Source organism: Lactuca serriola, chromosome 2 (assembly GCF_051521515.1).
Source record: "Lactuca serriola cultivar US96UC23 chromosome 2, Lser_US96UC23_V15, whole genome shotgun sequence".
Lineage (NCBI taxonomy): Eukaryota > Viridiplantae > Streptophyta > Magnoliopsida > Asterales > Asteraceae > Lactuca > Lactuca serriola.
Genome location: NC_136409.1, coordinates 17,280,959 through 17,352,869, shown reverse-complemented (window position 1 = coordinate 17,352,869; position 71,911 = coordinate 17,280,959). Strand labels below are relative to the sequence as shown.

The following is a 71,911-nucleotide window of genomic DNA, read 5'->3' as shown; positions in this document are numbered from 1 at the left end:
TTCCGTCGCCGGCGGAACATCCCACACGGCGGAACGCCGCTTCATATATTCAAAATCCGCCACACACTCATCAAACAACAACGCCGTCACCCTTTTCCTCTCCACCGCCAACTTCTCCCCAGCGACTCCATCGAATAATTCCTCCCACCCATCTTCCCACCCGCCATGGCCGTCACATAACTGCAGCGTTCCATTTGCAGTCTCCGTCCAGCTCCACTGCCGATCCAACCCGTTAACAACCGCAGCCGACCACCGACCGGAAAACCTAGAACTACACGGCCGACACTTCACCCCACTCAACGGCCCTTTACTCGACAACGTCGCTACCGGAACTCCAAATCTTCCCGGCGGAAAGTCGTACGTCCGGTCGGAGACAACGCAAAACGGCATCCGTTTGGTTAGATAAGAGACGTTTCGTAGTCTGAGTTGAGCTTGAAACGCTGATTCCGAGTTGAGTTCAGTTAACCCGGCTGAGTCTAGATCTGGGATCATGGAGAGGCGGGAGAGAGCAGTGACGGAGGTGTTGAAATCGCCGACGCCGAAACGGTCGTTGAGGCCGCCGTAGGAGGATCCGGAAGGGACGACGTATTGACCCGGGATGAAAAGGTTGGGTCGGAGTCGGGACGACCAGTACCCATCTACTCGGGTTCGGACTATCCAGTTGTAGGTGAAATTGTTTTGTTGTTGATAGGATTTAATCATGGTTAAGCAACCTTCCACTAGATTGAAGTATTGCAACAAACCCTGCATAGGAAACATGATCGTGGCAGCGTTATTACAAATTTACCCTCTAGAAAAAGTTAAGCAATACAAAAAAGTCAGTTAAAAAACTTGCATATATACTTTTGAATAAAAAAGAAAAAAAAAAATCCAAATTTATAATAACGTTGGTAAAACCGTAAAATATAAAATTCACTTGGAAAGGTTAAATACATTTCCATAAATACAATAAATAAAAGAGAAAGTTGGTATTTTGAATTGACAATTCTACCCTTGACATGAAAGTACATGATTACATTGCATTTTAGAGTGCTAATTTTTTTTCAATATAATATTGCATTATCGTGTCAAATATGTTAGCCGACTTTTTTAGAACTTTAAATTTCGCGTTTGATTTAACGGTCAGGAAACGTGCATGTTTGCCAATTAATTTTTAAACGAAATGATAGGAAATAAATCAAGAAGATTAAAAGTAAATTTTCTTCAACGTACAAATAGCATTATCGGGTCAAATATAAACAAAATGTATAATAATAAATAATAGAATCGGAAATAAAGTACATTTTGTTATCCTGGATTCAGTCCCATTAGATGGAGAAGATTACACCATAATAGACAAAAGTCAAATATTGAGTAATGAAATTTCTCTTGATAACAATTTTCTTTGAACGGTTCTTTAAATAATAAAAGCAAATAAATTCTTGGAACGGATATACGTATCTAGGGGTGTAAACGAGCCGAGCCGAGCCCGAGCCTAACCAAGCTCGAGCTCGGCTCGTTTAATTTGAAGAAGCTCGAGCTCGATTCGAGCTTTAAAATGAAACTCGAGCTCGGCTCGTGGACAATTTAGTGAGCTCGCGAGCCTAAACGAGTTTAAACGAGCCTATATATATATATATATATATATATATATATATATATATATATATATATATATATATATATATATATATATAGCTTCAAATGTTTTTACTATTTATTGTGTGCATGTATGATTAATTTTGGACCAATCATTTTAGTTATTTTAAAAAAGTAATTAATGCATATTAAATGTTGAAGATGTAATTAATATCCTTCATATCTTCAACATGTAATATGCATTAATTACTTTCTTAAAATAACTAAAATGATTGGTCCAAAATTAATCATACATGCACACAATAGATAGTAAAAACATTTGAACCTAAATATATATATATATATATATATATATATATATATATATATATATATATATATATATATATATATATGCTCATTTAGGCTCGCGAGCCCACTAGCTGAAGCTCGGCTCGAGCTCGTTTAATAAACGAGCCTCATATTTAGGCTCGAGCTCGGCTCGGGCTCGTTTAATTCGATCTCGAGTCGAGCTTTTAACGAGTAGCTCGGCTCACTTACACCCCTATATGTATCTTTATTTGAATATTAATTTGACATATTTAATTTATTTTTGTTGATGCAAGGCGATAGAGATTATTGGCACCACGCACCACAGTTAGATGAGGTGTTCCTGCAGTGATGTGGTGAATATCATACTATCTAGTGTGCGGTGATAAGGTTATGTCCTCATGAGGAGAATATATTGTGTCTTTTTTTTTCTATGTTTAATTTTGTTGTACAATACAACATCTATTGTTGTATATTTTAAGGAGATAAAGAAATACTCTATTTTGTATAAGTAAAGATGAATGAAAGATAAAAATAAATGTAAAACGACTCGACCATAAAGTTAAACTAATAATAATAATAATAATAATAATAATAATAATAATAATAATAATAATAAGACAAAATTGAAAAAATGTCCCTGTGGTATGTATTTTTTTGGGGTTTTGGTCCAAATCGCGGTTTTTTTGGCTTTGTGGTCCTTTTGGCCATGTTTGTACGTAGATTTGGTCCCTAGTAAAATTGAAATGACTAAATTGCCCTTATTAGATTTATTTTCTATTTTCTTTTTTTATAAGTATTTTTATATATTAAATAAAGATTCTCTCTCTCTCTCTCTCTCTCTCTCTCTCTCTCTACACCAGACAAGCCTTCATCTTCCCTCTTTCAAACCTCAATTCCCTGTGAAAATTGAGACCCAAAAAATCGTGATTTACTCATATACACACTCGAGAAATCGAGGTCCCTCTCCACACTTACAAGAACATGTTTATGTGAAAGGATAAAATCGAAGAACGGGGGAGAGTTCCCCTTGACTCTGATTCTGCTGGTGGGTCATCTTTGAGATGGGTTTGGGATGAGATGGTTAAGGTTTGGGTTTTGCATATGATTGAAGAGAAGACGGCGAAGGTGACTATTAACAAAGCTCTCATCTTTCTTTCTTTTTTCTTCATTGAGCCCTTGTAAAAAAGGAGGATTCTCCCCTGTTCATCAGCTTCTTTACATAAACTTGCAAGACTCTTAATTTTTTTTTGGCTTCCTTTGTGTCAATCATCAATCGATACTTACAGAAAAAAGAATCCAACCTTTTTTTGGTATTTCACTGAAAACTAATTAGGAAAGTAGTACCTCTGTTCTTCATTTTTCTACACCCTTGGTGGGGTTGATTGGGGGTGGAACAAGACACATCAGGTGGTTCTTGTTCTTCAATTTCGTTTTATCCATCCCTAGTAACGAAATGAGATGGTGGTGATTCGTTACTGCTGTGAATGACGGTACTAGGTTGACGTAGGGATGGTGCTGGCGAGCCTCAATCAGAACAGTGGGTGAAAAAAAACGAGCCCCTTTGGTCGGTGGGTGGATTTGTGTGTTACTGTCGATTTGAATTAGATTTTTTGCTTGGTATTCAAATGTATAATCAGAAACTTTCTTCTAGGTTTGGTCTGCAAAAAATCTAAGATTGTGAAGAGGCTGCAGGTGGTGGAGGAAAGAGCTCCGACAGAAACAGTGGGGTGGGGATGGTGGTTTCCGATGGGGAAAGAGGTGGTGGCGGCGGTGATGCTATGGTGGAGTAATGGTGGTTAAAGGTGGAGAAATGAGAGGAGGGTAAGGGAGGTTTTACGAATTTTTGAAGAAAAGAGAGAGAGAAAGAGAGAGAGAGAGAGAGAGAGAGAGAGAAATATGGGCCCAAATTACTTATTTATTTTCTTTTTCATTTGAGTTAAATAGCAAAAACAATAAAAAAAAAAATATACCTGAAGGGCATTATAGTAATTTTAATTTTACAAAGGACCAAATTCACGTACAAACATGGTCAGAAGGACCACGATCCAAAAAAGTCGGGGTTTGAACTAAAACCCCAAAAAAATGCATACCAAACGAGCCATTTTTGCAGTTTTGTCTAATAATAATAAATGAGAATTAATTAAAAGATACACCCACAATTCGCATAAAATGACTATTAGAGATGATACATTAATAGAAATTGATTTAACGCGGTCATAAAACAAGATATTTTTTCATTGGTAATTGGAATCAAAATTTAAATAACTTATTAGATTTTCCTAATTCCTTTTGAGAATGATCTCCACTTTCTATGTATCCCAAAAGAATAAAAGTACATTAAAAATTGAAGTCTCCAAATGAAATCTATAGGCCTATTTCATTATAGTATTTGATTCCCATTTAGAAAAAATAAATAAATAAATAAAATGGGATAAATTCCCCCATATTTAGTGAATTACATTAAACGATCGATATACAATATAATCATATAAGAGGAAATTATTTTGTTATTTAAGAGTTAAATAAGTTAAAGAAAACTATGGATGTAATACAAAAGTTGGACCACCCATCAAATTATAGCGAAAAACATTAGAATGCACCGATTAGAAATTGATGCTTATATTTTGCATGTATATTGTTATAAAGAGTACAAAAGTATATAAATACAGTTATTATAAATAGTAACAAAACATATCATTTTAATATCTTTGATAGTATAGTGTTTCGTATATTTTATCTTTTCTAAATTTAGGTATACATATCCATGCATGCAACAAAATCTACTTTGTTATTTTAATGATATAATTTATATATTTATATTTCAAATATCAATATTAATTTATATGATCCAAAATAACATCAAAATATATTTCGATCAACCTAACATATACCCACTAAATGGTTTAGAGTACAATGGTATCCGATTAATTTTGATAGGATATCTTTCAATCCAACCAATTGAGGGTTTAAATCATGTTTCGAACACAACTAGATTAGTTATTTCAGTTTTTCACTTCTACTATTTGTGTACTTGTTGCTACTTCATGCTTAATGAAAACTTTAGCATCATAATAAGAGAAAAATATAGTTTTATAGTAGAACTTAGTGGTTTATATTAAATTATTGTAATAAAATAATTAGTTGTACACGTATAATTATTGAATTTTATGATAGATAAGGAGACAGCATAGCATATAACCATATCCCCACAAAGTCATTTCCCTTCAGAATTTATAAATCTCACCAACTGATAGCAACAACTAACCTAGATTTGAATGCGACACTCTCCCCATATTAATTCTTGCATTCTATTGAGATCTATACATGCTATATCCAATAAAATTATATATATATATATATATATATATATATATATATATATATATATATATATATATATATATATATATATATATATATATATAATAATTGATCACTAAACAATTTATTTAACTAAAGTCTTAAAAATACCAATTTTACGGCCAGAATAATTAGTACTGATAATTGATATTTCAAAAAATTCATTTATATATCTAAAACGGTTTATTAGGGTGGCCAAATGGCCATAATTTGCTAGGTTAGGTTGGTTGATCCACCAACAGTTTGTTAATCCACTTTATTAAATTCTATAAAATAGATGAATTATGAGTACAAAAAATATAGATTAAACACTCTAGAAAGCTATAAACATTTAAATTCGTTAATTTTAAACTGTTTGGCTCATTTAAATTATTTTTTGTCAAAACGTTTATTGTTGGTGTTGTCATAATCTCCTTCGGCTTAAATAATTAGAAATAGACTAAAATGTATATATCGTTGTTCTACAAAAATATAGTTATTTACTATTTTACTTCGTTTGACTTATTATCAATATAGAAGATATATAATTAATGTTGACTCTATTTTAGTATTAATACATTAGAAAAACTCGCATTATTTTCTATATAGATATATCCTATATCTAATTTAAATTTAATTTTATACCATAAAAACAAGTTAATATGCTCAAATTAGAAGGTACTAAAGCGCGCCACCTTCCATGATTGTTGAAGTTGGCAGCCGCGGTTTAACTAACACCATCTTCAACCAACAACATTTTTCTTCAATTTTTAAAATAATTTTCCTTTTATTAACTAACTTTGATTAAAAAAATTGTAGAAATAATACCATGATTTTCAAATACCGTAAATGCTAAAACAACTTTATATTGATAAAATCAGGTTTCCTTCTATTTTCAATAAAACAGATTAAATGTGGACTAATTAATAACTGATAAATTGCCATCCCTAAGTATTACTTTTGTTCCAAAAATAAACAAATAAATAAATAAGGTCGTTTTAACTATTTTAATTTTTATGGAAATATCATAAAGTACAACCCTTCTTTTGTGCATACAAAAATTGACCATAAAGTAATTAAACCATACAATTGTCGTAATAAGTTGAGTTGTAAACAACAGCTTTAAATGTTATATGTTTTTTGAAATTATAATAATCAGAATTGTGGAAAAAAAAAAAAAAAAAAAAAAGGATTTTCTAACATATGTCTTAAAGACACACTTAAAAAACATTAATTGAACTATCAATTATGGAGAATGGTACCATAATTAAATGTAAAATTTATTAATTATAGAAATTATTTTTTCATAATTAATGTATTTATATTTAATTATAGTAAATATATTAGAAAATCTCAAAAAAAAATATAAAAATAATGAAATAGAGGAAAAATGAACAGAAGCTGTTAAACATGCATGGGGAATGTAATAAGGTTAAATCCATTTATGGGTTAAGAATCAAAACCTAAAACGATACTTTATGTGTTAAAATTTTGCACGAATACGAAAATTTTGCAAAATTGGATCAAGTTGATTCCATTAAAAGCGGCAAAAGGAAGCAAGAATCAAAACTGTAAAATTAATTACCTGAATGCCATTCGGCGAGTTACTGGCGGTTAACACTCTCACCGCCGATTCATTTTCCGGTATATCCACCGGCTTGAATATCCTGATCGAAGCAATTTTTGGCGCCGTTTTTAGAAGAGAAAATTTATACGAATTGGAGTCCAAAGGACTGTTCAGAAACAGATCAGCGTTAGGATACTCTTCCAGAATCTTCTCAACAATCGAAGGTCCGGTCAGTTCAAACCGTCGTGCTCCGCCTACCAAACAAACCGCCATCCTTGACTGTTTCAATTCCGTCGTCGGAAATGTCGTGCCGGAATTAGGTGAACGATTCTGATTAACAGAGAATGACTTGAGGTTTTTTAAATAGTGCAAAGGATTGTATCCGGTGAACATTCCGCTGTTTCCGACGACTCTGGTGGTGGTAATGGATAGAAACAGCAGGAGAGAGATTGGAACGATAAGTAATAGCAGAAACCGCCATTTGAGATCAAAGAAACGTTTTGTTATCTGTGGTAACAGCTTCTCTATATTTTTCATGATCAGAAGATCAATGAATCAAATGATCTTCTTGCTGTTAACAAAAAATATGAATCAAATGAATTGCGGTTGAAGATCGAGTTAAAGAGAAAAAGCTGTTACAAAATTTTGAAAACAGAGAATCACAGATAGAATGATGAAGTAGAACACAATGTTATCGTGTGGGGCTGTGTAGGTTGGGAAGGAGAAGAGTTATGCAAATTCAATTTATTTCATATATATATATATATATATATATATATATATATATATATATATATATATATATATATATATATATATATATATATATATATATATATATATATATATATATATATTCACTCTAATAAAACTTATCATTAATATTATATCATGTGTCATGTAGATATATTAGAAAACTCATTTCAAAATTCAAATTTATATTTTCTAATTATATGTTAAATTTGAAGTTATAATAACTTTAAATTTTTTATATATCTTTTAATTAAATAATTTATTTAAAATAACTGATTAATAATTATAAATTTTTATTATAAAAGTTTAATTAATTTTATAACCCGTGGAAAACATGGTGTGTGTATATATATATATATATATATATATATATATATATATATAAGGCTTAGGTTGTTTTGTTTTTACTAAGTATTTTGTGCCAGAATGCACAGATCTGGACCAACGAATGAAATTAATCAATGGACACGATTTGAGAGTGTATAATATTACAATGGGGTAACATGTACCATATAATCACATAATTTTTAGCAAAAGGTATTTTAGACAATTAACTACATTTATAAAAGGAAATTTTCGGATTTTTAGGGATGATTAATTCTCCTAATTTAAAAAAATCTGAATTTTTTAATTAATTCAATTTCAATTTTTAACGATTATATTCTGTCAGAATATTTTTTGTTAGAATGATGCTCTTTCAGAATTTTATTGTAATAGAATATTATTTTGTTATAATGATGCTCTTTCAGAATTTTATTCTAATATAATATCATTGAAGAAAACAAAATTCTTGAATCAGATGTTGAAAAATAACAAATATCATAATATATTCTTATACATCCGAACTTAAATACAAATTCATACATATTTTTACAGACTAAAATCCCTATACATTTTAATATAATTATACATATTCTAAAAGAATATCAAGGTCTTCAACGCCTTCTTCCAGCCATTCCTATCACAAATACAACAAAAAACTAATAATTGTTAAAAACATGATACTTGCAATTAACTATCACTTAATATATTTTGGTAGAATAAATAGAATATGACAGAATACATATAATATATTCTAGCAGAATATATCGATTTTATTCTGGTAGAATACATAATTTCCAACAACATATTTGATTTAGAATGCATACCACAAGGTTCAAAGAGTAAATTAATTTGTGCTGATGAAAAATAAAAAGGCACAAACAACCTAGAATTGTATTCCATAACCGAAAGAAAAAAAATATATGTCAGACCCAATAAAGCATAGAAACGTGGTTTTCATATAAGATTTGAAAACATTATTTTGTAAGAAAGAAGAGCATCCACATAAGAGAAATTGAAACTCATCAACTTGAACACATGAATAAAGAATGTTACTTACATTATAAATCCCTGATACAAGAGTTGGAACCATATGAACTTACATCTTTTTCTATGCTTCCTTCTAACTAAAATTGACTCATTAAGCAAGAAAGAACCAATTTAGAAATAAGTAACTGAAGTTCACTGAGACATATTAACAAACAGTTGGTGTGCAAGTCAGAATATTTTTAATTCCTCCAACAGGGATGCCATTGTTTATGATATTCTTCTATATCTTCGAACCTAATATCAAGAACTGGGAATTTAGAGAAAAATCGAACCATATAAAAATCTTAACTGATTGGAATCGAGAATTGACAATTTATGGGGCTATCCTTGTCACTCGACTTTCTTCCAAATACTGACAATAAACATGATACATGAATAAAGAAGATAACATGATACCTGAGATGTCATTTACGGTTCGTGGAGGGAAAACGAAGCAGAAGAGTTGTTGCAAAAAAGGAGCGAACCTCTCTTCTCGTTGGTTGTCTTCTAGAACTCCGACAGGTAGAAGACAGAATAAGAAACAGGGACATACTAGACTTACCAAACGAGTAATCTGCCTTAGACCTTCCAGCCTTTCTTCTCTCCGGTTGTCTTCTAGAACTCCGACAGGTAGCTCCAGCGAGTTTCCCGATCTCGCCCTCTCTTCTCGCTGGTTGCTAAAGAAGGCCGCAAAAAAGAAATAGATGTGTTATGGTTGGAACGGAACAATATGCACGCCTATAAACGAGAACACAAATGACTAGGTCAAATATATTACTTTATTTCCTTAATTGCAAGATTTAAATTAAATGATTTCCTTAATTAAAAGTACAAAATGTCCAAAATACCCTTTAATGATTTATTTAATGATTTATTATTTCTTGAATTCTCATTGGTGCATTTAGGCACACAATATTTGCCAAAAACATTTGAACATAGCTCTTATATATATATATATATATATATATATATATATATATATATATATGTGTGTGTGTGTGTGTGTGTGTGTGTTTAAATGTTGCTACCTAAGAACCAATAAGAAATTATGAATAATTAAATTATTTATTTAATAATATAATGGTATAACAGTAATCTTGACTACATTTATTTATGATAAAAATAACTTCCATATTTACTCTGATGTATTCATGGTAAGGAAATTACTCCTAAAAACCTAGTTGTGTGGCCGCCGCACAAAGACACGCACAAACCTCATAAAGAAGTTGATATTCTTCTTCCTCACAAAGACAACGATTCTTCTCTACGTGTGTGTCACTAGCAACAACAAGAGAATCGAGTTCTTCTACTGTTTTTTTTTCTTGAATCGAAGTTCATAAAAGATTACCAAGAAAAGGGATATATTTCTTCTCTGCGTTCCAGGTTTGTCCTCCACCTCCAACGCCTCCCTCTTCCACCTCCAGTGCCGCCCTGTTCCACCTCCAGCGTTTTGAACTCGAATTCTGGTGTTTTCAAAAACCCTAGAGCTACAACTTTAACCATCCCTTCTATATTGTGATTCTTTATATTCTTTTTTACCCCTTTCTTGTATGTGAGTTCAATTTCAAAGAGAGAAAGACATTAGTGGTGACCCTGCTACCAAGGATGTCACCACTCTTTTAGTAGGAATAAAATACAACCTATCCTTCTTCTCTGAGTTCCGATTAATTGTCCATTTGTGCGACTTAGTATCAATGATGCTTTATTGGTTGGCACCTATAATATGGTGAGTAGATGTTTAATTTTCAAGACCTTTTTTTCTATCTTGATGAATCTTCAAGATTAATCTTGGTCAATCTTTTAGAATTTCTGATTATTCTTGGCTCCCCCTTATGCAATTTCAGTTTTATTTGTCAATTTCTTTTAATGTTCATCTATCTTTTTCAAGATTTCTACCTATAACTATAACACTCTAAAAATCAAAGAAACTTAAAATTTTCAAAATCAACCACTTAACAGCATTGTTTACTAAAGAGTCATTATTCAAAAGCATTATTTCAAAATCAAAGATTTTCCAAGACCCTGTGACATAAAACAGGAAGTTGTGCACGATCACGTCTTCGCCTTCCCACGATCCTTTGAAGTACGTGAAACCATAAACTAAAACTATAAGCCTAAGCTTAGTGAGTTTCCCCCAAAGTACCAACACATGCACACACATTGATAACAACATATACTGGGTCCACAGCTTAAAAGACTGGATTACCTCTTAGCCCACAGCATGAGTTGGAACGCCTATCGAGCTCTCAGGTCATATCTAGATTACTCCCGAGCCCACAACATAAGTCTGGATTACCTTCAGGACCTACAGCTTATGTCTGGATTGCTCCGGATTTGTTGGCTATCGCGCAAAGTAGTACAACCTCAACCCAACACAATATGTCAGCATATATAACATATAGCATAACACAGAACCAACAAATACATATAATCATATAGATCTACTAATCAGTTACAAATTAACATAATATCATCCTAACCATGATAAATAATCTAGTGGCCTAGCATTGGTGCCTTCGACCCACGGGTACTGTGAGGAAAACTCACCTCTCAGTCTGAATGTGGTCTGAATAATTCCCTGCTCCGACAACCGGATTTATCCGACTTCTAAATATCAAAACATTTATCATTCTAAATAAATAAAAAATTTCCCAAAATACCCTTGGTCAAAATTAGTCAAAATCAACAAATTAATCGGGTCAACCTAGCCGAGTCAACCCAGCCGAGTCAACTCAGTCGAGTCAATCTAGGCCTCATATGTGGCGCGTACTTCCGATGTACGTGGGGGGTACTCGTGGTCTGAGGCATCGGGGCTCATTATGCGTACACGCAACGTACCATTTGATACGCCCAGTGTACACAACAGCTTTCCATCTTAACCTCTTAAGAGCATAATACTTCAACTTTTCATGTCCAAATGCATATCCAAGTCCAAAATACAACTGAGATTCAAAAAGTTTCCAACTTTATGACTTTGCATGCCCATTAAGTGCTTAATATCAACAAACTTAATTTCTTAACACTTAAAGACCTCCTAGAGCATGCATGGGGAAGAACTAAGCATCAAGATCTCCTTTTTATGACTCAATACCCTTCATTGGGTCAGAAAGGACAACTTATTTGATCAAGAGCATTCCATGCTCAAGAATCACAAAAGTTGGGACCAAAAATACCTTAAATGAAGGATAACTAGATCCATGAGAAAAGATGATCAAGTTAGGAGCTTTTTACCTCCTAGAGGTTGCTAGTAAGTAGAGAATCCCATATCCAAGCTTCTTCCAAGCTCCAATGTCCTTCTATCAACTTCTTTTTCTTCAAGAACACCAAAAAAACACACAAATGAGCTCAAAGTGCAAACTTCTCACTTAGGGTTAGCTAGAGGGAAGATTTCTCAGATGGAGGCTGATGAGGGTGAAGGTCTTGGGGCCATAAGGATGTTTAAATAGGGTCCAAACCCTAAATTTTAGGGTTTGAACCCCTCGCACGTACGCCCTGCGTATGCGGTGTACTCCCAACGTACTACACTCCTTGCATGTACGCCTTGCGTACAAAGCATACGAAGTCTCAGCCCAAAATTACCAAAATGCCACTATGGGCCATTTTGCAATACTTCTCATGCAATGGGACCAGATTGTAATATTTCTTCATACATAGGTTTAAAATTGATATTATCTCATCATCAGGATGTTACAATTCTCCCCCACTTAAACTAGACTTCGTCCTCAAAGTCCGCTGCTGCAAACAATTCCGAGTAATGCTCCTACATCTCCGCCTCTGGCTCCCAGGTCCACTTGGAGCCTTTCCGATGTTTCCACTGAACCTTTACCAAATGTATCTCCTTGTTGCATAGAACCTTCACTTTTCTCTCCACTACCGCTATCAGCCTCTCAATATAATTCAAGCGCTCATCGACCTGAATATCATCCAAAGGGACCACTGCCTCATCATCCAACATGCATTTTCATAACTGCGAAACATTGAAAGTATTATGCATTTGGCTAAGCTTCCTAGGCAAGTCCAACCGGTAGGCCACCCTGCCTACCCTGGCGATCACATGGAATGGTCCACTATACCGGGGACCCAATTTTTCCCTCTTCCCGAAGCATATCACACCCTTCCAGGGTGATACCTTTAGTAGCACCATATCACCGACTTGGAACTCCAACTCTAAATGACGTCGGTCGGCATAGCTCTTCTGTCAACTCTGAGTTGTCTATAGTCTCTACCTGATCTGATGGATGAGCTTTGTGGTCTATAGGACTACCTCAGTCCTTCCCATAACTCTGTGACCGACCTCCCCCAACAAACTGGGGTACGACATTTCCGACCATATAGAAGTTCGTAAGGCGGTGCAAAAATGTTGGAGTGATAACTGTTGTTGTAGGAAACCACTACAAGAGGTAAGTAAGAATCCCATTTTCCACCAAAATCTATGACACAAGCCTGCAACATATCCTCAAGTCTCGGGATGGTCCGCTCACTTTGGCCGTCAGTTTGAGTAAACATGATAAGCAATGCTGAAATGCAGCCTCGTACCCAGTTCCTCGTGGAACTTCTAGTAGAATCATGAAGTGAACCGAACATATTGGTCTGATACAATGGAAACTGAAACCCCATGATGAGCAAAAATCTCTCGAACATACACATCAGCCAATTTCTTGGTCGAAGAGCACTCCTGGATGGCCAAAAATTGGGCACTCTTGGTTAACTGATCCACGATGACCCATATAGCATCAAAACCCTTGGCAGTCCTTGGTAGCTTGGTGATGAAGTCCATGGTGATTTATTCCCACTTCCACATGGGAACTTCCAAAGGCTGCAACTTTCCATGCGGCCTCTGGTGCTCGGCCTTGACCATCATACAGGTTAAGCACCTCTCAGCGTACCAAGCTATCTCCCTCTTCATACACGGCCACCAGCATGCCTACGACATTTATGGAACTGATGAATTGGGTATGCAGGCCGATGCACGATCGATCAGTCATTGTTTTCATTAATGATATCTTGGTATATTCTAAGACCATAGAGTAACATGAGGGGCTCCTTCGAGAGCTTCTAGAAGTTTTGAGGCGAGAACGGCTATATGCCAAGTTCTCAAACTGTGAATTTTGGTTACAAGAGGTCTAGTACTTGGGGCATCTCGTTAACCAGAACAGGATTTTGGTCGATCCAGCCAAGATCGAGGCCATAATGCAGTGGGAGGTTCTGAAGTCTCTCTCGAAGATCAAGAGTTTCAGGTTGCATTCAAGACACTGAGACAAAAGTTATGTGAGGCCCTAGTGTTGACCCTCCTTAAGGGCGTTAAGTATTTTATGATATTTTGTGATGCATCCATCACCGGCCTGGGGGCGCTATTATGCAATGAAGGAGGGTTATTGCTTATACTTCTCGGCAGCTGAAGCCGCATGAGGCTGTTTATCCGACTCATTATTTGGAGTTGCGAGCAGTGGTGTTTGCTCTCAATATTTGGTGGCATTATTTGCATGGAGTCTGGTGTACTATCTACACGGATCACAAGAGTTTGAGATATCGTATGGATCAACCAAATCCGAATATGAGACGGCGTAGATGGCTTGACATGGTCAAGGATTATGACTGCAAGATTATGTATCACCCAGGGAAGGAGAATGTAGTCGTTGATGCTTTCAGCTGCAAGATAGCTAATTCTGCTATTGAGAGCCTATGTATGAGGATTTCAATTGATTTTCCATTGCTGGGATTTGATTAGGGAGGCTCGGACTGGGGGATTCAAGAAAGAAAATTAGAAACATAAGAGACTCAGGGGTGAGATTGACAGGTTTGATACTGACAATCATGGATTATTGACTTGGTATGGACGGGTCTGGGTTCAATATTTTGGTGAGGTTAGGCAAACTGCATTGGAGGAGGCACACAAGTCTAGGTTTTCAATATACCTTGGAGCCACCAAGATGTACCGAGATTTGAGACTTAGTTACGGGTGGTCGTTCATGAAGAGAGAGAGAGAGAGAGAGAGAGAGAGAGAGATACCATGGTATGTTGAGAGGTGCTTGACAATGGTCAAGGCCGAACACCAGAGGTTGCATGACAAGGTGTAGCCCTTGGAGGTTCCCATGTGGAAATGGGAACATATTACTATGGATGTAACATCCAAAAAATTTACGCCAAATTTAAACTTTTCAAGCATAAATAAAACCAAATAGTAATTGTTTACAAAAGTGTTTTCAATTCATTATTCAAGCAGCGTGTCCCAAAAGCCAGATCATAAGGATGAGGAGCGGTACGGTCACGCCTTCTCCTTGCCATGAACTCCTGAGGTGCCTGAAAAAATAAACTCAAAACTGTAAGCCCGACGGCTTAGTGAGCTACCCCCAAAATACCAATACCACACTGATACTACCATATCTGTAATAACCAATTAATCAACATGCATACTGGGCCATCGGCCTAACTGGACCGCCCTACAGGGCCTACAGTCCAACTGGATCTACATCGAGCCTTTGGCATGACTGGACCACCACGTGGGCCTACAGTCTTCCCGGACCGCTCCTAGGGTGTGTTGGCCTTCAGCACAAAGCAGGACTGCCTCAACCCATGCAACAAGCAAATAACCATGTATGCATAACAAACATTTACTAGCATATACAAAATATCGAACATATCTGTCTCACTGATTACCAAACATAGCAATCTCTCATAACTAGAGCACTGACCTAGCAAGTCACTAACATATCAATCCCTACGGATCATAAGAACATAACATATAGTCTATCCTGATTCTGATCTAACGGATCATATTCACATGTAGCATACCATAACGATAACAACTAAAGGACCGGCCTTGGTGCCTTAGACCCTATCGATATAGTGAGGATAACTCACTTTGCAGATGTCAACTCGGAAGATAAACTCCAACTCTCGGGTCACTTGACACAGGCTCCACCACCTATTACCGTAGTACAATATACTTATAAGTCCTTAACCTTATAAGGTACTCCATAACCTACTAGTAAACCCCTGGCCAAGGTCAAAGTCTTTCGTCAAGGTCAACAGTCCATGTTGACCTTAACTCGCCGAGCACCCTCGGCTACTCACTGAGTTCCTTGAAGCACTATCTAACTCGCTGAGTTATCGAGGTGACTTGTCGAGTTCCTCCGATTCTCGATCACACTTTTAAGCCACCCGTCGAGTTTCCTTCTTGCAACTCGACGGATACACACGCATACATATCCTGGAGAAAACTCATCCGACTCGCTGAGTTGTTCATACAACTCACTGAGTCTATGACAATCTTCATCGGACTCGCCGAGTTGCTCATCCAACTCATCAAGTTCAAGGCCATCTTCATACAACTCGTCGAGTTCCTTCAGCCCTTAAGCCATACAGACTCATTTAAGCCATGCAATGGCTCCAAATTACAGATCCAAGCTTCTAGAGCATGCTTTTCACGTAAAGTTGCAAACTTTATGTGTATGCATGGCTAAAAAAGGCTCTTAACGGCAATTCTAAGCTCTTAATGGGGTTTCATGCACAAGGAGGGTTTCAATCACCCCCATACCCGCAACTTTATGACTTTAGGACTTAGAATGGGTCCAGATCTGAAGTTACAACTTCAGATCTAGACCATAGCTCCCCATATCAACTCAAAATCCATAAAACCCTAAAACTCAACCAAAAGAAAAGAGATCTAGAAGGAAAGGTAAGTAAAGATTGAAACTTGATACCTCCAGAAGATGCTAGCTGAGGTAAGTTCTGCTTCCCACACCTTCCTTGCTTCAACTCCTTTGCTCTTCAAGCTTTTCCCTCCTAGCCAACCTTCTTTCCAAGGCTTAAATCACACCAAAAAGAGTACCACACGAATTAGGGTTTCACTGAGCTTCTCAAAGACTGTAAAGAGGCCAAAGGAGGCTGAGGCTCCTTAAAATAGGGTGCAAAACCCCAAGATATAGGGTTTCATCTGCCAGCTTCTACTCGTCGAGTCCCTTCATGGACTCAACGAGTAGGTCACTAAACATGCGTATCAAACTCGTTGCTACTCGAAGAGTACGACAACCAACTCGTCGAGTAAGCCTTAAAACCAATTAAATTCTTATTTAAACGATACCTGGGAATCGGGGCGTTACAATGGATTTCATCACCAAGTTACCTCATACAGCTAAGGGATTCAATGCGATATGGGTTATCCTGAACCATCTGACCAAGAGAGCTCACTTTCTATCCATTCGAGAGACTTTTTGGCCGAGAAATTGGCCGATCTGTACATGCGCAAGATTGTTGCTCGACATGGTATTCTAGTCTCCATTATATCTGATCGAGACGTTCGATTCACATCTCGTTTTTGGCAGAAGTTCCATGAAAAACTGGGTAAAAGGTAGCATCTTAGCAGTGCTTATCATCTGCAGACTAACTGTCAGAGTGAGCAGACCATTCAAACACTCGAGGACATGTTGAGAGCCTGTGTCATAGAATTCGATGGGAGTTGGGACTCCTACCTTCCCTTAGCTGAGTTTTCTTACAACAACAGTTGTCACTCCAGTATTGGTGCACTGTCATTCGAGCTTCTCTATGGGAGGAAGTGTCGTACCCCAGTTTGTTGGGGAGAGGTTGGTCATAGAGTCATGGGAAGGACTAAGGTAGTCCTTCAGACGACAGAGCTTATTCAACATATTAGACTGCAATTGTAGACATCTCAGAGTTGGTAGAAGAATTATAAGTTGATGACATGGTTTTGCTGAAAGTATCACTCTGGAAGGGTGTTATACGCTTCAGGAAGAAGGGAACATTGGGTCCCCGGTATATTGGGCCATTTCGAGAGATCGCCAGGGTTGGAAAGGTAGCTTACAGATTAGATTTTCCTGAGGAGCTCAGTTAGATTCACAACACCTTCCATGCATCTCAACTTCGGAAGTGTGTGGCTAATGATTCAGCGGATGTTCATATGGATGATATCTAGGTTGAAGATCGTCTGAACTATGTTGAGAGACCAGTAGCGATTTTGGATCAGAAGACGAAAACCTTGTGCAACAAGCTGGGGTCTTTGGTCAAGGTTCAGTGGCAGCATCAGAAGGGTTCCGAACGGACATTGGAACCTGAGTCATAGATACGAGAGCATTACCCGGAGTTGTTCACAATAGAGGACTTTGAGGACGAAGTCTAGTTCAAGTGGGGGAGAATTGTAACATCTTAATATTGAGGTATTTTTATTTTAACCCAAAGTATGAGAAGTAATTTCATTTTTTTGACCTTGGATGAGAATCAATTGCACAATTTGACCAAATGGCATTTTCGTAAATTTTGGGACCAGTTTACGTACGCTGGGCATTCCACCAAGTACGATGGGCGTACATGCCACGACCCCAAACCCTAATATTTAGAGTTTGGATCCTATTTAAGCATCCTTATGTCCCCGAACTGCCTTCTTTCATCAGCCTCCAAATGTAGCACCTGGTTCTTGGTATGTGTTCTGTTATTAATTCTTCCTTATTTTTACATTTTTGGCCTTGGACTCGGCGAGTCAGTGGCGAGTCGAAGGACTGACTCACCGAGTAGAAGTGGGATGAGGTGCGGGGTTTAAGTTGCGAACTCGGCGAGTTGAGTCCCGGACTCGGCGAGTAGCCACTGTTTGGACAAAAACCCTAATCCAGGGGTTTACACCCTATTTAAACGACCTTATGCAGCCTCCTTTTTCCCTTTATGCTCCCAAACACTCCTGATAGCAAACCCTAGCCGTTTTTGTAAAGATCTAAGGCTTTTTGAGTGATTCTTGTGAGTTTTGGTCTCAAGGAAGAAGGAAGAGCATAGAAAGATCAAGAGGGGACTGAAGGATTCGAGTTTGTTTCATCATTTGTAGTATTTGGAAGGTATAAAGTATGAACCTTGCTCATTCTTTTGTTAGATCCCTCTTTGGGGTGATTTGGGGCTTTTATAAGCCATTTTTGGTGGCCAACCATGTTTGCAAACACGGTTGGGGGTTTGGGCTTCTGTAGTATGTCATTTTATGAGCCACAAGTCAGATCTAGGTTGCTTTTTGCACCAAGGAAGGCCCTATGCAACAAAAGTACCATTCTAGAGCCTTTTAAGATCTAATGTCCTATGCATGCACGTAAAGTTTGTAACTTTACGTGCTAGATCGAGTTTAGGGGCCTGGATCTATCATTTGGTTAAGTGTTGTACATCAGAAATCGAAGTTCTTAGTATGGAATGTGTTAGACTCGGCGAGTCCAAGGGTTTTGGTCCCATATCAGTGAGGGTCGTAAGGACCAGTTGAGTGTGGAAGGGTTTTAGGGAGTCCCAGGGAGTGACCCAACGTTCTGGACTAAGCAAAGTGTTATGGGATTCATGGTACTCGGCGAGTCCAAGGCAATCTTCATGGAACTCAGCGAGTTGTTCATCAACTCGGCGAGTCGAGGACAGAACGTGTTCATAGGATGAACAGTAACTCGACGAGTTGTTCATACAACTCGGTGAGTCAAGTCAGGACATGAGTATCAGTCGATGATGAACTCGACGAGTTGTTCATACAACTCGGCAAGTCGGATGTGGTTTCAGTCGGTGTTCATTTAGAAGGAAGACTCGTCGAGTCATCGCCTAACTCGACGAGTAGAGACGGGTATGAGGTGTGATGAAAGGATAGGGACTCGGCGAGTTGACGAGTCAACTCGGCGAGTCAGGTCAGCTGGAAGTTGACTTTGACTTTCTCTTGGTCAAGGGGTAAAATGGTCATTTTACCCTAAGGGTAGATGTCAGTTTCTGACTAAGTGTTTTGTGGGAATTTTAGCCGGAGAACTTCCGGAGCAGCCGCGGCAGCAGTCAGAGGATTCCCGCACAGTTCAGCAGATACGAGGTGAGTTACCTTCCAGTAGGGATGGGTCTAAGGCCACAATGTTGGCCCACCATTGAGGAGTATTTAGAAGATAATTGTCTCTGTGATAATCTATCTTGGTTTGGTATGCGTTTGGTTATGTGTTACATCTGTATGATATGTTGCATGATAGGGATAGATTCCCTGATAGTGGTCTGTAGGACCAAGGGGTAGGTCAGTACCTGGATATGTCTGAATGCGTGCTTATATCTTGCTATTGTATGCTAGTGGTAGGGGGTGGAATAGTCCCCAGTTACCGGTTGAAAGATACCGATGATGATTACTGGTTGAAAGATACCGATGATGATTACCGGTTGAAAGATACCGATGACGATTATCGGTTGAAAGATACCGATGGTGTTGTATGGTATGTGGTATAATGGGGGAACTCACTAAGCTTTGTCCTTACGGTTTCAGGTACCTCTTCATCCAAGGGGAAGGAACTGGCAGCGTAGCATGGCATCACACACACTCACATATGATTTCCGCACAGTGTTTTCTGGGATTGTACTTTGATATGTCATTTATTCATAGTTGTGGGTTTCAGACATGATACTTGATTTTGAGATGACGTGTCTATACAATATTTCCTAATGAATTTTTTATGGATTAATTAATCAAAAATGAAATTTTTGGGCTTAAATTTTGGGATGTTACAAGTTGGTATCAGAGCCCTGGTTTGAGGGATTCGGACACGCCCTCGGGGGTGTCTGGACTCAAACTAAGGGGCTAAAAGATTTTTACAATAAAATGGTTTTCTAAAATTCTAAGCGAAAGGATTTTACAAAAGACAAGGTGTGTGATGCATGCGACCAGCCGGGCTCAAGTAAGTTTTCCCCAAGATACCCATACATGTTATGTTATGCTATATGGCTTGATTCAGAATTGCATGCTAGAATAGGACTAAGGATCTAGGAAGATGCCTTGTGTGCCTGATATATGATTCTGATAATCTCATGCTAGTTAGGGCTGAGGATCTAGGAGGATGCCTTATATGCCTATTGTATGAGCTGTATGTCAGGGCTGTTTAGTTAGCAGTAGCATGGCCTGTATAGGTTATGCCTGATTTGGTTACTCGATGCACGAATGCTGCTTGCTTTGTGCTATAGGGGTTCTGGCTATTTCCAGCTAACTAAGGAGCGGATATGTAACAGTACCTGCAAGTTAGTTAGGGGGAAATGGTAGGGGCTCCTATGCAGCTGATGGTGGAGAGTAGGTCGGAGAGTGCCCTAGGGAAGCCTAGGATGAGGTTAGTGGGAAGGGGTATCGGTAAAGGGACCTGGTGAAGTCTAAGCAATCCTTGAGGAAAGCACAGGTAGATGTGGAAGGTAGTATGGGCGCGTACTACTGAAAGCAGAGGACCCGTACTCGAATCAAGGAGGGCCTAGATGAAATCGGGAACCTTGGGGAGCGTGTTAGAACTCTCGAGTATATGACTGATCCTGATGTTTATGCGTGTGTTTTCAGTATGGTGACCACACGACTTGGAGCAGGAGGTTCCGGATCAGGATCAGGATCAGGGTCGGGCTCGGGTTTGGGATCCGAGCAGGTTGATGACGGGCTACGCGAGTTCATCGCGCCTGAGATCATGAGGGGCATCCTTGAGTCGACCCCTATCATTTTCGGGTCGATCAAGGAGGGGATTGTTGAGCTGATGGAGGATGGTCTCCGATCATTCAGGAGTGATATGGCGTCTAGCCAGATGGGTACGCACATACTGTCCTTTAAGGACTTTCGGGGAAGTGGTGCGTCGGATTTCCATGGGGTGAAAGACCCCATTGCTGCTAGGAGATGGATCGCAGACATTGAGTCTGCGCAGCTGACGAGCTTCTGCCCTGAGGGGTCGAAGGTGCGATATGCGGCAAGATGCTTGCGAGACAGGGCTAGGGATTGGTGGGAGTCCGTTGGCGACTCATTGGGAGCCTCAGCTGTTGAAGCTATGACTTGGTCAGATTTTGTGACCAGATTCAGGGTGGAGTTTGCGCCAGCTGTGGAGCTTCAGCGGCTAGCCAGTGAGTTTTTGGATATGAGGCAGACTACGGAGATTGTGGCGTAGATCACCGCCAAGTTCCAGGAGTGGGCATTGCTGGTGCCCCAGTATGCGGGGTGATGAGGATATGAGGAGGACCCACTACCATGACATGCTACGAGCTGACATTCGGGAGCATGTTAGTTTTTCAGCTTGCCCTACCTTGGATTCCATGATTGCCAGGGCTAGGGAGAGGGAGATTGATCTGGAGCACGTCCAGAAGAGGAAGGCAGTGGAGGGGCTGACGACTAGGGCTTCGGGGAAGAAGACCAAGGGATCTGATGGTAGGCCGAAAGGTCAGGCAGGACGAGACCGCTATGGGAAATGCGGTCGGTCACACGAGGGAGCTTGTCGTACTGGGCCGGGTTCAGGCTGCTATAAGTGTGGCAAGGTGGTGCATTTTGGCAGGGATTGTACTACCCCCGCCCCTGCGGTACAGATGACAGACATGATTTGCTTCCATTGCAATCAGAGGGGCCACAAAAGGGCCAATCGCCCGAGATTGACAGCAGTGCCAGCGGCAACGCCGGTCACAGCGACGGCGCGGGTTACAGATGGCTGGAAGGTCAAGGCAGAGGTTCCAGTGGTGCGGAGCCGAGCATTTTAGCTGACAGCCGAGGAGGCACGCGCTGCACCCGATAAGGTGACGGGTATGATTCTTTCCCGCTGATCTTCTTTTTGTTGTGATTGTGTTATTGATATGTGCTCTGTTTAGGATCGTTCCATGTGAACGGCATCCCGGTTCTGGTATTGTTTAACTCGGGCGCTACCCGGTCATTTGTATCTCTTGCACTTAGCAAGAGATTTTCCGAGTCTTCGAGCATGTTGGATTGCCCTCTAGAGGTAGAGATTGCAGACGACCGTTCGGTGCGGGCATCGACGGTATTTCGAGATTGTGTACTGAGGTTATTTGAGGAGCGCTACCTGGTAGACTTGGTTCCCATTCCATTGCGTGGGAACAAGGTGATTATAGGTATGGATTGGCTCAGCCCTAATGGGGCAGTGATCGACTGCGCGCAGCAGTTGGTGCGGGTCAGGACCCCAAGCGGGGGAGAGCTGGTGATTCAGGGCGAGAGGCCACAGCGAGGACCAGCTTTATGTTCAGCCGCGAGAGCTAGGCGTTACCTTCAGCAGGGTTGCGCAGGTTATGTCGCGTATGTTATGGATACCCGGGAAAAGGGTAAGGCAACGGTGGATGATGTACATGTGGTACGGGAGTTCGTGGACGTATTCCCCGAGGAGTTGCCTGGGATACCTCCGGAACGACAAGTGGAATTTAGGATCGACCTGGCCCCTGGTGCGGCTCCGATAGCCAAGGCGTCGTATCGGTTGGCTCCTCCTGAGATGCAGGAGTTGTCTACACAGCTGCAGGAGCTGTTAGACAAGGGTTTCATTAGACCGAGTAGTTCACCCTGGGGAGCCCCGATTTTGTTTGTGAGGAAGAAGGACGGGTCGCATCGGATGTGTATAGATTATCGGGAGCTGAACAAGGTAACGGTGAAGAACCGCTACCCACTCCCGAGGATTGACGACCTCTTTGACTAGCTTCAGGGAGCATCTTGGTTCTCCAAGATTGATTTGCGTTCAGGGTATCATCAGATGAGGGTCAGAGAGGAGGATGTGCAGAAGACTGCGTTTCGGACGCGTTATGGTCATTATGAGTTTGTGGTGATGCCTTTCGGACTCACCAATGCTCCTGCTGCGTTCATGGATCTCATGAACCGCGTGTGTAGACCGATGTTGGATCAGTCTGTGATAGTATTTATTGATGACATCTTGGTTTATTCCAAGACGCGGGAGCAGCATGAGGAGCATCTGTGGGAGGTTCTGGAGACTTTGAGGAGGGAGAACTTGTATGCTAAGTTCTCCAAGTGTGAGTTCTGGTTGCGCGAGGTGCAGTTTCTTGGGCACCTTGTCAACCAAAACGAGATTTCGGTAGATCCGGCCAAGGTGGAGGCCGTGATGAATTGGGAGGTTCCGAGGTCTCCATCTGAGATTCGGAGCTTCTTAGGTTTGGCAGGTTACTATCGGAGATTCATTCAGGACTTCTCCAAGATAGCAGTTCCGCTCACTCGGCTGACTAAGAAGTCGGTGGTGTGTCGCTGGGGGCCTGAGTAGCAGGCCGCATTTGAGACGCTGAGACAAAGATTGTGCGAGGCGCCAATCTTAGCCCTTCCAGAGGGCATGGAGGATTTTGTGGTGTACTGCGATGCATACATCGCAGGTTTGGGAGCGGTATTGATGCAGAGAGGGCATGTCATCGCCTACGCGTCGAGGCAGTTGAAGCCTCACGAGGCGAACTACCCGACGCATGATTTGGAGCGGGGGCTATTGTGTTCACCCTCAAGATTTGGCGGCATTACCTCTATGGGGTTCGTTGTACGATTTACACGGACCACAAGAGTTTGAGGTATCTCATGGACCAGCCAAATCTGCATATGAGGTAGCATCGGTGGCTTGATGTGGTGAAGGATTATGATTATGAGATCCTCTACCATCCGAGGAAGGACAATGTCATGGTCGATGCGCTTAGCCGCAAGGCAGCGCCGATCAGGGATATCTGTCTGAGGATGACAGTGATGACTCCGCTTCTGGAGAGGATCCGAGAGGCTCAGCAGGAGGCCATGAAGGAAGAACATCGGAAGAGTGAGCGGATTGTGGGGCAGGTTTCCTCTTTCGATTATGATAGTCGGGGTTTATTGACTCTTCACCGTAGGGTGTGGGTCCCTTATCATGGAGGAGTGTGCCAGGTCCTGAAAGAGGAGGCGCACAAATCCCGATTCTCCATTCATCCCGGGGCGACGAAGATGTATAGGGATCTTCGTCTGGATTATTGGTGGCCCTGCATGAAGCGGGATGTGGCATGGTACATGGAGCGGTGCTTGACCTACAGGAAGGTCAAGGCCGAGCATCAGAGACCACACGGCAAGATGCAGCCGTTGGATATCCCGCTGTGGAAATGGGAGGATATTACGATGGATTTTATCACGAAACTTCCCAGGACCGCGCGGGGGATGGATTCGATATGGGTCATCGTGGATCGATTGACCAAGAGCGCCCACTTTATTCCGATTCAGGAGAGCATCTCGGCCGAGAAATTGGCCGATATCTATATCAGGGAGGTGGTGGCGCTGCACAGAGTGCCAGTTTCGGTGATTTCGGACAGAGACATGCGGTTTACTTCCAGGTTTTGGAAGAGGTTTCATGACGAGCTAGGTACTCGTCTGCATTTTAGCACCGCTTTTCACCCGCAGACGGATGACCAGAGCGAGCGGACCATCAAGACTCTGGAGGATATGTTGCGTGCATGCGTTTTATATTTCGGAGGTAGTTGGGATACCTACCTCCCGTTGGCGGAGTTCTCGTATAATAACAACTATCATGCGAGTATCGACCGTTCTCCCTTCGAGATGTTGTATGGGAGGAGGTGCAAGACCCCGATATGTTGGGGCGAGGTTGGCCAGAGAGTCGTGGGGAGCACCGAAGTAGTGCTCAAGACGACAGAAAAGATTCAGCAGGTCCGGAGCAGGCTTCAGACTGCTCATAGTCGGTAGAAAAGTTATACCGACAAGCGCCGATCAGACCTGGAATTCCAGGTTGGGGATATAGTTCTCCTGAAGGTGTCGCCATGGAAGAGCGTCATCCAATTCAGGAAGCGGGGCAAGTTGGGCCCAAGGTATATTGGACCATTCAGGGTTGTAACCCGAGTGGGCAAGGTGGCGTGCCGGCTGGATTTGTCAGCCGAGCTTAGTCAGATCCACAGCACTTTCCACGTCTCTCAGTTACGGAAGTGCCTAGTGGACGATACGGCGGTAGTACCCTTGGAGGACATTTAGGTTGATGGCAGCCTGAATAACATCGAGCGGCCTGTGGCGATCCTTGACCGGAAGTCGAAGGATCTGAGGAACAAAAGAGTAGAACTCGTGAAGGTGCAGTGGCAACACCGGAAGGGGTCAGAGTGGACTTGGGAGCCGGTGGATGAGATGATGGAGCACTACCCCGAGGTTTTTCAGGATCGAGCGGCAGACTTCAAGGACGAAGTCTAAAATAAGTGGGGGAGATTTGTAGCACCTGGTTCTTGGTATGTGTTCTGTTATTAAATCTTCCTTATTTTTTGCATTTTTGGCCTTGGACTCGGCGAGTCGAAGGACTGACTCGCCGAGTAGAAGCGGAATGAGGCGTGGGGTTTAAGTTGCGGACTCGGCAAGTTGAGTCCCGGACTCGGCGAGTAGCCACTGTTTGGACAAAAACCCTAATCCAGGGGTTTTCACCCTATTTAAACGACCTTATGCAGCCTCCTTTTTCCCTTTATGCTCCCAAACACTCCTCGTAGCAAACTATAGCCGTTTTTGTGAAGATCTAAGGCTTTTTGAGTGATTCTTGTGAGTTTTGGTCTCAAGGAAGAAGGAAGAGCATAGAAAGATCAAGAGGGGACTGAAGGATTCGAGTTTGGTTCATCATTTACAGTCTTTGGAAGGTATAAAGTCTGAACCTTGCTCATTCTTTTGTTAGATCCCTCTTTGGGGTGATTTAGGGCTTTTATAAGCCATTTTTGGTGGCCAACCATGTTTGCAAACACGGTTGGGGGTTTGGGCTTCTGTAGTATGTCATTTTATGAGCCACAAGTCAGATCTAGGTTGCTTTTTGCACCAAGGAAGGCCCCATGCAACAAAAGAACCATTCTAGAGCCTTTTAAGCTTTAATGTCCCATGCATGCGCGTAAAGTTTGTAACTTTACGTGCTAGATCGAATTTAGGGGCCTGGATCTATCATTTGGTTAAGTGTTGTACATCAGAAATCGAAGTTCTTAGTATGGAATGTGTTAGACTCGGCGAGTCCAAGGGTTTTGGTCCCATATCAGTGAGGGTCGTAAGGACCAGTTGAGTGTAGAAGGGTTTTAAGGAGTCCCGGGGAGTGACCCAACGTTCTGGACTAAGCAAAGTGTTCTGGGAATTCATGGTACTCGGCGAGTGCATGAACGGACTCGGCGAGTCCAAGGCAATCTTCATGGAACTCGGCGAGTTGTTCATCAACTCGGCGAGTCGAGGACAGAACGTGTTCATAGGATGAAGAGTAACTCGACGAGTTGTTCATATAACTCGGCGAGTCAAGTCAGGACATGAGTATCAGTCGATGATGAACTCGACGAGTTGTTCATACAAATCGGCAAGTCGGATGTGGTTTCAGTCAGTGTTCATTTAGAAGGAAGACTCGTCGAGTCATCGCCTAACTCGATGAGTAGAGACGGGTATGAGGTCTGATGAAAGGATAGGGACTCGGCGAGTTGACGAGTCAACTCGGCGAGTCAGGTCAGCTGGAAGTTGACTTTGACTTTCTCTTGGTCAAGGGGTAAAATGGTCATTTTACCCTAAGGGTAGATGTCAGTTTCTAACTAAGTGTTTTGTGGGAATTTTAGCCGGAGAACTTCTGTCACACCCCCAAACCGGAACGGCGGAAACGTTCGGGGGCGGATGACTTCATGTGGTAACGTAACAAATGAATACATAGTAAAGAAAGCAATACAACCATCATATATATAATTGAAAGTTTACATTGTTAAAAGGTACATGTTCAAAAACCAATTACAATATGATGCCAAAATATGAATTTAAACTAGCGCCGCAGCGTCCCTTCTTCAAAAGTTGTCTGTTACCTGTAATTACTGAATCCCTGGGACATACAAGTAGTTTTGAAAGAGTAGATCAACATTTAAGCTGGTGAGTTTCATAAGTATTAAATGACAATGTTTGTATGAAATGAAATGTTTTGTTCTTGTTCGTTTGTTTCTAGAAAATCCTATATTTTCTACTAGCATAAATGTATCTTTCTATCAAGACCAATGTTTGTTTCTAGAAAATGTATGTACATATAAAATATCCAATACGTCTGAAAAACCCCGTAAATCAATGTGTTTTTAATACTCCATGTGAGTTTTATAACCATGTTATTGACTAGAAATGTCTATACACAACGTTCTTCAGGCGTTGGAATGTTTTAACGTTTGTCACCCCAAATGGTGGACTGTAGCTAACAGTCAGGGCGCGGGTTGTCAAGCCCGTATAGATCTATACACAAACACCATGCTCCCCTTCCAAGGGATTCTGGTATATAATACAGGACTTGAAATGTGTACTCGAACGTACGTGAAGTTAATGTCTCACCAAACTTAGTATAAAACAGATTTACGTGTGAAAATGTTCATTTGTTCTTGTATGTGAAAGTAAACTTCTTGAAATAGTGTTTCTAGTATGTAAAAGTTCGTAATGTTCTTGTAAAACTATACCTATTATAGTTTTCTAAAAGTGTGTCACGTTTGTATAGTAATCCCTAGTAAAAATGTTCACTTGTTATGAAAAGTATAATTTATATAGTGCCAAGATGAACACATATACATACAGTTTAAGCAGAGTGTTTGATCTATACATATATAACCACATTTTTCATTTTAAAAGATATGATGTCATCGTCATATATTTTGCATACGAAAGTTTCCCTATAATAGTTATAAATCACATATGATTTCGTTGATAAAAAGTGTATAATGAAGCTTTATATAACACACGATAATAATCGTGTGTTTTACTTGTATTCCCCCCCTTAAAATCATATAAAAGTATTTATAAAACATTTAAAAGTGTGGATTATAAGGGTATGAACTCACTTGAAAGATCGGAAAAGGCGAGATGAAAACCGAGCAGAGTTTCGACTCGAGAAAGCGGATTTTCTCGGGATTCTCGGGAATCTCAGGAGCACAAACGACCTTCGGGACTTGAGCAAGGTAACAGGGACTTCGGGATATCACTTGCACGGAAAACAAGGCAAAACGCAAGAAAGTTGAGAGAGAAATGAGCCCTTTCTTCAGAACCCTCACATCCCTTTTATAGGGGCTGGGAACCGCCTCCGTACGCGGGGCGTACGCGTGCGTCACGCATGAGCGCATCCTCGACTGCTTCGGACTCCGGATGGGACTAGACATAGGCTCGCATAGGGCACGACGTGGACGATCCGAGGCCTAGACCTCGAGTACGTTGGGCGTACGAGCGTACGCTAGGCGTAACTCAGCCCGATCTGATAACTCCTCCTTCGGATAATACCAAGGTTTATTAATAAAATTTATATTTTTAATATTTAATAAACTTCAAAAATTCATATCTTCTTCATACAAACTCCGTTTTCGACGTTCTTTATATCCACGCGTAGGTGAGACTACGCTCTACAACTTTCGTTTAGATTCCGTCGGCAAATTTTGAAATTATTTTTATTATTTATTTTTAAAAGGTCGCAGTAAGAAAATTTCATTAGAAATTCATAACTTCTTTATCTGACGTTTGTTTTCTCCAGACTTTTTACCGTTGCAATACCATTGCAGAGACCTTCAATTCTCGTTTAGGTCATTCCGGCCAAAAGTCGCTCGATCTCCGATTCGAGTTTTTAGTTGTCTGTCGTTAAGCCAAACTTGGAAAAATCATAACTTCAATATACGAAGTCGGATTTGGGCATTATTTTTACGTACGATCACGGTTTAATGACATCAAACATAGTAGGTAATTATTTAGAGACTTTTTGGACATGTTATTTTCAAAGTTAATTTCATTATATCAAAAGTGGTTACAATACTTGACTTTTTAGGTCGTTATATAGAGTTGAAATATCGGGTTGTCACAACTTCCGGAGCAGCCGCGGCAGCAGTCAGAGGATTCCCGCACAGTTCAGCAGATACGAGGTGAGTTACCTTCCAGTAGGGATGGGTCTAAGGCCACAATGTCGGCCCACCATTAAGGAGTATTTAGAAGATAATTGTCTTTGTGATAATCTATCTTGGTTTGGTATGCGTTTGGTTATGTGTTACATCTGTATGATATGTTGCATGATAGGGATAGATTCCCTGATAGTGGTCTGTAAGACCAAGGGGTAGGTCAGTACCCGGATATGTCTGAATGCATGCTTATATCTTGCTATTGTATGCTAGTGGTAGGGGGTGGAATAGTCCCTAGTTACCGGTTGAAAGATACCGATGATGATTATCGGTTGAAAGATACCGATGATGATTACGAAAGATACCGATGATGATTACCGGTTGAAAGATACCGATGACGATTACCGGTTGAAAAATACCGATGGTGTTGTGTGGTATGTGGTATGATGGGGGAACTCACTAAGCTTTGTGCTTACAGTTTCAGCTTTTGGTTTCAGGTACCTCTTCATCCAAGGGGAAGGAGTCGGCGGCGTAGCATGGCATCACACACACTCACATATGATTTCCGCACAGTGTTTTCTGGGATTGTACTCTGATATGTCATTTATTCATAGTTGTGGGTTTCAGACATGATACTTGGTTTTGAGATGACGTGTTTATACAATATTTCCTAATGAATGTTTTATGGATTAATTAATTAAAAATGAAATTTTTGGGCTTAAATTTTGGGATGTTACACCAACCTACTTTCATCCCCAAGCAAACTCTAATCCATTTTAGAGAATTCTTGAGAACTTTTTGTGTGTTTTGGTAACCTTATAGGAAGAGAAAAAAGAGAATATCATCTTGGAGGAGTGGGACTCTTTGGATCCAGAATAGCAACATCATTTAGCATCATTTGGAGGTAAAAAGCTCTGAACTTGATTAAGAGTTGTTTAGATATTGTTATGAAATAGTGTTCTTTTGGTCCCATAAGTTTGGTATTATGAGTATGGTTTACTCTAATCCATATAAGATGTCCTTTTAGACGTTTTGAAGCATGTAGAAGCATAAAAATATAATATTGATTGTTAGATTCCTCTCATGCATGTGTTACAAGGTCTTAATTCGTTAAGTAGTTAGGGTTTTAGTGTTTGGGCACTTATTGACCATGCAAGGCCATAAATTTGGAAACTTTATGGTTAAGGACATTAGTTTAGGGTCAGATCTAAGAATTAGATAAAAAAAAGCTTACGCGAATAAGCTCTTAATAGAAAGATTGAAGGAAGGTTGTGTACGACGGGTGTAAGGGCTGGTACGATGAGCGTATTGGCTCAGCTTTGCATTTTAGGTCAAGGGATGAGTACACCCCACGTACAGGTTGAGTACAACGTACTCAGCTGTGTTGATGAAGTTTGACTTTTTAACTTTGACCTGTTTTCACCAAGTTTGACCTAAGGTTATTTTGAGTATTTTTAATGGTATTTGAGATAGGTGATCATGTACATCCTTCGGTTTTATGTTATTTGGATTTGGGGATACTCTGATTACTGAAATACACTTTTGAATCAATGGTTTTGTAAACAATTATGGTTTTGGGTTGTTTTGAAAAGTTAAAATTTATTGTGATTTTTTGAATGTTACAATATATTTCCTCACACATGTCTAGAATGCCCTCATTACAACAAAATGTTCCAAATTTGGTGCTCTTAAGTGCCGCACTAGAAAACAGACCTTTAATGACGCGCTTTTTACGACACGCACTGATTAATGATACGCAAAAGGACGTGCCCTTAAAATAGTGTCATCTCTCCAAAAAATTTAAGGATTCACGTCACGCATTATTGCGTGCCCTTAATTTAGTGTCTCAAGAAAAAAAAAATTAAAAACACGGAGGGCACTTTATCTTAAACGCGCGTCGTCTGTACCTGTCGCTTTATAATTTTAATGAAACGCGCTTTTAGTAGACAAGGGGGGAAACGAAATCCCTAAAATTTTGAAAACCCGCCTCATTTTTTCTATCTTCTATTTCTCTCTCTCTCTCTCTCTCTTCTCTTTCAAGCCCTAAGCCCTAAACAGCCTCCACCAACATCTGAACGAGCCCTCGCCAGTTACCTCTACTCCACCATCAAGCTCTTGCTCCGCCTATGGAGGTGTTGGCGCTGCTGGTGGTTGTCCTTCAGCTTCAGCCACACCTCTTCACGATTATAGTCTGTAGCAGCTCGTCTTCCCCTCTCTCTCTCTCTAGCTCTCTCTCTCTCTCTCTCTCTCCCTTCTCTTTCAAGCCCTAAGCCCTAAACAGCCTCCACCAGCATCTGAACGAGCCCTCGCCGGTTATCTCTACTCCACCATCAAGCTCTTGCTCCGCCTATGGAGGTGCTGGCGCTGTTGGTGGTTGTCCTTCAGCTTTAGCCACGCCTCTTCATGATTATAGTCCGTAGATAATGATTTATGTTTGTGAAGCAAAAACGGTTTTTACAACCGCGATGGCGGAGAAGTTGTATTCGTGTCTGACAAGACTGGTGGCAGCGGTAGCTATCCTCCAACCCATCTCTCCTCTCCGCCATCGTCGCTGACCTACGTGCCGCCTGTAAGAGTTCAAGAGGTTTCGATGATTTGCTTTCTGGCTTTGGAAGCGGCGGTTCTCCATCTAGTAGCAGGTACTGTGCTATGATTTAACTCTTCGCCACCGTCATGTTCCTCCCTCTTATACCTTTTACTATCTTTTATCTTTTATGTTGTGTATCTGTTATTGATTCTCCCCTATATAATATAACCACCATCTGTAGGAGTTTATTCTCGAAGAAAATCTGCCAAAGTCAACTCCTGTAACCCGTATTGGTCAAGGTCATGAGACAAGTTCATTTAAATCCAACTTTGCTTCTTGGTCAGTAGCTTCAGCAGCTTCTGCTCCTGAGGAAACTAAAGGAAAAGTAGCAGGTAGATTCATTCTATATCTTATATATATTTTTGTTACATGGGACATGGGTGTTTAAGTTTTCTAGGGCTATTTTTGACTTTTTCTAAAACTTACCCTAAGTTCTACTCTTGTTCTAATGACTAGCTCTGCTGAAGCAACAAGGTGCTTTTGCCAAAGGTCAGACAAAAACGGATCTTATAGAGGAGGAAGTTCCACCTTTGCTTGGAGAAAATGGAAAAATTGAGGTTTCAGATCATAAACTTGTTGCTACATTTAGATTTAATGTAGAAAGATAAAATAATTGTGGGCTCTTTAGGTATGGCGTATTGATGGTGAAGAAAAGACGGAATTACCCAAGGAGGATATTGGAAAATTTTACAGTGGAGATTGCTATATTTGTCTTTACTCCTACCATTCTGATGAAAAGAAAGAAGATCACTACCTGTGCTGTTGGATTGGGAAGGATATCATCCAGGTAAACTAAAACCATATTATTTCTTTTCTTTTCTTTTTTTTAAGAAAAAAAAATCTTTAATTGTGTATTTAGGATGAAGACTTGTTATGTTGTCTGATCACAGGAGGACTAAAAAACAGTTGTTCAACAAACTACTTCAATGTTCAACTCTATGAAATGCAAACATGTTCAGGTACCATAAATATAATAGCTTTTTTTACTTGTTGCACTGCTGATTATATATAAATTTAGTTTTGAAATATTAGTATCTTATCGTAGGGTCGAATGCATCAAGGAAAAGAAGCACCACAATTTGTTGCTATCTTTCAGCCTATGGTTGTTCTCAAGGTACTCTCTTCCACTTGTAGTAGTTGTAAAAGATATAGCTCTAGAAGAAGGCTGTTAACTATGGTAAATATTTGGTTTTACTTTTACTAGGGTGGATTGAGCTCTGGTTATAAAAACTACATTGCAGAGAAAGGACTGCATGATGAGACCTACAGTCCAGATACTGCTGCACTGATTGAAATATCAGGAACTTCAGTTCATAATAATAAAGCTCAACAAGTAGAGAGGGTATGGAAACCAGAGTACACCTGAACAGCAGCAATTAGCAGCAAAAGTTGTTGAACTTTTGAAGGTATGCTTTTTAAATTATTGATCTTACATCTTTATTTACTTTTATACCCCTTTCCAATCCTTGATAATTTTTTCAACTCTTTTTTCTTATATCTTTAGTCTGGAGTACCTGTAAAATTCTCTAGAGAAGGAAAAGAGAGCTTAGCTTTCTGGCTTGCACTTGGTGGAAAACAAAGCTACTCAAGTAGCAAAGTAACACAGGAAATCATCCGTGAACCACACTTGTTTGAAGTAATAAGCAATAAAGGTTTCAAAACCATAAACCATCATCTATCTTTCACATGTCCATTTTTGCTGATTATATCCACCAACTGTTTTTATCATCTTATTTTCCTCTATAGGAAAGTTAGAGATTGAAGAAGTTCACAACTTTGAACAAGATGACTTGTTTCCAGAGGATGTCTTCATATTAGATACACATGCTGAGGTCATCGTTTGGGTTGGTCGTTTAGCACAGTCAACGGAAAAACAAAACGCTTTTGAAACTGGCGAGGTACATATAATAATAATAATAATACAAATGCAAAATTATACGTTGTATTCGTTGGTATGTTTTTTTAATAAGTTGATTTCAGAAATATGTAGAGCTGGCTGCATCTATGGATTCCTTGTCCCCATCTGTCATATTATATAGAGTAACAGAGGGAAACGAACCTTGCTTCTTCACAACATATTTCTCATGGGATCCTGCAAAAACTACTGTATGTATACATATGTATTAATAATTAATAATTAATTTGTATCTCATTTTTCTCTTTCTCAATGGAACCAGGCTCACGGAAATGCATTCCACAAGAAGGCTGTGCAACTCTTCGGCTCAGGCTGTGTAGCAGAGGTATTTCTTATGTAAAAAGTTTTTTTTTTGGATTAATTTTTTTTAAGTGGCCCCTATCATATTATTTTATTACAACAGAGCCAAGATGTTAAGCCCCCGGGAAATAAACTTAGTGGGGCCACCCAAAGAGCATCAGCCATGGCAGCTTTAACCTCTGCTTTTTCAAAATCAACTACTGCTCCTAAAACTCATCAGTGATCCTCACTGGTTCTCCAGATTGTTCTATTCTTGCAATTGATATTGAAACAGGATCTCCAGTTAGTTATGGATGGATGTTCATACAATTAGGTATTATTTTCAATATTCATACAGTTAGTTATGGATGGATGTTCCAGGTATTATTTTCAATATTCATACAATTAGGGATGTTCATACTTGAGGTATTGTATCACTTTTAATGAAGTTTGAAATGCATATAGTAAAAGATTAGGTCGATTTACCTTTTTTTTTGTTTTTTTAGGAAATCAAGGAAAATGGCACCACCATATAGAGTGATGCTACACAATGATAACTACAACAAGAGGGAATATGTTGTGCAAGTGTTGATGAAGGTTATACCTGGAATGACAGTTGACAATGCAGTTAATATCATGCTCTTGACCTGGACACCACTCTAAATTGTAACTTACTCTAAATTTTATATGTAAATTTTATTTTATCTTTTGAAGGGAAATTTACTGAATATTGATTGGTTGATGTAGTTAACTAGAATTGGTTGAGATGTAGTTTTATATGTTGAGTCGCTCATTGAGTCAATCATGGGAGGATTGGAAGGGCTAATCAACATTCTTGATTCTAAAGGAGGTTTCGGCTCTTTGGAGACACATGTTCTTACTATTTTATCAATTTCCTTAAAAAGTTACCAAATTCATGTATTAAATTTGATAAAGCTAACTTAATTGCTTTTTTTAAATCCTAGCTTCTACCAGAAGTCAGCTGAAACTACAAATGGCTTTTGATGGGCAGGAAAGATATATGAAGGTATGATCTATATTGTAATTCAGATTCTATAACTTTTATTATGTAGTCTCTTAAGTCTTAATACCCATTATTCCTTATGCATGTAGAGATCTTGGGAGCCAAGTGATAAAGCTGATCTTCACTTTGTCTACAAAGATGTTGAAGGAGTATCAACTCAATGGGATGATATTCAAAGAAAACTCAGGAACTTACCTGCCAAACCCTCTGCCTTCAAACCCGATCCCTTCACTCCTATAGAAGACGAAGATTCCAAACCTAAAACCAAATCTCAGATCGATAACAAGACAGAAGAACTCAAAGATTTAGAAGATGATCTTGATGATAGTTGTTTCCTCGAAGAATACAAGTACCTTCAACTCCCTTAATCCTAATATCATTTTATGAGGGTATTAAATTTCATGTGATATTCTCATGGTTTCATTTTCTTTTGTGTTCTTGAAGCAGAAAGAGGTTAGCAGAGATGAAGCAAACAATGGAAGTTTGAACTCGGAAAGTTTGGGCAGCTATGGTGGCCCGGGCAGCATCTATTTCAATATTGATTGTGTGAAAGTCATCTACTAAAGCAAGGTTGGTGTAAGAGTTAATGATGAGAACATTGTTCCAAGACCTTCAGTGAGTTATGATGATGTCCCTTAATAGCAATGTAGTATTAGGTTATATAGTTACCGATGATTATTTGTATTTAACATTTTATGCAATGAATTATCTTACTTATTTATTGTATTTTATTTTGTATCTTGTATGACATTAATTTTTGTGCAATGGATTGTATTTTTTGTATATGGTGTTTTATTTCTATTATGAGAAATTAAATGCAAATTTAATTTAAAAATTAATAAATATATAAATTTATTTTTTTAAACATTTAAATTTACGATACGCAAAAATATGTGTCATCTTCATTTATGACATGGCATTTCTTGACAGGGGCTTTCTTGATACGCATTGCGTGTCATTAACACGCGCGTCGTAAGGTTACGACACGCGAACGCGTGTCGTCTTCCTTTATGACACGGCCTTCCTTGATACGCATTGCGTGTCGTAAACGCACGTCGTAATTGCGCGTCGTAAATGAGCGTTGTAAAAGCGCGTCGTCTCTCTTTATGACAGGGCCTTCCTTGACGCGCATTTGCGCGTCGTCTGAGCCTTTTACGACGCGCAATGAGCGTCGTAAGAGGCTGTTTTTCTAGTAGTGGCACCAAGTCACTTTCCTAAGTGAATCCATATGTTTATGTGAAACAGCGGTTTCAAAATACCACCAATCATCGCCACCGTCGCCACCCCCACGATTGACACCACCTCCACTACCAACTCATGTTGCCCACCACTACTGTTTTCTAAAAATGAAAACCTATAAAAAAATATACATTTAAACATGTTTTCTAATTTTCTAAAACAAAATTGAAAAATGAATAAGTTTATCTAAACGCATTTTCTAAATTTTCTAATGAAAACTTATTTCATTTTTCTAAAAATTGAAAATGAAAAACTGTTTTTTCCATAACTAAACGCAACCTTGGAAAAACAATTTCCATTTTCCACTTTCATTTTTCAAAAAAATGAAATCAATTATCATTAGAGATTTTAGAAAACGCATTTAGTTAAAAATTTATTTATTTATTGTTTTTTGTTTTAGAAAATTAGAAAAAGTGTTTAGATGTGTATTTTTTTCATCGGTTTCATTTTTAGAAAACGGTGGTGGTGGTAAGGTGGAGGTGGAGGTGGGCGGGTGGGAAATGATAGTGGTGGCAACAGCGGTGATGGTGGTCGTGATAAGGGTCGTGGCAGTGGTCATGATGTAGAGCTTATTGGACTTTCTTATATAGAAACGTGGGGTTGACATCTTTGATTGTTTAGCTGTCAAGGGCGTTTTTCATTGCTATAAGAATCAGGATTGAAATAATGTGGGTTGGCTTTTGAAATATTGAATAAAGAAACTATGAGTTCTGATCCTTTATTGGCGTTTATTCATTTCTATATCACGGCCTACATCAGTGGTGTCAAAGCCCTTTCGATCTTCCCCACCACCATGGCACGTAGAGGACGACATGGAAGGGCGGTGGTGGTGGTGGTGGTGATGATGACGACAATGATGATGGGCTAGTGGTAGTGGTGATGGTGGATCGGTGATTATGGTAGTGTGGCGGGGATGGGGATGTGGGAGTAGATGGGTGCATGGATATTGGTTGGGGTGGAATGGCGGCGTGAAAGAAGATATGTTTGTATTCTAGAAAACTCTGGAATTAGAAAAATATTGAAAACAATAATTATCAGTTTTCTAAAATTTTCTAAGTTCTTGAAAATTTTGGAAAATAGCAAAATTTAATTGTGAAAATTTTAAAAAAATATATATATATGTTGAACTAAATGCGTTTTCAAAATTATAATTTTTCTTAGAATTTTTTTCCGAAAAACAATTCATTTTTCCGTAACCAAACGCACCCTTAGTTTTTTCCACAATTTTCCAAATGAGTTCAAAAGTTTATTTCAACGCCAATGAACCAAAATATATTCAGATCTCAAAATAATTATTCCAAATGATCAATTCAGACTAGAATCAAAAGTAGATTGTTATTCCAACTTATTAAATCCATTGAAATGAAGTTCAGATTCAAAGTTCAAACACATCAAAAGAATACATGATCTCAACATAACCTTCAAATCATTCCACTCACAATTTAGAAGCCACTAGTCTAATATTTTGTATTAGTTAACATCATCTGAGATTAGGATAAGCTAGATTGACCACAAATTTATGATTCATAATTTCCCAATCTCTTATGAAGATGTAATCATGCAAGGAAAATGAAGAAAGATCGGTGAATTAATGGTAGAATTTAAGCTAGATATTCATCTTTCATCAATTCCACCACAGAATCACGAATTTGCAAGGATTCAAAACCCTTGGTTCCTAGATGAAGACTATTAGTGATGAGCATCGGTCGGATTTTGGCTAAAACCATATCCAAACCGTAGAAGTCGGTTTTTTCGGTTACAAACCCATGGGGGTTTGGTTTCGATATGGGTCTGTTTTACAGTTTTTTGGTTTTGATTTGTGAGATCATGGTTTGAACCTGGGGGTTTGTGGGTCATAGTTTTTTGGGTTTTCATATTCAAAACCGTTAAAAGTTTGTTGTTGTAAAATAAACAATATTAAATCCAATTTAAATACTAAAAGAGCTATTAACTAATAACCACCTGAGACGTGAGAGTATTTTCATTTTTCTTAACGATAATATATATATAGGGAGTGGTTCAAATGAGAACTAAAAAAGGTTAAGAACCGTAAGAACCTCTAACTTTAGATGTTTATAAAGGGTTTAGGGTAACCCTAAACCCTTTATAAACATCTAAAATTAAAGGTTCTTACGGTTCTTGACCTTTTTTTGTTCTCATTTGAACCTTTATATATATATATATATATATATATATATATATATATATATATATATATATATATATATATATATATATATATATATATATAATAAGTACTAAAAAATATATATAGTGGGTCTGTTTTGTTGGTCAGATTTTGGGCGATTTTTAACCCCATGGATCGGATCGGTTTTATTTTTATTATGGTTATTTCTTTATCATTTTGGGTTTTTTTATTATTTATCTCATTTACTTATTATTTATTTATTTCCTTAGAATTAAATATTTTTATTTTATTAAATTTTCAATTATACTTCAAATACTAAAACTTCTAGCCCGAAAATATGGGTGCTACATTAAGTATTGTATACACAAACGCAAAAACAGTTCCTTTTTTTTGGAACGAAAACACCACCTAAATTCAAGTAAATGACAATTTTAACCTTCACAAAGAAAGATAAACATATGCACCAAAAACATAAGTCTATTAAGATTAGAGCCACAGCCAACATAGAACCAGTTTAACCCCGATAGAGAAATATGTTCCTTCAAAAATCCTAAATACAACCTCGAAGTTTTTCAGTTTGTTTCCTATTGAAGTAACATTGTTACTAAAAACTGTTACAACTTTAATAAACTACATTTTAGTTTGCAACTGTTGACCTTAAAGTTGTTGATTCGTACACATGAAGTTGTTTTCTAGTTCCCAGAATCATCATCTTTGCCATCTTCTTCAGCCAACTGCTTTTCCTTTTCTTGTTGCTCTGCAAAATGTACAACATGATGTAAGTGACATGCCAAACATTACCTTCAACAAGAGAATTAATAGAAATCATAAATAAATAAATAAATAAATATAACATAAATTTACATACCCATAAGTTGAAATATGGCCTTTTGTGTACGTTTTTCAAGCTTATCAAGTTTCTTCTGTACATCCCTTCTAAGATCCCAGTTTGGCTTTTTGGGGGCAATGTTCAAAAAAGGATCCTGGAGAACATTTGAGAAACTCCTTATGTTATATAAGATGAAAATCAAATCAAAAGAAGGATAATTAATAAAAACATCAAAATTTACCTTCTTTTCCTCTTCAATGGGAGGTTCACTAGCTACAGGGTCTTCAAACTTTGGTAACTTTGGTGGAGCAAGTTTACCCTCTTGAAGCTGCTTATCATGAGGAAGGTAATTTCGGAATTTCACATTAACATCACTGTAACAAAATTAGTAGTTTGTTAGCATTTACCCTGCCTTTATACAGAAAACCTCACTTTGCACTATATCAAAAATAAATTGAAAGCTAGAAAAGGGAAATGATTGTGGATGCTTACTTTGCTTCATCATCATTTCCATTTTCATCTTCCTTATCATTGGGTGCTCCATCTTCTTCAGGATTTTCAAGAAGTTGTTGAGCAGCTTTCAAAGCTTTTAGCCTCTCACGTCGAGCTGCTGCTGCTTGCTCTATGGTTTCTTCTTCATCAATAGCCATCTTTCAAGATCACCACTGATCTATAAACTTTTGTAGGGTATAGATAGTTTCATTAGCATATATACCCAATTTATAAGATTGTATTTGAAACTTGTATAGGGAACTGATCATTTATTTCTGAACTTAACAATTTTCTTACAAGTTACAATCATAACAAGAGAGGGCATGATATATGGTTACGAATTACAACTAGTAAGACTAGTGCATATTGAGAATAAAACATACAATGTGAATTAGATGTCAAACCTTGTACTTCAAGAGAGATGAGTTGCATCGACTGTGCTACAAACTTAAGTCCAACTTTTGCCTAATTGTATTATCTATTATAAGCTTGTAATCTATTGCCAAGATTCTCTTGAAAACAATATATATTATTCCGTCCAAATGGAGGGAGTAGCAAAACCCTATTTTTCAAATCAATTCTACTCTTCAATACGATATTTATCTTAGCGCTTATAGGTTTATATACGTAAGTTTTTATGATATTTGCAATATAATCATCAAAGTCTCCTAGAAAAAGCAATGGATTTCACAGTCAGAAGCTGAAATCATTTAACCTAACATAACAAGTCGTCAAAGTTCGTCTTTAGGTTTTACATGTGCGGAGGAAGTAATAACATCTTTCTGCTAATTACTAGGGTTTGAACTTTAGGGTTTATCAGCAATAGAGATCTGCAGATTCTTCCACGCATACGAGCTGATTTTCTACTAGGAATTCAACAATTAGCTATAAAAATACTAATACGAAAAAATCTCAACTTTAAACAGTGCTATAAGTTCGATTTAACAAATTATAGCAAAATTACATTTAAAAACAACATAGCTTGTATATATTATTAGTCAATAAATACACATAAAGAAACACGAATTCCGAGCAGAAAACTTACGTGTGATTAGAGGGAGATTGAAGACGAACGAAAGCGGGAACCGAAGTTACAAGCTATAAAACTTTCTGAAATACTCCCAAAATCCACCCGTACAGCACTCAGCAGCGGTATTGTATTTTTAGTGAACTACAATTTCGTCCCTCAAATATGTATCAATTTGCATGTTTAGTTTATTAAGGAAGGAAGTCGTATTTTTTTTATCCTATACATTCGGTTTCATATACTATTTAGATCTAGTAAACTTGTCATGTCATGGTGGGTTGAAAATCAAGGGGTTGAAAAGTTTAGACCCTAATATTTCATGTTTAACTATTGTGTCGTGATGTATCAACCTGTTTACAAAACACATAGAAATCTTTTACAACAACTCGTTTTATTTCGTGTTGAGTTTATATCAGGTTATATTGTTTAGGGTTTAGACCTTCTAATGTGTTGTGTCGTGTTGGGTTGAAAGATGTTGAACCTAGTCTTACCTATTTAAATTGTGTGTGTTGTTTCGCTTTGTTTAGTTAAAGGGGTTAAAATCTGTTAACAAAATTTTTTTATTTCATATCGGTTTTATGTAGTGTTAGTGTGTCATGTAGGTTTTTGTCAGCTCTATGTAATATCTTGTATTTTATGTAGCACATAAGATACATAAGATTAAGTTATAAGATTTGTTCTAACATTAAGTTTAGGAGCGATTAGGATTGTTTATTCTATTCATTGAGGCTTAAGATGACGTTTTCTCTACGAACCGTCTCTGGGTACCTAGAAATAACATTAAAGTTTAGGGGGCGATTGGGATTGCTCATGTTCTTCAACTTCATCATGTTCCTCAACCACATCATGCGGAACTTCCATCATCTTTAGCACCACGTCCTTCATCTTTGGCATTAAACACTTATGTGGGTCAAAAGGGGATCAACTAGCTTCTTCAGTGATATAACCTCAGCAACCTCTTTTGTGATCAAATGATAGGTTAAGCATGATTGAGTCCACATCTTCATCATAGCCTTCACCCGAAGTACTTCCCTCTTCGTCATTTTCCTCCTCAATCCAATGGTTCGATGAAGTGATCAACATATACACTAACTTTTCCCTCATTAGCGTCAAGGTTGTAGAACTCACTACTCACGTGTTCGGCCGACTGTCGAGTAGCAAGTACTCGGATTCGGTAATTCATGTAGAAATATTTTTAGGAAAATTATATATGTCAAAATCATAAGTTGATTGAAATATATAACAAAATTAAATACATGTGAATATACAAAAATTGAAAAACACACAATGGTCACACTTCGTGAATAATTACTAAATATTTAAGATATATACTTAGTAATATCCACATATGTGTATGTTATATAATAAATCATTAAGTATATTATACACATTAATCATCGAGTTGGCTGAGTTTTACAACACTGTTCGCTTCAATAAGGGGTCGATCGTGGAATACTCGGATTCTGTAACTCGCCTCGGTAAGGGGCCGAGTAAGAAGTAATCGGCCAACTCGACGAGTTTTGCAACACTGATTAGCATACACAATGTCAAATCATCAACATATTCATCATCATTTCTTAGAGTTGCCAAGACAGTAGTAGACATTATACACTTCTCCTTAATCAATATTTCAAGAAAATAAACAAGTCATTATAATCCATGAAACTGAAAATCAATATCCCTAACAAAAACTTTAAGTGGGTTGCAATGGACATAGGCTTTGTACCAAATACTCATTTGTACCGAATGTCAAGGGTTGAGAACTTACTTTCCACTTTTTGTTGGAGGAACACCTTTGCTTGTGTTTGATTAAAGTGTACCAAAGTTATAGAATGAAATGAGGGGAAAGCCGTAATATCCACGTAACATGTTCCTAATATCCGCATAATCTTTCTTATTTCCAAATAATCAAAGTAATTGCATAACCCCACGAATGCATGTTAAAATGGCATTTTCTTTAACAAATTATGTAAGATTAATGGTAAAATATGTACAAAAATAATGTTTGTGACTAAATGCGTACAAAAATGAAAAGTTTGTTACCTCTCAAATCATTTTCCCTTTTTTGAAACAAGAAGTCTTTACTTGACAAAATTTTCCATTTAAATAACCAAAATTGCAAATCTAAGACATTTACATGCAAGAATAAATGCTTATTACAAACGAGAGCTAAATAATACAGATGATTCTAGAAACCTATTACACTTCATTGATTTCTTGGCGGCATCGATGGCGGATCTCTGCCTTGAGGTGGCGGTGGAAAGGATCCGAAGTCAGGATACGGATAGCCACCTGGCGGTTTCTCTTGAGGTTGTATGGATAGCAATTGAGTCGAGTCACCAACTACATCAGCCCATCCATAGTGAGGTTCCGCCCTTCAATCAAATACACAAAAATTCAAGTTCAAAGCTCGTAAATTCGTAATAGCAACGTACTTTCATATATAAAAAATAATAATTTAAAAAAAAAAAAAAAAAGGACTTACTTGTAATATGTTTCCTCATTTACAACGATATCCCAACTTTCCCCGGTTGTGCTTTTGCCATATTTGTGCACCTTTCTGATAAAAAGTAGAAAAAGAATAAATATAAATAAAAATAAACACTGTGAGATCACGAGACGATATAAATAAAATAAAGGTTGTTGAATAATTTGATAAATACCCGTTCCCAAAGTGTTCTTCACCCCATGTCCTTGACCATCCTGATAATATATCAATGCAACAATCAAATTATTATACATAACAAATTGATTAAAAAAAATGCAACATATTAAATGTTTAAATGAAAATCTTGAAACTGATTTCTCTCAGAACAGTATGGAGAAGAGGGTTACAATGTACACGTTACTAACCCATAATAGCAACATACTTATATTTCATTAATACTTTATTCCTTTTACCAATATAAGGAATACACAATTTTATGCCCATAACAGCAATATACTTATTTAGATTTACCCATAATAGCAAAGTACTTACATTATTTACCAATAATAACAGTATGTAAGTCATACAGCAATGTACTTACATTTCCATTTCCTTAGACATGATTATAATGTACTTACTATTCTTTGCCAACAATGGCAACATATTTACATTTTTTACCAATACGTACATTGCCAGTATTGGTTGCAAATTGTAACTACGCTATTATCAATAACACAATGCTATTTACTGATAATAAATAGCATTGTATGATAATCAATTCATTTGATGGAAACATAAGTAATTTTAACAAAGATTTCTTAGAAAATGAAAATGTCATGGTTTTCATTGGACCACAGGAAGGCATGTGTTGCTCCTTTCATCCAACGAAAATGGCAACAATTTCCAAGTTGAGATGTGCATCCAAACTAAAAGTTCTTTCCTTGCACAAAATTTCAAACGATTATCTTTGCTTTATGTATTTATCATTGTGATGTTTATATGTTATTAATGCTATTGATTATCTTTGCTTTATTAAAAGAACTATATTGTTTCTTAATAGTATAGTCTTTGTAATCATGTTATAAAATTCGAAAAATTGGAGCAAAATGTGTTGGCAGTTAACACAAACAACCCAAACCCATTTGACGCGTTGCCCACCCCACCAATTTGCCACCTAGTACACATGATGTAGGTGGATCCAGAAAATTGATGACATTGAAGGGTATTTGAGACCTTTTTACTAATAATCAAGAGTAAATGGAAGGAATAGGATGAGACATACGTTCACCAGCAGGTGTGACATGCCATGTCTCTCCTTGACGAGATCCAACACCACCAAAAAACTTCTCCTCCCATTTGTCTCCCCATTTCGTCCCAATTTCAGTCTCAGCCCATTTGTCTGTCCTGAGAAAAACAAACAAACAAAAAACAGTTTTTTTTTTTTTTTAAATGAATGGAATTGGAAGCTAAAGAAATTGAAATCTTGACAGAAAACAGAACGGAATTCAATTCCATGGATTTGGTGACCAAGCATGTCAAGGAATGGAATCTCGAATTCCAAAGCCAAAGCATTCATTCGTAAAATATAATTTCATTGTTGATGGCTGAAAACATACATTATACATACCATTTAAGAACGGATCCCCTTCCATCATAATGCTCTCCCCATTTTTCCCACCATGACTGCTCATTTAGTCTACCATACTTATTTGCTCCTTTTTCAGTCGACCCTTTCGCATCATATTTTTCCCACCTACATTATTATCATTATTAAACATAATTAATTTAATACTACCTTTTTTATTTTGTTAGTCCCCACAACAGGTTATATTGCATTTGGCATTCATTGACTATTGGACAAAAGATTGTCATGTTTTTGTCCAACCCAAAAAGGTGGAACAAGGTAGGACAGAGACTCATTTGTGCAAAAGACATAAATACCCTCCTCATGAAAGTATGTCATGGTAACATAAAATAAAGGCACCAATCCAATCCATACCAGTTCTCATACCATCCAGCATTTTCTGTGCCTGATTTTGCTTGTTTTTGTGCACTTCTTTCTATCCTTGCTATATTACTACATTTCCAAATTGCTAAGAAAATAGTTTTGGTAATTAATATTTAGATTTAGAATGCAAATACAAATAATTTTTAACCTCCATTCATCTTGGTGAATAACTTCTCGCCATGTTTCCCACCATGAATCCCCTTGAGAGTTCCTTCCAGATTTCTCAACACCTACAAATTACCAAATTTTAGAATATCAACAAATAGTAGTAAATAGTAAATAGGATGGATACCTAGCTCTTTGTATCCAGTCCAGTCACTTTTCTCCCACCACTGTCAAGGAGAATCAATAAATCCAGTTAAATCTATCCACCTGGGATCATACTTCACAAGGTCATCAAAACAAATTATTCACACCAATCATAACCACTATAACTCAGAATCACTTAGTGTCACATGTTTTCCTTTTTAATAGCATGTTCTTAATACCAGAAGAGGCAACCCATAATACTAATGTACTTACATTTCTTTACACATAATAGAAACATACTTACAACTCTTAATTTCAAGAAAGGTAACATATAAGATATACTATAAATTAGTATTAAATACAGGAATTAAAATAGTAATACCGATTCTTTCCATTTTGAAGAGGCATCACTGCTTTGACCACCCATCCTTGTCCATCTACACCTATATCCATTTTCACCCAAGTCCTCTCCACTTTCTCTATACCAGCTACTACCATCCTCATTAATGCCAGATTCATTAACATCTTCAGTTAACAAATTGATGCCCATGTCCTTCTCATTTGCAATACCCGTATCTAACATTAAGAAACCAGTAAACTCCAGGGGTTAGATTCAAGAAAATACCAATGTACTTTCATTGGTTTGTTTATTATAGCATCCTACTTTAAAAAATCTACCCAATTACAAAGCAATTTTCACTGATGTAGTAAGAAAAACAATTTAAAGTACAATGCTATAAGTGTGCAGAAGAAAATAATTGAAAGTACAATGCTGTAATAGAAAAATATGAAAGTAGGATGCTATAAATAATACACAATCTTTACCTCTTTTTGGTGGAGTGTCACGAGACTGTGGCCCAGAATTTCTAGAGGTACAGCGTGGAAAAAACTTTTCTTGCCTTGAAGCCAGCTGAGGTCTGCAGCAATTAGAAATTCAGAAAGCAAGTAAAACCTCAAGTTTTCAACCAGCAATTGAGTCAATTTTAAATGCTTACAATTGAAATGTCATTATTTAATTGGAGATGAGTTTTGAATAAAGAAGTAAGAACACGTATATTTTTTTGAATCTCAACAATCAACAATGAACAACTTTACTACTTCAAACTTTATGCCTTTAGCATAAAATAGCTTATAATATATAAGCACAAAAGGCAAGAGACAGAGTCAAGTGGTCCAAAAGAATCAAGATTATCAACCTACATAGATATATCAGGTTGAAGTATTGTTAAAGATAGCAAATATAATATTAATAACATGCCATTTATAGAATTATGTTATGATGTTTTGCACCAAATGTCGTTTCACTCATATTAGTGAAGTAGACCAAAACCCTGTTATGAATTGTGGAGATTGATGTTTTAAATAACATAATATCACATGTGAATTTCAATTGAATGGCAGATTGAGTTATGTTGCTCAGATGAAAATGAAACCACTGAAACACTCACTATCAGAACAGAACAATCAAAGTGATGAATGACAAAGCAAGAGATGCTGCCAATAATGATAATTTGTGATAGCTTTTGCACATTTTATTAGTTCATTAGTCCCATAGTAAGTGTTCGTTTTCCAAAGAAAAATCAATATTCAACTTAGGTTTCAATGTGATTTTTTTAATTGCTGTCCATCAAATTGTAACCACTTAAATCATACAAGAAGCACCAGAACTTTAGAAATGAAAAGGGTGTTCAAATGCCTGAAATTTCATGGTAACAACCAATTTAGTATGTATTAATTCGGCCATTAAATATATAAAATAGACACTTTTTGCAAAATCTAGGGAGTAATGCTTCATATCCAATTGTCAATCCCAAAAATTGAACGATTTGAGATGTCAAACCGCCAAATTGTCACTTTTTTCAAGCTAAAAGGCAGAATTAATTCATTAAAAAATTATTCGATTAAGATGTGCTACAAAAGCCGATAAAGAGGGCTGAGAAAGGGGGACAATCAAATTGAATAAATTATGATGTCCATTCAACTGGAGCATTGATTAGTACAATGGTGCCCATTACCTCATCATCACCATCACATAGCAATTATACACACACGTTAACTAAAAGAAGCGAACATACTGAGATGAAGCAAAAGACCATGCAGATGAAGCTTGTACTCGAACTTTATGAACCTTCTTGCTCAAATCACTCGGCCATTCTTCAATTTTATCCACGCCCTTACGTCCGGCACCAATAACAACACTCCGAATCGGCACAACCTTATCGGAACAGCAACATTTAAACCTGAAACCACCTCGTAGAATCAAAAGCTTCCGCTGGAGTAACAACGTGGGAGGGAAATCTACTTCCCGCAACCGCAATGCAAACGGCGGACGCGGCGCACCGGAATTTAATGTCATTGTCGAAAACTCAATTATAATTCATACAAATTCCATTAGCAAGTTGAGGTTTTAAGTAACTAAAACCCTAGTCGGTTCTTAATGAATCCAGACACTTCGCAACCATTTTTAGAAACTTTCTTCTGTAGTCTGGTTAGGGGACTGAAGGAGATTCGAGAGAGCAATACGGAGCTTTAAAGACAGAAATCAGAGGCCTGAAATCTTTGCGAAATGCGAAGTGAGGATTTTGAGAGTGTGTGTTTTTGTGTGTTTGTGTGTGAGAGAGATAAATGGAGATTCACCTATCGTTTCCGTTGGTGTGACGATGGGGAAATCCCGGAGGTTAAAGAGTGGGGTCATTGTTGTTGTTCCACTATTTTGTTTACACGTGGCAACAGTTATAGGTCGAATAAGTTCTTCCATAAGTTCTTCCCTCATTAAATAAAAGTAAAAAATCAAAATTAAATAATCGACTTTCAATATAATTTTATTATATGTTATTTTCATATTTATGTTTAAAAGGTTTGAATGATAACCTTATTGTTATAATAAAATAAACTAACCGATTAATTAATATATTTTTATTATATCTCATGCACCAATTTCATATGTTGGCAATGTCTAATTCTTATATAATTCTATAGACTTTCACATATAATCTCTTCTCCTGTTTTTATATGTGTACGACCTAATTAATGTAATTATGTAGAGTGCAATTCTTTATAGGACAGAGAAGTAAAGTTGACATTTGGGAGCATTGACTTGAACAATATTAAAAGGTACTGATGGTTTCAATGTATTTGTGTGTAAAATTGTTTTCGAGTAAGTATCAATCTATAGTTTGATTTATCTTATTCTATAATGTCATTAGAGAGGTAAAATCATTGTTTACTGTTAATTCGGGAAGGCACTGATGGTTTCGGTGTCTTGTTTGCTTATTTCATTTTTCTAATGGTGCTAAAGTATTAATATGCTAATTAGCATAATGGAACTCCCTGAAAATGATGATAAACTTTCACTACTATTGTGGAAAATTTATACATGACTACTTGCATTTTTAGATATTTGCTCTTTCAGTTTCCATTTATATTAGCAAGCAAAGTGCTTTAGTGTGGCATATATGTGAAAAAAACAATTAGTTGTCTACATTAGTTTGTAATTTTTGGTTGTTAAAAAAACAACCATCACAAAAGGTGAACTTTTTCAATTGAATTTAGTTAACATTCCATTGTATTTAATGATGATTTGAATGGATCTAAAGGTTCTTGCAGGGTATGCAACTTGTAGTGATGAAAAACCACAAAGTTGATTTCCTCTATAAGGACAGGTAGGTAATTTCACATCTTACATATTTGGGGTAAATCCAAATAACTAATAAGCTTCATCGCATAGTTGGAACTTATCTTTTTAAGGTTGAAGTGTGGCTTCATTCCAACGGAAGGAAAAAATATTAGGTTATTCTGTCATGTGTAGAAGTCACCAACAGGCAACAACATCATGTTGTTTGATACATTATGTTTATAAATCGCAAGAAATGACATACTTTATTCTTCATACCATTATATACAAGGTTGCTTACTTTTTCACTCATAATAGAATCATAATTTCGCTTTTTTACCATAATATGTAGCAATTTTTTCACATTTTTAGATATGATAGGAATATTTAACCCGTAAAATGTATACTTTCAGTTATTTGTTTACCATAGCATCTTGATTTAATTTTGTTCTATTAGCGAGATTGTAGTTTAAAGAATCTATCAAGATACAGCAGATATTTTGATAACATTTTGACAACTGCTTGTATATTTACACCAAATTTCAATCAAAATATATCTTCGAAGGGAAGGGGCATTCACAATCTCGGTTTCTTATAACAACATTGTATTCTCCCATGGTTTATTTTTCATATCATTGGAGATGATTATTGCAGTATGGCCATGTGCTCTCGCTATAGCTACCTTGGCTAAAAACAACAAATAGAAACCTGCTTTCGTTCTATTCCATTAATTTGGTAGATTTTTTCAAAGTGCAATGTTGTTATCGGTGAAAAGGGAAGTAAGTTACCATGTCTTGTATTTAACCATAAATATTTTATATGATATCGTGTTGTGTGGTGATTTATATGAAATGAAAATATTTTATGTGATGAATACAAAGGATGTTACTCAAATTCCAACAGATTACACTTGCCGAATAGGAGGAAGAGGGGGAACGAGGTTGTGATTGGTTAGTTTGGACTTTACTCAAGGAGTTTGTGATTGGTTAGTTTGGACTTTACTCGTTTGAAATTTTGGTATACCAATTTGTTGGTTTCGTTTTGAGTTAACGCAGAAGGTATTTGCTACCCATGGCGTCATGTTTTATTCGGTTGGAATTTACTTTTCCATTATGCTTGCGACTATGCACTTTCATCTGAATTTGACCCTTCAGATCAGTTGACTTTTTTTGGTGGTTGACTGGTTTTCTATTTCTTATGAGCTTCACAACTCTCCATCAACTCAACAAGAGGAAATGGCATATAACTTAAAAGCATAAGCATTCATATTATCAAGTCATGATTTCAGACCTATGAATGATTACAACAATCTTGCAAAAAATATAAAACACGATTGCCATTTACTTGTTCATTATAAGAATATAATTTCATTTTCTTTTTCTTATTAATGCTTTGACATTGAAATTTCATGCATTTAAAGCAGAAAATCTTTATTTTTTTAGTTACTGACAGATTATACTTTAGATTATGGTAAAAAAAACATATCATTATCCTCTGTGGATCGTGCTTAGCACAGGCTCAAAATTTTCTAGTATATATATATATATATATATATATATATATATATATATATATATATGTCCGGTACCACTCTCAGCCTAAATATACCCACATAGTACAAACCACATTATTTTCCATGTTAAACAAAAAAGAACCTTATAACAAGTCTATCAATTAACATATATTTCACTTAATTATAAGTAATTTTGTTTCAATACATCATGCTATAATTTTTTTGGCTTAACCCAATAAATCAGATGGTACATATTAAGTTTAAAAACAGCCATGTATAGTTATTCATATTAGAAGTTTGTCCCGTTAAGTAAAAAAAAAAAAGAAACAAAACTCTAAGAAAACATAACATGGAAACAACTTATTATTCAATAGTAGTGAAATATAACAAATTCAAATATAATTTGCTTCCCGCGTGACAAAAGAACAGGACAATGTTAAGAACAAAAATCCTTAAAAAAAGCTATATCAATAAACTTCCTCAAAATTCAAAATACACATTGTATGTGCAAAGGGTGTGTTCACTTTCTTGGGAGATGAGACTTTATCGACTCCACAACGACCTGTTTTTCACAAAGAACATAATATCAACCTCATAAAAATAATAAAATGTAGAGTAAAATTTATTTACTGTTTCTTTTTAACTTAATGGAGATATCACTTAATTCACTAATTATGTACACCATATACGAGTATTTGTTTTTTACATAATATATAAAGAACGATTAAGGCTGTGTTATATATTATTGCAGTGTAGTGTTTGGTGAGAAACTGCTAAAGTAGCTTATAAGCTAGTTTTTTAAAATACTATTTCAGATAGCTTATTGATAAACTCATAGAGCTTATTCCACAAGTTTGATAAATATACCCTTATATGTCATTTTGTTTGTCGTCTAGCTTATCAGCTCGTTTTTACCAAATGCTATTACTCTATCAGCTACCAACTAGCTTTTCAGCTAGTCTGTCAAACATAGGCTAAATAAAGAAAATCAGGCTTATTTTTCCTTTCCAATAAGTGTGCTATCAATTTCTTAAACATGTTTTATCCATATATAGTTTTGATGTAAAGTATATGAAAAAGTAGTGAAGTTTGACTGTTTGACTAAAATAGAACACAGAGTAGATGTCTTACCCTTCCATCATAAGATAATGATGCAAATATCCAAGGCTCCCGAGAACTCCATGACAAGCCTGTGTTTTCAACAAATGTTATCAACTTAATGCAGAAAGAAAGAACGACTTAATAAATAAAACAATCCCTAACTTTCTACAAATTTACCCTCAACTATTTTTTATTCTTCCAATATTCCATCATTTTCTCAAATATTCATTAAACATAATTTATCAATGGAAAAAAAAAAACAATCAAATTACCATAAACACTGTCCTCATAGTCATTGTATGTATGGAGCAAAGACTCCGTCCATTTAGTAGTGGAGTTAGACAAGCTGTAAAAATAAAAATAAAATGGTAAGGGGGACAAGGGCAAATACGTACTTTTGAACTGTATTCATTCAACACAAAATGACAAAATATAATAAGAAAAAAAAAAGACCTATCAGATGTCAATTCATCGTTGCTAGCAGGAGCAGCAAACCACAAGTTAACAGCCGAGTCTGTTCCTGCACTCTGCATATACACAATGTATGTCCAATTATAGCATCATACTTTCAATTTACTTATTTATATTACATTTGCTATAATAACTGTGTACATTTTTCAAAGCACAATGTTGTAATAAGAAAAAAAAGGCTATAATAAACAGATAATTCAAAGTATGTTGCTATTTCTTGCATTTACATAAGTGAGAGAGAGAGAGAGAGAGAGAGAGAGTACAAGAATGACTCCTTCATACTCAGGATTACTTCTAACAGACCAAGTCCTGCATAAAATGAATGAAAAGAAAAGAGTCAAATGAAAAAGTTAGGTAATCAGATTACAAAAAATGATAATTTATTTATTTTTATATCAATAATTAACAAAATATAATATTACCAGTGTGAATGTCCAGGGAGCTCTGCAACAGGGGCCTTCGACATTCTAAGATCCCATATATGAATACCAGATTCATCTGCAGCTGTTACCTGTATTTTTTTTTACAATATTTAATTACCATAATATAATAGTTATGTATGATGAACTTGAATCAAAGAACTTACAAGCATATGTTTGTTCTTGCTATCATAGTCTATATTACGAACATGGGAATACTCAATTGAATTTGTTTTCCTGAAATTTGATAAACATGCATCTAATTAGTAGTACTTCAAAAGTTCCCAAAATTCATAATGAAATCAAAGAGAAAGTTGCACAATAAACTCAATTTTTTCATTCAAATGAGAAATTGTTGAAGAAACAAGATCTTTTTTCTGCATAACTAAAGAGGGGGAAGAAACTTTGACCAAAGTCAGAGCATACTTCATAGTCCGTAAGTCCCAAAACTGGATAGATGATTCAGAAGTCGATGCAACAACATTTACATCATGTGGGTCCCATGCTCCACCTGAAATATGATGAAGCATCCCAGCAGACTCCTGAGATTGTACCTATATATATATTTCATGTACAAGAAACTTTCTTAAATACTAGAAAGTTTTATATTGTAGCTGTCAGATTTTCACATTTTGATTAGTCTAAAGAATCTTGCTCTCTTATACCTGTGCACTCTTCTTGGAAGAATCTAAGCTCCAAAGAAAGATATTCTGCTCATCAATACTGATCAACTTATCATGTCTTCCAGATGGCCACCACAGCACACTGTCATTATAAATATGATCATAAATAAGACATTACTACATATAATGATGCAAATTGCAAATACAAGAAAGGAAATCAATGGGCTTTTAGGAAGAAAGAAAACATAACTCACCACTTAATCTTTGAACTGTGTGCATCGAGTGAAGCAATGCATTCCAACTGAGGAGAATTTGACTGGCCATACAGTTCAGGTATCTGCCAAACAGCCGCTTCATATGATTCACCTTCAACAGCAAGATATTAACAGGAATCTTTATACAACGCTGAACTCAAATGAGATACTTTTTCAAAACACAAATGTAAGTCATGATTGCAATCATGGCTTAAAATTGGCAAACCTCAAAATTCCAGATTCATAATGCATTTCCCTACCTTGACCAAACTAGAATCATATCTGTTACCAGTATCTTTGATCAACAAATCCTATTAGAGCTACTTCTCTAGTGAAACAGATAAATTCTTCTGGATTTTTATCTAGATCTCACTCTTAGCTTAGTTTAACCAAGTCATTTACTGCTTATAACCACGAATATCACAATCATAATCCCAATTAAGAAGATAATAGATTAATTACCAGAAGAGAAGACGGTAGAGAAGATTCGTTGATCAAAAGGGCAAGAAGCAAGGTCCCATATCTCATTCGGATGGGAAAACAAGCCCTCGCAAACAAGTTCCGTACCACCTGATGAAAGCCTAATCAGATGCACCTGAAACAAACAAAGATGAAGAAGTTCAATCCGACCAAAATCAAAACTCCACATATACAACATTAACGCAAATCAGAGATCAAATAAACAACTCAAAACCTCATTTTCTTCTTTGAGACTGAGAGTACCGGTGAGGAAACTGGTGTGATCTGTATCGGCTTTCACATCCGCTATACATCTTGCCTGTTAAAAAAAGTTAGAAATCGAGTAAATGCCGATGTAAAGTGTGAGAATTTGGAGGACAATTATAGTGAAATGCAGATCGATTGAAGGGGGATTTTGGGAGGTTTTGGGTGTGTGAATGGGGTTAGTGTGATCGATTTTCACCTGATATTTGAGACCGTAACCGATTCCAGTTGATCCTCCTTGCATTTGAGGAAGGATGTCTTGATTTTTCGTCAATCAGCTGATGAAGATCTTTAGGGCTCTTTCTACAGTTAAAACTTGCACCTTACAAACGACTTCGGACATAATTTAATATTTAAATGGTTTCTTTCAATACAAAAAATGGTCATGTTTTTTTAGTTTAAAGGCCTTTTGATAAATAGTTTTTAGTTTATTAGCTCATTACTTATTTGTTTATTGCGGTGAGAATAAGTATTTTTTTAAAATGTGTTTGGATTAACTGGTGGGAATAAGCAATAAGCATTTAAGTGTTTGGCAAAATAAAACAGCTTATATGAGTAAAATGAATAATAAGCAATAAGCAATAAACATTCTCCCATTTGCTTATTAAAATTAGCTTATTTTGCTTATTCCTACCACAATAAGCTTATTTTTTAAACATCCTATCCAAACACTTAAATTAGCTTATTGTGGTGAGATAAACAAAAAACTAATAACCAGCCATTTTTTCTGTATCCAAACACCCCGTAATAGCATAGTTTTATCATTTATGTCTACCTTCACAATTTCGTTCTTTTCACAAATATATATATATATATATATATATATATATATATATATATATATATATATATATATATATATATATATATTGAATAACATAAAGACTACAGCAATTTACAAGGAAAATACTTACAAAAATACTAACTGATTTGACATGACTATACACTTGTTAATTTTCAAAATGTCTCAATAGTATAGGGATAAGCACTTTGGGAACCGAATACCCGATAACTAAAATAAACAGATATATAGGACCGACAGCTAGGTAGGTTAAAAGGGTACCAGTTCCAACACCGGTTTTTGGGTGCTAGATTTGGAAACTGAAAACCAAAAAAATGGATATTTGGAAACCGAAAACCACCTTGATAATATGTAGTTCTAGTCCGGTCTAGGGTTGGTTCCGGTTTTTTTTTGGTCTGTATGCTTTCACCGATTTTTCATCCACTTGTCCAATATTATTACTCAATGAAATGAAATATAGCTCAAATTAACTTATTTTTACATAATTAAATCAACATTGCCACGATTAACTCAAACGAACTTATCATATAATATACTTCAACCCACAAAATAAAAACACAGCCAACGAACATTTTACAAGGAAAATACTCACAAAATGCAAAAACGAAAATCTGTCTACTTTCATACATTCCTACATTGCCATCAAAATATTACCACAAACAACAAAAAAAAAAATACAATAAAAGATATTTAAAAAAAGTCTACCAACACGTTTCTACAAAGTTACCCTCAAAAAACCTAATGTAAACCAAAGCCAAAACCTTCAAACAATACCCTTTTAGTCAGGGACCAAACCACTGTATTCCTTGTCTTCTGTCAACTCTAATTAACCTAAGCCCCCGGTGAGCATTAACCTTCTGTACAGTCCAGGGTTTAGAGTTCATGGTTTTTTCTTGGGTAAAAGGATAATAACCGGTAATATTATTAATGAAACAACAAATATTATAGAGAAGGGTTCAGGATTGGGTGTGGATGCTTATACCATGTGCTTCATGACTTGTACTTTTAATACCTATTCCACACATGGAGAGGAACCGAAACTTAAAAGTTAAAACCAGGATTATTTAATCCGAAAGCAACTCTTCAAGTTCAGGTAATTCAGATATCAAAGGATCATCATCAAGACTTGTATCATTGACTAAATGTTGAAATTGAGGCCCGATGAGATCATCATCTTCGTCTTGATCCTGATCTAACGGTTCAGATTCGTTTTCGGTATCTTGATCGGGGACTAATGATTCATCGGTGGGGTCGATGAGATTGTTTTTACCGAATTTTCGAGGGAGTGATTCGAGTTTTGATTTGGCTTCGGGGTCTTCGCATATACAAGTGGCAGGGTTTTCATGGAATTCACCTCGCCCTGGTCTTACTTCTTTTGGCTCACCCATGAAACCTCTTTGATGTGTTCGTACGCGTGATGAGAATTCTTCCCATGTTGTGTTTTCTCGGTTTAGGAATAAACGGTAGAGTTTTTTAGCGTTTGGGCGGATTGTTGGTTTGTGTCCAAAGTATCTCCTGTTATATATTAAAAAAAACAGTTAGTGCCACTGTTTAAAGCTATGTTTAACAGACTAACTGAAAAGCTAGCTGCCAGCAGATAAAATGACGTTTAGTAAAACTAGCCAATGGGAAATGTAAAACGACATAAAAATTATAATTTTTTGTCCTACCCAACAAGGTGGGATGGAAACGCGCTCTCGATATCTTGTATGTACAAAAGACGTAAATGTCCTTCTCATCCTCATCATAAAAAATAGTCCTGTGAAGCTCGTCTTGTCCCGTTCAATCTAGTCGTGTCCCGTGTAACAAAAGCAGCCAAAGGCTGCGTTTGTTACATAGGATAGAACTATACGAGACTGGACAAGCTTTACAGGGCTATTTTTGATTATGAGGATGACGAGGGCATTTACGTATTTTGCACATACAAGATATCGAGAGTGTGTTTCCATCCCACCTTTTGGGTAGGACAAAATATTATAATGTTATCAGTCCCGGTCCCACTCTAATGCATGTCAAACACAGTACAACCTTTTGTTCTATGCTGACAAAATTACAATGGTTGAAGTTGAATCAATAAATTAATGACAAAATATATTGTGTTTTGATAAAAATAAAAATAAAAATACCTTCGTCCGGCTAAAATTTTTGCCATATTTCCGTTGTTATTGGTAACGAAAACGTCACTTTCATCGCAGACTATGAAATCAAGTGCAGCCATACGAGAAGAGAAGGAGGAAAATGGTTCAAGTTCTTCTTTAGGGGCAATTGTGTCTTTTGAATGAATGTTGGGGAAGAGTGCTCTCAAAGGAGCCAATGTGTCATCTCCACCATATACTTCACCTGAAGCCACATAAAGATGAACATCTTTGCTATATCCAAGTGCTCTCAGCATTAGACCTACTTCTTCAGGTGTAAGTGGACACCTCCCTTGTCTCCTTTCTTTGTCCGGATTGTTGCTCTGTAATTAGTAATGTACTTTATTATAGCATTTGTTTCACTTTGGATAAAGTTGAGGTCAAAATTATCTTTGTTAAATTTATGGTTATGGGGATAGTTTGGACATAAATGATTATAAGTAAGGATGAGGATTAAGTGCTTACATGTAAAGTTTTCCACCTTTTTCGTATTTTACCGAGTTCTTTTCTTTCCTTCTCTCCACCACCATAATAGCATCCTGAAAATGCAAGCATATCAGGTTCAAACCTGTATTTTAAAATGGTCAAAGTTGTAGTTAGCACAAAGAACGCAACTTTTCAAATCACTCACAAAATAAATGGTAAAAGTAACTTAGCAATGCACTTACATTTATTTGTGTATTATAGTATCCTACTTTCATTTGTTACTATTACAACATTGAAAAAATATACCCACTTGTAGCATTATAACTTTAAACTTTTTCTTATTATGATATTGCTATAATTAGGTGGACTTTTCTACAATGCTTTAATAAACAAATGAATAAAAGTAATTTGTTGTTTCTTGCATTGAACCCTAGAATAAAATCATCTAGATAAGGGATTGGGAATGAAAATCATATTGACACTAAAACTATTTGCTTAAGTGCATACCTCAGGTGTAAAGCAACATAGTGTTTGCCCATCTTCCTCATTTGGTTGACCAACTTTTGACCCATTTTATTTATAGGATCAGTGAACCTTAAAGCATGATAATTTACTCTACATCTAAGCTTTTGCAAATCAGTCTCCAACTTGTTAGAAAGTCTGTAATCAAATTTGCTCAGCTGAACAGCCTGCACAAGAAAAGAAATCATAAATTTATTTAAACTTTAAAAACCATTAACAGCCAGCCCTAGCTTTCTAGAGCTATTTTCAGTGACTAAGGGCATTCATGTCTTTTGCACACAAAGTAGTGAAGAACACTAATGATGTCATTAGAACTAATGCAAGACACTATATGCTTATAAAATACACAATGCAGAATTGGAGAAGATATAACTTACATGTTTCTTCAAAAGCACAGGGAGTACACGAATCTGATAGCATCTCTCGTTACACTTTCTAGGAACACGCATATTATAAGGAGTCCAAATCTTGCCTCCTTTCTTTGGAAGTTCTTTTATTACTTTCACATCTCTTGATAGATGTGATATAAACCAATCAACATCAAAGATCTCTGAAAAAGTACTGTAAAAGAAAAGAGTATTATGAGTAACCTAGCATCCTTCCAAATTATATTATGAACCCATTCATGTATATAGTATGTATGTGCAATCATTTCTCTGTGACTAACCTAGCATCCTTCCAAAAAGACTTCTGGTCTAGTTTTGGAACAACAAGAGTAGCATTCAGAATACGTGCAGCAACAACAGCATCTGTAATCTGTGAAAATAGGAATGTACCATTTATAGTTGAGAAATTATAAGAAAAAAAAAAAGATTCTATGGTGCATAAAATCAAAATTAAGTAATTGTACAAATTTAGATTTGGTAAAGAGATAATGGGACGATTGGGACTTACCCCAGTTCGTTGTTGGTTTAAACCCCCACTTGTGGCTATCAATAGGTATCGATTAGGATATGTGACTGTTTCCACTTCTGTGATTCAGCAAAACATCCAGATCAAACATACATTTCTGGAAAACTCCAAAAACTCCTGTATTACTATTTACTCAGATTATTCCATTTGTCACTTACTTGGAAACTTATTGCTAGCATTACTACATCCAAAATAAAATTTCGACATCCTTGTATTCCATAAACTTCGATCATTTCCCATCCCACCACTGATCTAGATCCCAAATCATGAAAAAGTTGCATCCAAATTAGTTAATATGACAAAAGCCAGATCCAATCGCGATTCCAAAATCACACTATAACAATCCAAACTTCCAATTTGAACAATGACAAAATTAACTTCTTTGGCAAAAAAAAAATAAAAAAACCAACCGGAACTTTGAAGAGTGAATGAACTAGAAGTGAGTCATCATCGGACTGAAAAAAAAATCATCACTGTAAACTTAACAATTGGTGAAATGAACGTGTTCTTTTATCCATACATAAACGAATACAAGTAGCAGCGAGTGTAATATTTAGAAATCAATTACCGTCTTCCGCCGTACAAGATGGTGGGGATGGTCAGGGGAAGGTGCAAGCAGGGAGATGAAACCGTACAGGATGAGAATAGCAGCGGAAATTACAGAAATAGCCGGAATAAGGTAACGGAACCGGTTATGAGTGTTGTGGTGGTGGTGGCGCCGACGGTGGATAGCCATCGCCGTGGTGGTTTCTCTCTCTAAAAACAACTCCGTTTTAGAGAGAGAAAGTAAATGAAAAGGGAGGGAACACGATCTATCTACTACTGTCAGGATTTATGATTAATTTTGGGGAGGTTTATTCGTTTTGGGCCTTGAAGACGAAGAGAAGAAGCCATTTTTAGAAGTGCCTATTTTTCTGTAGTTGGACTTTTCGAGTAGGGATTTTTGCTTTTGCTTTCAATATATCTAACTTTATATATATGTACAGAGAGAAAACTTATTTTATATATAAAAATAAAAATAAAAACAGTTTCACGAAAAGCATTATATTTTTAACCTATATGAAAATAAAACCCATTATTTTATTTTTATCATTTAATAAATCATCCGTATTTCTAACAGTTTTAGACAATCAATAAATATTTAAATGAAAACTTTTCATAATCTATCATTTTTTACATGTAGTTAATTTGTGATTATGAAATAGTATTTGTTAAGGTAAGGATGAAAATAGGTTGATTGTTTATTAAGAACATATCAAAATCAAAAATTTTGATTTTTAACATATAAAATCGTTTTTGTTTTGTGTTTTCTTTTTATTTAGATTTTATTGGTTTCTTTATGAAAAGATGTTGCTAAAATTTAATTAAAAAAACCACGTAATTTCTTAAAACATAAAAACACATGTTGATTATGTTTAATAAAAAAGGTAAATTACACAGATGGTCCTTATGGTTTAGAGTAATTTGCATGTTTGGTCCTAAAAACTTTTTTTAACCCGTGTCATCCCTAATTTATATTTTTGTTACACGTTTGGTTCTCATCTAACCTAAAAAGACTATTATGCCCTTATTAATTTCTTTTTTAATTTTCTTTTTATTTATTTATTAATTTAAACTAAAAAAATAAAAATAAAAAGCAATCTCTTCACCAACCCACCCCTCCCCCTTCCTTCTTTCCGTCCTCTGTTTCCTTCCGTCCCTTAGCTCTCTTGAAAGAAAAAATGGCGGACCCTAAAACTCTCGATCCTCTCTCTGCTCTACTGATGAACTCCGACGTACACTGCACTGGAAATCGTTCATCGGAAAGGCTACAATGGATAGAAGGTGGATGCGTGGTCACTCCGACGACTCTTCGTCGCTTTCCTCTATTTCTCGTCCAAGCATTTTTCAACGACCCTGAACCTCCTACCACCCCCGTTCTGACGCCGCCTAGATAGGGTTTTGAGTCTACCGGTCATCCGGGTGTGAGATCGAGGCTGTCTGTGTAGGACAACAAAGAGGGGTTTCTGGTGATGGTTATGTATATTTCTTGGTGTAGATTTTTCGATGGTAGCGGTGGGTGTTGTTCTTAAATGTGTGTGTATGTGTGAGAGAGAGAGAGAGAGAGAGAAAAAGAAAAAAAAAGGGGGGAGAGGTTCAGGTGGTATAGGTTCTTGAATCAGACTAATGTTTATCTGGTTAATATGTTTTCCACATTTAATTAATAATTTTTTTAAAAAACTGATAATTTAAAAAATGTAAAAGAAATCAATAAGGGTAAATCAGTCTTTTTAGACGGGACAGGGACCAAGCGCGCAACCAAAATGTAAAATAGGGATGGTCCGAGTTAAAAAAAAAATTAGGGACCAAACACGCAAATTACCCTAAACCACAGTGACCATCCATGTAATTTACCCAAAAAAAAATTAATCGTAATTGCATAATAATTATTTTAATTTGACTAAACTGCACAAATGGTCCATGTGGTTTACTCAAAATTGTCACTTTAGTCCAAACAAGTTTGGACTAGCACCACAGGTCCAAAGTTTTCATTTTGTTGTGAGTTTGGTCCCATTTGCATTTAATTATTTTATAATGACGATTTTACCCTTATTTTTTTCTTTTTTAGTTTTTTTATTTATTTAAAAACTTTTCTAATTAAAAGAAAAATAAAAAAGAAATTACCTCCCCCCCCCCCCCTCTCTCTATTTATACCAAACTTCCATGAATTAATACCACTGCAAACACAAACAATATGAAGCTTATAACCTTAAAAATCCATAATTTTCAAACCTTTATAACTAGAAGAAGTTCTATAAAACATATGAAAATTGGTACTTCAAGAACACAATTCATTTACTTCTCTCTCCTCTTGCTCGTGCTACAGTTTGAAGCATTATCATGTCCGTTGAAATTGTCTACTCCATCACCAAATCAATTTGCAGCTTCTAGTTTCGAATGGAATAAAGATGATGATGGAGAAAAAGATGTTTCCGATGATAACAAGTGGAGGGAATCGGAGCTAGGGTTTGTTGTGGATCTTCATAGCAGCGAGCGTTTTTGTAGTGGATCTTCATAGAAACTATGGTGAGGGATTTCAGATTGACGATGAGATAGATATATCTAAAGTGGAGGCGAAACCCTAACTGGATCTTCATAGCAACTTCGACGAAACCCTAATCGGAGTTAGGGTTCGTTGTGGCTCCGACGACCTTGATCTTCATATCTAGCCTTCTTCGACTTTTCTAGGACTACCGTTACTGTACTGACTAGTTAATCCGATGAAGGCTCTGAAAAGCGGCATCTTTCTCTTCAACGATGCCGCCTTTACCAGCGCCTTTGACGACGAAGGATCTTTATCTAGTCGATAATGGAAGATAAAACCCATAAATTGAGAAGCTGAAACCCATAAGATGAAACCCAGAATTTGGGTTAGAGAAGATGAAACCCGAAAACTGATTTCTCATAAAAAAATGATTCACAACAGATATTTTGAACACAAAAAATCGATTTTGGAAGACGATAGTCACTAGAGAAAGACAAAGGAAGGTTGTTGGTGGGTTTGGGTTGCAAGGAGGACGAACAAGGGGAAGGGGAGCGTATTTTTTATTTTATATGTTCTTGAACGATTGGAGAGAGAGAGAGAGAGAGAGAGAGAGAGAGAGATGACCCTTTGTAATTAAATAATAAAAATAGTAAAGGAAAAAACAAATAGAAATGGGCAAATCCGTCATTTGAAGAAATTTTAAAGTGCTTTGGACTAAACTTGAAACAAAATAAAAACTTTGGACCTGTAGTGCTAGTCCAAACTTTTTTGGACCAAAGTGGCAATTTTGAGCAAACCACAAGGACTGTTTGTGCAGTTTAGTCTTTTAATTTTTATACTTCATCAATTAAACATATATATAAAATGGTACACTTTTTGGTATTTTGGTTTAGTTTGTTTTTCTCATTTTTTCCATATAAAAAACATTGGTCATTCTTGATGCAGGTAGAGGACACAAAGGAAATAAAACAGACGAAACGCAATCAAGGAAATCAAATGGAATAGTGGTGTGTGTCTTAGCATATGTCATGGTATATTTATTAGGGACACTTAAGACCATAAGGTATAATGGTATACAAGGCGAATGTCCGCGCGTTGCGCAGAAACACCTATATAGTTGAAGTCTTTACAAATATATGATTTTTTAAATATAACAATAACGTTGTTGTTAAATTTGATATTGTAACATCCCGAGTTCATGAGTGCAATTTCAGGGTTCAAAGTGTGAATGTGAAAAGGGCAACTCGGCGAGTCCATGGGTGGACTCGGCGAGTAGGGTCGCGATTTTGGTCGCGTGTTAAGTGGCCAACTCGGCGAGTCGGCGGTTGGACTCGGCAAGTTGGTGCTGTGTGGAGAAAACCCTAATTTCAGAGGATGAGCCCTATATAAAGTGATGGTTTTTATACATAAGAAACATTTCTATGTGCTCATACAAACCCTAATGCTTGGATCTAGGTTTCACTATTGAACATGCTTTGATTCCAAGACTTACAAACCCTAATCTAGCATATAAACAACAAAAATAACATATAGAATCAGATCTAGATGTTTATCTCTGTGACATCCCCAAAATCACGGCCAGAAAAGACCGATTTTTTTTATGCTTTATGAAAATCAGAGTACTTCATTTTATAAAAAGGTTGCGGAATTTGTTCCCAGAAAAACATGGTAAATACGTTATTAAAACATTTTCGAAGAAACGTATTTATTTCATTTTAAAATGTTTGGGATGTCATCGTTAATACCGAAACATAAGCATAAACAGAACTTACAATGATTTACACTAGTGATCTACATCTCTTTTAAATCTCTCAGTGTAATGTCACTTCACTTCGTCACCTGTGATATACATAAACTGAGTGGGTCAGGTTGGGAAACCTGGTGAGTACATAGGGTTTTCAACCCACAATAATATAATTATTATGTTCAATCAAACAATCAACCCAATTACCCATCCTCATTATCTTCTTTACTCTTTAAGGATTTAACCTAAGAGTCATCTATCCTGCATTCGTTTATTCCGAAGTCCCTTACTTCCATGGTTATGGGACTGGCACTAAATCCATAGCTGCCAATGTTCGTTCATAAAGCACTAATTCCATAGCTGCTATAGTCTATTCATCTGGTACTAAATCCATAGCTACCAGTCTTTATCTAATAGGTACTAAGTCCATAGCTACCAATGTTCAACAGGTACTAAGTCCATAGCTACCAATTTCTACAGGTACTAAATCCATAGCTACCAACGTCTAAAAGGTACTAAGTCCATAGCTACCGGTGTTTGTCCCATAGGCACTAAGTCTGTAGCTGCCAATGTATACTTACGTCATCTTCTATCTCTCATCATTCATCTACCCATCTCATACCCAACATTTTCGTATATATAAAATACGTATACAGTTTAAGTCCTTTAAAACATGTATAAAACGTTCAACTAGCATAGACATCAAGTATTCAGATAATGTGCACACATAGCACGTAGTTTATATAAAATACTTCATATCTATGTGTAAGATGAAAGTAACTATGCACTCACTTGAGAAGGTGGTGACTCGGTACTCGGACAGCGCTTCGTTTACTTTAAAATAATTTCCTTCGACGAAACCTAGTATTATTACCACTAGATTTTAGTCTAATATTTACCGTGACTAATTATTAGTCTTATTATTATTATTATATAAGCGTTTAAACAATACTTTCCAACCACTATGTACAGACAGGGGCCAGACATAAAACACCGGAGGGCAGGACCATTTTGGCATATAGCACTTCTGAAATCCAACAACCCCATGCGGCCCTTTAAACCAGATTCCCCGTACCGCGAGTAGTTAAAAAGATATTATAACGACACTTATATAAGTCATAATAATAGCTCAAATATTTATTATAAATTTATAATAACAATACTAATTTTAAATATAAACTATATTTAAAATTGGGTAAGCATAACTTACTTACAAGGGGATTTTAGCTAGGAGTCGGGCTCTGCAGGGGCAGAACTTCGTCGCTGAATCTTTCTAAGAAAGATTCGTGCAACGCTTCAGCGCTCGCCTTACTATACTAAAACTACAGAAAGAGAAGTCGAATCACGAGGGACCGAAATGCTCGGGGGATAAGGAGATAAAGACTCTTGAATCAAGAGAATGGTGCAAAAAATATGAGAGCCCAAGCCTCTTATTTATAGTAATTGAATTTACAAAAACTACCCCCCATAATTACTTAATGACCTTATAGTTATATAAACAACTAAACACCCCTTTATAATACTATTTTAAATAGATTTAAAGATATTTGTACTAAATTAATGTCGAAAGAACTCAACATTAGTCTTATAATGACCGCATCGTCGATACCTTTCTAATGATATATACATATGTATATATATGTGTACGTATATATGATTTATACTTTATTTTAATACGTAAATATGTTATTATAATTTGTAACTCGTTCATACGAACTCCGTTTTTGACGTTCTTTATATCCATGCGTAGGTGGAGACGCACTCTACAACTTTCGTTTAGACTCCTTCGGCTAATTTTGAATTTATTTTTAAAGTTATATTTTTAACAGGCGGGGACAGGATTGGTCCGTTATAATCTCATAACTTCTTCATCTGATGTCCATTTTCGTCTGTCTTTTTATTGTTACGCTACTAATAATGAGATCTTCAATTCTCTTTTAGGTTGTGTCGGCTAAAAATCGCTCGATCTAATATTCGAATTTCGGACTGTACACTGCTAATCCGAAACTTCGAAAAATCGTAACTTCTTCATACGAAGTCAGATTTGGGCGTTCTTTTTATCGAAGTTCTTATTTTAACATATTCTACGACTTTCATTTAGAGCGCTAAATCTAAATCTCGCTCTATCATAAATTTACTATTTACGCTTCCCGGCGCCGTGCCGGTTCTGACGCGAAACTTCGACGGGTCATAACTTCTTCGTTATAACTCGGATTTCGGCGTTCTTTATATGTACGGAAACCCTGTGACATCTTCTACAACTTGGTTAAGATTATTTATTCTAAATAATCTTTTTGTCGAAAAGTCGTTTTCGACCCCTATTGCCTCTAAATTGACTAGCCCGGATATGCGGGCGTTACAACCTCTTCAATTGTTGGCTTAGATCTTCTCTTTCTTCTTCTCTTGAGCTTAGAGTCACAAATGCAACTCCTCTAATGGTTCACAAACCCCACAAGCAAGAAGGCAATATGAGAGAGGGTGAGAGAGGCTAGAAATCAGCCTAGGGTACTCTTAGAATCAAGTGGTAGCCGAATTCAATGCCCTAGGGGTCATATTTATACTTACAGGCTACTAGGGTTTCAGTCTAAACCCTAATGGACAACTTAGCCACCAAGCAGCCTAAGGAACCTTCTGGAATAAGGCCTTGGACGAAAATATGATGGATACCCATCATAATTTCGTTCCCCCTTAAGCCCATTAGGTTTCCTTAACCCAAAACTTAACTATCATACATTTAACAGTTTATACCCCTTTATTCAATTAATCTCTTTTGGGCACCAAATTAATTCCTAATTAATTCATGACCAATACTAATTAAATAAATATGATTTCTCCTTTAATATATTATTCTTATAATATATATTAATAAATCATAATACTCTCTCTTTCTCCTTAAATTACCTTGTCAAGTTGCTTTGGAGAAGGCAACCCAAAAGGACCATGCACAACCGGGTCAAGTACATACCAAATATAGTTATGGGCTTAGACACTATTCCAACAGTCTCCCACTTGGATAAGTCTAGTAACCATATCTCACATATGACTTCAGAATCCGATTAGCAATCGTAGCTCTTACACTTTGCTGTCAACTCTGATCAACTTGTCCTTTAGATAAGGGATCTTATAATCCTCCGTTCCATATATTATGCTAACAATGCTTATTGTCCAGCATTTGTTTCTTGATCTCTGATTTGTTCGACCTAGAATTTAGTTGAACACATCAACTTCATCCTGACCGGGCCCGGCACATAAGTCAAACTTGTAACGTCCCAAAAATACGACCCAAAAATTTCGTTTTTAATACCATCAAAACTATAATCAGAGTATCATATAGATAAACCATGCGTGATATGTCCCCAAAAGATAATAAAGTACTGTGCGGAAAATATAACATGCTATGTCCAAAACAACAACTAAATCAAATCCAACTAAAGCTGAAACGGTGGTGTGTGCGATGCCGTCATCCAGAGCTCTTCCCTTTGCTTGCGGAAGTACCTGAAACCAAAACTGAAACTGTAAGCACGAAGCTTAGTGAGCTCCCCCAACTTACCACATACCATACAACAACATATAAACACATTTTGGGCCTTGCCCACTGCATCGGGTCGGGACCCGGAAAACTGCATCGGACCGAAGTCCGGAACTGACTGGGACCTTGTCCCCTGCATCGGACCGCAGTCCGGAACTAACTGCATCGGACCGAAGTCCGGAACTGACTGCATCGGACCGAAGCCCGGAACTAACTGGGACCGTGTCCCCTGCATCGGACCGAGGTCCGAGACTGACTGCGCATAGCATAGCATATCATAACAATTTATACTGCATACTGCATCGGGCCGTGGCCCGGAACATAAACACATACACATAGCACATAAGACATGTCTGTACCACGAAGGCATCAAACATACTAACTACTACATCGGACCGAAGTCCGGAAACTACTATTAACTGGACGGGTCGGCATTGTGGCCTTAGACCCGCCCCTACGGGAAGGAAACTCACCTCGTAAGCTAGCGGATGAGAGTGCGGCTCGGAAAGCTAACGGCTGCTGCTCCTGAATCTCCTCGGCTACAAATCCATAAACACACTCAATCAATCACTAGCACTACACCCAGGGTAAAATGACTCTTTTACCCTTGGTCAAAGTTGACTTACTCAGGGCTGACTCGCCGAGTCGGGATACCCGACTCGCCGAGTCCTAGACTCTCCGATCAACTCTTACCAGCTGTTACTCGTCGAGTGTGGCATCAACTCGACGAGTATCCTCTGGATCCAAAAACTCAGATGATCTTCATCCGACTCGCCGAGTCAGATGAACAGACTCGACGAGTTGTTCTAAATCCTCAAGGAGATTGCCTTGGACTCGCCGAGTTGCATGAACAAACTCGCCGAGTCCCTCCATTACTGAGTCTACTCTTAACTCGCTGAGCCCACTCCCTAACTCACCTCGGACACTCGACACTGAAGAAACTGAAGAACTTGGGACTCGCGACATGACTCGTCGAGTCGTTCCTCCGACTCGCCGAGTCGCCGCCATGCAACATATTTTTACTCGATTTTTCTAGAATCCAACACATGCAAATGATAGATCTAGGTCCATTAAGCTGTTTTACCACGTAAAGTTTCCAACTTTACGTGCACAACCACATGAATGAGGGAAATAAGACTAAAATATGCACAATAAGGGTAGATCCATGGCTAATAAGCAATGTAACTCCAAAAAGACAGTGGATCTGGACTCTTCAACACCCCAACACTCAGATCCAAAGGTATTTCGGCTCAATAACACAATCAAGCAAGCATAAAGCTTGGAACAAGCATCAAATAGCCCTAAAAAGAGCTCTAATGGAAGTTTAAGCATGAAACCAGAAGAGAACTCCGAAAATACCTCAATAAGTTTACACTTGGTCTTGGATCTTGGCACTAGAACTCGTTTCCTTGCTTCCTTCTTCTTCTCCTTCCTCACCCCTTCACAAAATGGAACAAGATCACTTATAAGCTCACAAGAGGAAGGTTTAGGGTTTCTCACAGTGCTCTCAGGAGGAAAGTGACGAGATGGAGGCTATAATGGGGTTTAAATAGTGAGCAAACCCGGGGAGTTAGGGTTTCACCCAGACGGACGGACTCGCCGAGTCCAGGATATGGACTCGCCGAGTCGCCGGCTCCCGCGTGCACAAGATGCGCGTCCTGACTCGGCGAGTCAGGCTAGAACTCGCCGAGTCCCTCTTGAAAACTTAACCCAAATCAAATTAATTAACATACCGGAAACGGGTCGTTACAAAACTAAATCATCAAGTGGCCAATATATCACTTTTATTCTCATAAAATAAAAGGAACAGATCAACTTCGACTCATATGCATCCATCATTTACTAATTAAAATTACACACAATAATGCATTTTATAACATCAAGTTACTGATGCGTTTACACATTATCAATGCATAACCAACCAGCAAACAACAATCATATCTCTAAGTTTTAAGACTATATGATGTTATCGCTTTGCGATCACTTAAGGTAAAACACCACAAAGTGATACAGCAAACTTGGGTTTATTCCAATGCTCAACTCATATTCATAAGCACTCATGAACTTGCAGCAAACCTTTGCTATGTCCAAAACCTTTTAGACAATCTACAAACAATTCATGACAGTCTTCATTCATACCTACTTCCAAAATATGACCGACTATGGACCTTTTTGAATAATCCTATCATTCAGGAAGTCAAAACATGCAAAATGGAAACAATAGATAAATAACCAACAAAAGATAGTAGCTTTACTCATAAATAACACACTTTATTTATTCATCTAATGTCAAGTACAAACTATCTATTACACATTTCCTATCTAATTCAAACTTATATCATCCTTCAGCCCAATGCTCCTAGCGTGCTGCAAGTGTTTGACCCTACTCAGTCCCTTCGTAAGGGGATCTGCTGGGTTTTCTTCTGATGATACCCTCTTCACAACGAGGAGTCCCTCTTCTACCCGATGTCTGATAAAATGGTATTTTCTGTCAATATGCCGAGATCTACCATGATCTCTCGGTTCCTTAGTCAAGGCAACCGCTCCTTCATTATCACAGAAAATTTCCATCGGCTCTTTTATGGATGGCACAACTCCAAGGTCTCCAATGAAGTTCTTCAACCATATAGCCTCCTTTGACGCTTCGCTCGCCGCAATATACTCTGATTCGCACGTTGAATCAGCTACGGTCTCTTGCTTGGAACTTTTCCAAGTTACTGCTCCTCCATTTAGGGTAAAGACCCAGCCCGACTGTGATCGGAAGTTATCCCGATCCGTCTGAAAACCGGCGTCACTGTACCCTCGTACCCTCAAGTCATCACTCCCACCGAGGACTAGAAACCATTCCTTGGTCCTCCGAAGGTACTTAAGAATATTCTTAACTGCAATCCAATGAGCTCTACCAGGGTTCCCTTGATATCTGCTGACCATGCTCAAAGCGAAGGCCACATCAAGGCGAGTACAAGTCATAGCGTACATGATAGAGCCTATTGCGGAAGCGTAAGGTACTCGACTCATATCAACTGTCTCTGCCTCTGTACTCGGGCTCTGAGTCTTACTCAGCTTGGTATTGCTTTGGATTGGCAACTCCCCTTTCTTGGAATTTTCCATACTAAAACGCTTTAGTACCTTATCCAAGTATGTATCCTGACTAAGTCCTATCAGTCTCTTTTCCCTGTTTCTTACTATTCTTATTCCCAGAATATATGCAGCCTCTCCGAGGTCCTTCATAGCGAAACATTTCCCAAGCCAGGACTTAACCTTCTGCAAGGTTGGGACATTGTTTCCTATGAGTAGTATGTCGTCGACATACAATACGAGGAAGCTTACTATACTCCCACTGGCTTTGACATACACACAAGATTCATCTTCGCTTCGCAGAAAGCCAAACTCTTTAACCTTCTCGTCAAAACAAAGATTCCATCTGCGAGACGCTTGTTTCAATCCATAAATGGATTTCTCAAGCTTGCATACTCTATTTGGATACTTCGCATCGACAAAACCCTCTGGCTGATTCATGTAGACATCCTCAGCCAACTTTCCATTAAGGAAAGCGGTTTTCATGTCCATCTACCATATTTCATAATCATGAAACGCAGCTATTGCAAGCATTACCCTAATAGACTTTATCTTTGCAACCGGTCAGAATGTCTCATCATAGTCAACTCCAGGAGTTTGAGTAAAGCCCTTCGCAACCAATCGCGCTTTATAAGTATGCACTTTCCCATCCATGTCCGTCTTCTTCTTGAAGATCCACTTGCACCCGACTGTCTTACGACCTGGTACATTATCAACCAAATTCCAAACTTGGTTGTCGTACATGGACTGAATCTCGCTGTCCATCGCCTCCTTCCATTTAGCAGACTCCGGGCCTGCCATGGCTTCCTTGTAGCTGCTAGATTCATCCAAATTTACTAGTGTACTATCACTAATAAATGTATCCCCTTCAGTAGTAATATGAAAACCATATAACTGGGGTGGAACACTAGCCCTAGTGGAACGTCGAAGAGGTAAGGACTTGTCAACAGTTTCAACAGGAGTTTCCTCCTCAAGTTGAGTGCCAGTGTCAGAGGTTCCTTCATCGCTTTGATCTTGAATTTCTTCGAGTTCAATTTGCCTCCCACTGTCTTCTTGGCTTATCAATTCCCTTTCTCGGAAAACTCCTCTTCTAGCAACGAAGATAACATTGTCACTCGGTCTATAGAAAAGGTATCCAAAAGACTTCTGCGGATAGACGATGAAATAACACTTCTCACTCCGAGGTTCAAGCTTGTCATGAGTCTCACGTCTTACGAAAGCCTCACAACCCCAAACCTTAATGTGTGCCAACGAGGGAGCCTTCCCTGTCCACATCTCGTGAGGAGTCTTGGCAACCTTCTTTGTGGGAACTAAGTTAAGTATATGGGTGG

At 37.4% G+C, this 71,911-nt stretch overlaps 5 protein-coding genes and 1 pseudogene across 6 annotated transcripts in view; 1 reads left to right on the top strand and 5 right to left on the bottom strand.

Annotated features, from left to right (window-relative positions):
- The window catches only part of LOC145086008 (uncharacterized), a 7,678-nt gene extending 161 nt beyond the window's left edge, over nucleotides 1–7,517 (bottom strand). The window contains exons 1-2 of the mRNA XM_079023720.1: nucleotides 6,815–7,517; nucleotides 1–744 (exon numbers count right to left, since the gene is read on the bottom strand). The exon at nucleotides 1–744 is cut by the window's left edge and continues 161 nt beyond it. Coding sequence (XP_078879846.1) covers nucleotides 1–744; nucleotides 6,815–7,333 — 1,263 coding nt within the window. The 5' untranslated portion in view covers nucleotides 7,334–7,517. The remainder of the gene's footprint in view (nucleotides 745–6,814) is intronic.
- Nucleotides 7,518–31,887: 24,370 nt separating this feature from the next.
- Nucleotides 31,888–34,992, top strand: LOC145089037 (villin-3-like; annotated as a pseudogene).
- A 4,124-nt stretch (nucleotides 34,993–39,116) lies between these two features.
- LOC145086007 (Cwf18 pre-mRNA splicing factor) lies at nucleotides 39,117–41,160 on the bottom strand. Its single transcript, XM_079023719.1, has 5 exons — nucleotides 41,024–41,160; nucleotides 39,979–40,163; nucleotides 39,728–39,860; nucleotides 39,526–39,640; nucleotides 39,117–39,414 (listed from the first exon to the last, which is right to left on the bottom strand). The coding sequence occupies exons 2-5, from the start codon at nucleotides 40,134–40,136 to the stop codon at nucleotides 39,350–39,352; spliced, it is 471 nt and encodes a 156-aa protein (XP_078879845.1). The 5' UTR covers nucleotides 40,137–40,163; nucleotides 41,024–41,160; the 3' UTR covers nucleotides 39,117–39,349.
- A 1,925-nt stretch (nucleotides 41,161–43,085) lies between these two features.
- On the bottom strand, nucleotides 43,086–48,353 carry LOC145086006 (protein EARLY STARVATION 1, chloroplastic-like). The gene is made up of 11 exons (XM_079023718.1): nucleotides 47,766–48,353; nucleotides 46,516–46,607; nucleotides 46,073–46,266; nucleotides 45,734–45,773; nucleotides 45,590–45,671; nucleotides 45,433–45,510; nucleotides 45,061–45,186; nucleotides 44,716–44,837; nucleotides 43,669–43,708; nucleotides 43,491–43,565; nucleotides 43,086–43,380 (listed from the first exon to the last, which is right to left on the bottom strand). Exons 1-11 carry the CDS (start codon nucleotides 48,044–48,046, stop codon nucleotides 43,212–43,214), a joined length of 1,299 nt encoding a protein of 432 aa, XP_078879844.1. The 5' UTR covers nucleotides 48,047–48,353; the 3' UTR covers nucleotides 43,086–43,211.
- Nucleotides 48,354–51,151: 2,798 nt separating this feature from the next.
- On the bottom strand, nucleotides 51,152–54,763 carry DWA2 (DWD (DDB1-binding WD40 protein) hypersensitive to ABA 2). The gene is made up of 13 exons (XM_079023716.1): nucleotides 54,607–54,763; nucleotides 54,379–54,462; nucleotides 54,147–54,279; nucleotides 53,685–53,796; nucleotides 53,473–53,572; nucleotides 53,234–53,361; nucleotides 52,975–53,044; nucleotides 52,811–52,899; nucleotides 52,652–52,697; nucleotides 52,371–52,444; nucleotides 52,190–52,263; nucleotides 51,948–52,006; nucleotides 51,152–51,378 (listed from the first exon to the last, which is right to left on the bottom strand). Exons 1-13 carry the CDS (start codon nucleotides 54,649–54,651, stop codon nucleotides 51,337–51,339), a joined length of 1,056 nt encoding a protein of 351 aa, XP_078879842.1. The 5' UTR covers nucleotides 54,652–54,763; the 3' UTR covers nucleotides 51,152–51,336.
- Nucleotides 54,764–55,714: 951 nt separating this feature from the next.
- LOC145086004 (O-fucosyltransferase 16-like) lies at nucleotides 55,715–60,135 on the bottom strand. 2 transcript variants are annotated; one of them, XM_079023714.1, is made up of 10 exons: nucleotides 59,773–60,134; nucleotides 59,615–59,659; nucleotides 59,363–59,456; nucleotides 59,187–59,263; nucleotides 58,960–59,048; nucleotides 58,670–58,853; nucleotides 58,278–58,459; nucleotides 57,810–57,912; nucleotides 57,336–57,667; nucleotides 55,715–56,724 (listed from the first exon to the last, which is right to left on the bottom strand). In XM_079023714.1, exons 1-10 carry the CDS (start codon nucleotides 59,938–59,940, stop codon nucleotides 56,274–56,276), a joined length of 1,725 nt encoding a protein of 574 aa, XP_078879840.1. In that variant the 5' UTR covers nucleotides 59,941–60,134; the 3' UTR covers nucleotides 55,715–56,273. The 2 variants fall into 2 exon arrangements, with proteins under 2 accessions (XP_078879840.1, XP_078879841.1); XM_079023715.1 differs by lacking the exon at nucleotides 59,615–59,659 and having other exon boundaries at nucleotides 59,773–60,135.
- Between the last annotated feature and the right edge of the window lie 11,776 nt (nucleotides 60,136–71,911).

Excerpts from the sequence above, each read along its gene's own strand:
- LOC145086004 (XM_079023714.1), bottom strand. The coding sequence starts at position 59,940 with ATGGCTATCCACCGTCGGCGCCACCACCACCACAACACTCATAACCGG. Across the intron at positions 59,264-59,362 it reads TGCTAGCAATAAGTTTCCAA|AAGTGGAAACAGTCACATAT; the intron begins GTAAGTGACAAA and ends GCTGAATCACAG. Across the intron at positions 58,854-58,959 it reads TCTTTTTGGAAGGATGCTAG|TACTTTTTCAGAGATCTTTG; the intron begins GTTAGTCACAGA and ends TTTCTTTTACAG.
- DWA2 (XM_079023716.1), bottom strand. The coding sequence starts at position 54,651 with ATGCAAGGAGGATCAACTGGAATCGGTTACGGTCTCAAATATCAG. Across the intron at positions 53,573-53,684 it reads CACAGTTCAAAGATTAAGTG|TGTGCTGTGGTGGCCATCTG; the intron begins GTGAGTTATGTT and ends TTATAATGACAG. Across the intron at positions 51,379-51,947 it reads CATTATCTTATGATGGAAGG|GTCGTTGTGGAGTCGATAAA; the intron begins GTAAGACATCTA and ends TGTGAAAAACAG.
- LOC145086007 (XM_079023719.1), bottom strand. The coding sequence starts at position 40,136 with ATGGCTATTGATGAAGAAGAAACCATAGAGCAAGCAGCAGCAGCTCGA. Across the intron at positions 39,861-39,978 it reads GGAAATGATGATGAAGCAAA|TGATGTTAATGTGAAATTCC; the intron begins GTAAGCATCCAC and ends ATTTTGTTACAG. Across the intron at positions 39,415-39,525 it reads GGCCATATTTCAACTTATGG|AGCAACAAGAAAAGGAAAAG; the intron begins GTATGTAAATTT and ends TACATTTTGCAG.
- LOC145086006 (XM_079023718.1), bottom strand. The coding sequence starts at position 48,046 with ATGACATTAAATTCCGGTGCGCCGCGTCCGCCGTTTGCATTGCGGTTG. Across the intron at positions 45,672-45,733 it reads GACTGGATACAAAGAGCTAG|GTGTTGAGAAATCTGGAAGG; the intron begins GTATCCATCCTA and ends GGTAATTTGTAG. Across the intron at positions 43,709-44,715 it reads TGTCACACCTGCTGGTGAAC|GATGGTCAAGGACATGGGGT; the intron begins GTATGTCTCATC and ends ATATATTATCAG.